The sequence below is a fragment of the Punica granatum genome, chromosome 3 (genome assembly GCF_007655135.1).
Source record: "Punica granatum isolate Tunisia-2019 chromosome 3, ASM765513v2, whole genome shotgun sequence".
NCBI lineage: Eukaryota > Viridiplantae > Streptophyta > Magnoliopsida > Myrtales > Lythraceae > Punica > Punica granatum.
Genome location: NC_045129.1, coordinates 8,645,898 through 8,716,509, shown reverse-complemented (window position 1 = coordinate 8,716,509; position 70,612 = coordinate 8,645,898). Strand labels below are relative to the sequence as shown.

The following is a 70,612-nucleotide window of genomic DNA, read 5'->3' as shown; positions in this document are numbered from 1 at the left end:
CCTAGGGGAGGAAGAGGGCCACATGGGGCCCTTTGTTTCTAGTCTGTTTTCTGATGCATTTTGGATATGGACACTATTATTAAATCTCTCCTAGTACAAGTGGGGAGCTCAATACATTGTCTTTCCTATGATAGAATTGTCCATTCTACAAGTGCTTTCTGCGATCCTCCCTTCGATGATAACCAACATCGGACATGGCCGTTAATGGTCCATTTAACTCTTGATTTACTCTTTAGAAAGCAAACACATCCACTTCCCTACAGCTATGGAAACTATCCAAGAGATCTCTCTTTGTATTCTGCAATTGGGTCGTACTTCTGGGCTCAGTTCACATCAAGTACGTACAATGACTATCTGACCGATTAAATTTTTCATTGGCCTTTTGATTGCGCAATTTGAACGATTACTTCTTTCATGATCTTTTCCGTCTTGTAGAGGAATGAACTGGTTTTCCTGGATGCCTGCATTTGCTCGATCCCTTAAAATGCCTCAGGGAGATATAGTTATTACTATATATATTTCCTCCCCTATATATTGGAAAACATTATGATCGGCGCCAAGGAAATGATAAGTGTGACATTTTCAGATGATTATAAAAATAAAAAATTGAAGAAAAGGATCATTCAGTGATCGAGATGTTTTGAGGGCATTAGGCCAAGTCCACTATGTATCTGCCTTATATATTAGTCATGATGGCCATACGTTATACACGTGATACATTTTGCTCTTTTTTTAAAAATTTTATTATATATCATATGCTTCAATTGTTATAACTCTTAATTTACAATAAATAAAAGTAGAAAAAAAAATCTTACTCACTTTCGTCGTTGTAAAGCAGATAAATAACACCAAACATTTTCTTTCAATTGCCTCCACGAGAGCATCATTTCATTACTATAAACTAAATTTTTTGTTCGTAGGATTAAGGAGGGGCGAGTGGGATGGTATTCCCACCCTCAGACCCGACCACCCTCCACCCCCACCCCTCCACCCCTCTCTCTCTCTCTCTCTTTTTTCTTTTTTTTTTTTAAATAATTCAGCATTTTTTTAATCAAATTTAAGCCTATAAATATTTTTATCAGTATACCCGCTTGATATTCGAAAATCCACTATGCCATATCAGTTTAGGCTTGAGCGAGGTCGTCCACCCAGTAAGGGATTGACCTCTCCCAATTGTAATTTCTTTTCGATAATAAAACCTGCCCCACTTTATGAAAAAAATCAACATTTTTAAATTTTATTACATTTATGTTTATAAATATTTTTTTCCCTGTGCACATTTGATATAGGAAGTCCACTAGGTACAATCCATCTAAACTCGAGCGAGGTCGTTCACCCACTAAAGGATAAACCTCTCCTCATCATAAATTCTTTCAGATAGCAAGACTTGCGCTTGTGGCATTGCCTAGGATAATAAGCATCGACTCACCTAAATTTTTCAACATTTTGAGATTTTTTTTAAATTTAGGTATATAACTATCTTTTTCCGTGTACATATTCGAAAGTCCACTACATCCGATTAATCTAGACTCGAGTGAGGTCGTTGAGCCACTAAGGGATAAACTTATTCCAATAGTAAATTCTTTCCAATCAAAAGACTTCACATGAAGCCATACTAAGGATAATAAGGGTCAACTCACCTAAAAACAGTTCACGTTTAATCCGTATCAAGTTGTTAGCGATTTAAGTAGCCTCTTTTTATTTGTGGTTTTTTCTGTGTGTATCTTCTTTTTTTTTTTCAGAATATAAATGGTGGACAGCAGTGATGACAAAATTGTCGCACTATGCTATGCAATGTTTGGACTCTCATGTTCAACCGTGAACATATCAGATAAACTGAACAACCAGCGCAAGCACTGGCTCTGTCAGCGTAGTATCACCGGGGGCAACATTGGTTTTTTTTTTTTGTGTGTTTATCAATTGATTTTTGGAAGTATACTAGATCTAGTTAATCTAGGTTCAAGCGAGATTGACCCATTTTCCAACCATGAAATTTATGATTTTTAGATATACATAATATTGTCATTAATTTGAGTTATATGCTACATTAGTCTTTACACAAACTATTATGGTAAGTCAAAAGTTTGATGAGATTCATGAGAATTTTTTTCCAACCCATTGCGCGGGTAGCATACCCTAGTTATCTATGTATTCCCTAACCTAGAGATCTTTCACTTTTCAGCTATATCATACATTTCTTTCACGGGACAAATTACAGCAATCAAAATCAGACTATTTAGATCTCTGTACTATCCCCCCAAGACACTGTTTCAGCCAATAAACAGGAAGAAGCATGTAAACTCAGAAACACGAATTACACGCTCTAACGGTGTCATGACTTTACACAAATCAACCTAAACCCCAACAAGGTGCAAGCTTTTATACTTCATCAGCTCACAGAGCAGGTCACGCTTCATAATTCAAGTGAGTAAAACACAATAAAAAAAACAGATACCTGAAATTCCTAACTAGACACAAAACCAACACTCTCCATCAATTTCCGGCTGCTGGCCCGAGGAAGGTCTTGAGCGCAGCCTCGTCCCAACCTTTGAGACCTTGAAGGAGACGCCCATATCGGTCCCAGAGAAGATCTCAGGGGTTTACGGGATCTCGTCGTGATTAGGCAATTGAGCGAGGGAGGAGGACTGAGAAGGAAATTAACCAAAAGAAATACAGAAACTGGGGGGGAAGATGTCATGACCACGAACTGACAAAATTAACCACGATTTGACCCCCGCACTTATTCCTGTTTTCACTTTTGCCTCCCAAGTTCTAGTTGTTACAAGAACAGTACTTTGACAAGAACGTGCCTACAGTATAGTCTTCGCATTTGGACAGCATAAAAGACTACAGCTTTGCCCACCGATCCATGACCTAGCTAGTTCAATTGAATCAATCAAAAACTCCTTCGATAATCTTAGGATGTTATAGTATGGCATTATCAATAATATTTCATTTGATTTTACCAATTGCTCGACCACTTTATAACTGTGGCCACACCTTTATTTTCTATTATGTCAAGTAATCTCCTTAGTTAGACTCAGATAAACTCTTCTCTTACTTTTTCTCATTCATCTCCGTATCCTCGTTTCCCTCTCCCCCATTTCTATGATGGGGGTTTGTCATAATGTGATCAGTACAATGGATGCGGGCATGCCCTTTGTGGCCATGGCCAAACGACTTCGAGCTAAGCATGGTCGATGACACCCTCCACCTTCTCTCTCTGACGGGAGTTGGCCCTAATGTGGTGGTCAGTGAGAAGCACCAAGAAATGCTTAAATTTACCTTTTAATAGAGGTAACTAGTCAGCGATGTAACGACTAGCATAAACATTTTGCATAATATGGAGAACTCAAATATAACGTAACAGCTTAAAAAGAAAAAGGACTTGAAATGAAAAGCACCTCAAGGAAAGGACCCCCCTTTTTTATTTTATTTTATTCTGGTTCGGTTAAGGCAAAGGACCTTATTTTAAAATGAAGAATACTTATTATGCCAAGTAGACGAGGCCATGGGCTTTTCTGGCAGGAAATTGAAGCCCGCCAAACGAGTATTCGAAGGTCCTAAGAAAGTAAACCTGAGGATTTGGATTTGTCCCAATTTACTGGAAGTGACAATGAAGCTGCTTACCCAAAAGCTATAAATTAATGGTAGTGATTCGAATCCATGATAACTCGATTAAAACCTGAGGCGAAACCGAAGCTTGATGATGGAGCCCATGTAACTCAACCTCGGAAAAATCCTTGTGCATCTAACAGTGGGGGTTGGATGACCGATATATGAAAATGGGTGGACATATCTTCTTCGATTTAGTGAAAGGATAGTATATCGTCACATTGATACAACATTGGCTTTGAGTTTTTGTGAGTTATAGTATATGAAGTGGGTCATTGGTCGAGCCTTTATGAATTGAACGGACTGTCCTGGTGACTGAAGGAATATATATTAATTGCCAAAGAAGCAATGCTTTTTTGTACTGGAATAAATGTGTGGACGGATTGAACTTTGGAGAAGCACTTCCAGCATCTAAGCATCACTTGGATCCCAAGTTCCACATTTCCAATTTTAATGCTTCCTTTCGTTATTGAATTAAGGTATAGATCCTTTCCCATGGATATTTTTATTATTAATTTTATTATATTCCTCCCCGTGGATCATGTTTCCATGTCATTTCATTTTCTTGGGATTTCTTCTCCTTTTTTTCCCCCCCTTTTCAATCGTTTGATCCACTTGATTCCTTATCGACTACGTAGCGAATGTGTGATCCTGGATAATCACTTACTGACTAATTTAAAAGCCTAATAATTAAGATCATAAAAGAGAAGAACCGCACTACGTGTTATTTAGCTGTTAGAGATGACCTAGAAACGCCAGGACTCAGATGCGAGACACTCCTGAACGATTTTGAACGGATAAAAGCAGGGAAATGCAATTCCTATTAAATTTCCATTGGGCTTATACGGGCTCGGGTCCATATCCACTTAAAAGCCCAAATCCTCGGTCCATTCCTGATATCGAGAATAAGCATTTTTCCAACGTATGGATAGAGCTCCCGGCTTCGTAACTTAACGCATGGTTTACCGAACAGAATGGATTCCTAGTGGCATGTCTCACTCATTCTCATCCTTCTTCCCTACTATGCTCCTTTGTCTTTTATAAAAGCACTGACAGCAAGCGAGTTCATTCCAACCTAACGGCAACCAGAAGGGTTATTCCAGACGACCACCAGAGAGATAGAGATAGATAGCTTAAGCGTTAGCCATTCTTTTGCGGCATCGCCAAAAGGTAAGTCTCTTCTTATCATTGCTGCAAATCACATATTATGCCTATTTCTTTGTTTTCCAAGTGGATCGAGCTCCCCTCCTTTTCCGAGGTGAAGTATTAAGAAGGAGAAGGATGAACCTTTTGGCTAGTTAGTTACTGAATCTGCTAACAGAAGGGACCTTTCTAATTAGTTTATACAGCGTATTCATGAACCAATGAGTAGCATAGTTCTTAGTAGTTCTCTGCATGAAATTAACTTCCTAGTATGACCTTGTAAACTTTATAATCAATCTTTAAACTTAGATACACTAAAGTCACAATTTCTTGAATTCATGACCTAGGATGTTCCATTTTGATTGATTATCTTTTGTAGTTCTTCTCAATCGAATCTCCTAATCCCAATGCTTTAACAACTTCCATATAATGTCAAACGGTGATCTATTGGAAATCTGGCTAGAAATGGCCTAACTTCAACGAACCCTCTTTCTAGTTTAAGCCCTTACTAGATGAAGTTTGTTATCACTTTAGGCCAGTGATGGAGCTGTTTACACCGGAGATGAGGAATTGGTGGAAAGACTGGGAGCTACGGTTCGTCGTGCTCTTCAGCGCATTCCTACAAGTAATGCTTGTCACCCTAGCCCGGCAAAGGAAGTCATTAGGTCACTGGTTTCTCAGAGTGGTAGTCTGGGCCACATACTTAACCGCCGACTGGGCCCCGGTTCTTGCCCTCGGCATTCTCTCAAACTGCCTAGCGGACATCAAGGAGAAGGCGGGGAACATCAGCCCAGATGTCCAGCTCACCGCCTTCTGGGCCCCGTTCCTCCTACTCCACCTGGGTGGAATCGATACGATCACTGCCTATTCTTTGGAAGACAACGAGCTTTGGCTCCGACACTTTGCAACGCTGGTTGTGAAGACTGGGCTGACGTGCTACATCTACTTCCTAGCCTTGACAGGCTCCCCTCTCGCAGTCCTGGCTGCAATCATGATAGCAGTTGGGTTCACTAATTACGTGGAGCGGACCCTCTCCCTATACTTAGCAAGCAAGAATCGACTACGAGACTCCATGCTCCCTCCCTTAGAATCGGTTCACATAAACCCCAGGATAGAGGAGAAATACTTAGAATCGGGCCCCATGAACCCCAGGATAACGGAGGAATACGGGATGAAGAAAGATGAGGGGTACCATGTGACGGTTGATCAGGTTGTCGAGATTGCCGGGCCGCAAGATCTCTTTGTCAAGAGAGATCCAGAGAGCCTGCCATTCCTAGCATACGGCTTGTTCCAGGTTTCAAGCTCCTCTTTGTCGATTTACCCCTGAACCCAGGAGATCTGGGCAAATCCAAATTTTTGTTGAAGGAAATGAACTCTAAGGATGCTTTCGAGCTCGTCGCCATTGAGCTCAGTTTCATGTATGGTCTACTTTTCACAAAGGAGAAACTTCTCTACAACACTTGGGGCATTGCTCGTCGAGTTGTTACTCTATCTTTGACCTGTGCTGTACTTGTCTTCTTCTCCTTGGCGGAATGGAAGAAGTACATGAGAGTCGACATCTGCATAACTTTCTCACTTCTTGGAGTGGCTATTCTGATAGAGATTTTCATGACCTTGTTAATGATTTCCTCAGATCATACAACTACTTGGTTGCTTAAGAACCAAAATAGTTGTAGAGGTCGGGTTATTCGTTACCTTCGCTTTCCGCAGTGTACACAACGCAGGTGGTCGGGAAAAGTGGGACAGTTTAGCCTTGTGGAGTTCTCTCTCAGGAGAAAATCATGGTTACGTGTCATTAAGGCCGAGAAGGTTGGAGAGATGGTGGAGAAGCATTTCCGCATAAACTATAAGAACTTCGGGAATAACATGAAAGAATGGATTTGCACCTATCTCAAGAATAAAATAAGCGGTCAAAATTTTAGTGCAGCGCCAACGCCATTCGACGTAGGCATGATCCTTAAAAAAAAGGGCCGATCTGACATGGTGTGGACTACAGGCAACGGGTTTGACCGGACCATCCTCATCTGGCACATTGCAACTGAGGTCTGCTACTTCCATGACCGAGCTGAAATGGCCAATCATGGGGGCGATCGGGCGACCAACTACAAGACGAGCAAGATGGTCTCTAGGTACTTGCTTTATCTCTTTGTCATGTACCCTTCCATGTTGCCAACTGGGATAGGCTTGCACCCTTCCATGTTGCCAACTGGGATAGCCTTGCTCCGATATGCCAATACCTCACTTGAGGCCGAGCACTACTTCTAGGAGCAAAGGTTGAAAATGGGACAGAAGGGTTCAAATTGGGCTCATCACATTGCCAATCTGTCAAAAATGAAGTGGAGGAGCAGGGTCCAGAAGTGCATTGTCTGCAGGGGGTCACATAAATCCCGAACATCAAAGGATGTTTGCCAGGCTGCTCACTTGTTGCTGGGAGTGAAGACCACAACTCCGCTGGAAGGGAAGACCACAACCCCGCAAGATGGGAATAGCAATTCAGTGTTGTTTGATGCCTGTCTCCTCGCGTCGGAGTCGAACAAATTGGAGACGACCGCAAGGTGGGAATTGATTAACAAGGTTTGGGCAGAGGCACTTTTGTATGCAGCCTACAGCTGCGAAGGCTATGAACACTCTAAGAGGCTGAGCGAAGGAGGGGAGCTTTTGAGCCATGTCTGGCTTCTCCTGGCACATTTCGGCATTTCCAAGCTGGTCAATACCTCCGAACGCCATGTTACTGTCAAGCTCCTCACGAAATAAGAAAAGCCTCCCAACTAATCCACAACCAAACTTGGATATGGCGATTTCATTCCAATCCATCTCTTCATATTATTCCCCCATAGCAATAATACACATGTTTGTACTTTCAAGTTATACAATATGATACAATCATATATTATCAGAAGAAATATATAATTACATATTAATATGTAATGCAATTATATATTTAATTATTAATGTTTATTTGATTAGATTGTTAATTTCTTATCTTGAAAATATTTTGTTTTATATATAATAAAATCTTCTAAAAAAAGTTTCATATATGTTATTATGTGGATATATATCCTATAAAAAATATTTATTCATTTTTAAAAATTACATAACTAACAATGCCTTATTAGAAAATTTAAAAAAATTCTGTTTAATTCAGATTTTTATCATAATTATCTTTTAAAAAATTATTAAAAAATCATTTTTAATAAACTTATGGTAAAAATTAAAAACCTTGGAAGGGTGAAAAAAATTCATTCATGTAACCCAGAGATTCCAAGACCTTTTGGCCCGGCACACCTTGTATCCGTTTTATTAAATCTCTCTCTATATATATACACACACACATATTTGACCTATATATGAGCTGCTTGCAAGTCATTTTACCTCTATCCTTAGCTCTATCTAAACTATTATATCAAGAAAATAGTTATACAAGAACAGTACTTTGACAAGAACGCGCCTACAATCAAGCTTTAAACTTGGATTCAATAAAGTCACAATGAATTCAAGAAAGTTGCATAGTTCTTTGCAGTTTTCTGCATTTAATTAACTTCCCGGTATGATCTTGTAAACTTTATAATCAAGCTTTAAACTTGGATTCACTAAAGTCACAATTTCTTGAATTCATGACCTAAGATGTTTGGTCTTGATTGATTATTTTTTGTAGTTCTTCTCAATCGAATCTCCTAATCCCAATGCTTTAACAACTTCCATATAATGTCAACCGGTGATCTGTTGGAAATCTGGCTAGAAATGGCCAAACTTCCATGAAGCCTCTTTTTAGTTTAAGCCCTTACTAGATAAAGTTTGTTATCACTTTAGGTCAGTGATGGAGCTGTTTACACCGGAGATGAGGAATTGGTGGAAAGACTGGGGGCTATGGTTCGTCGTACTCTTTAGCGCATTCCTACAAGTATTGCTAGTCACCCAAGCCTGGTGAAGGAAATCCGTAGGTCACTGGTTTCTCAAAGCGGTGGTCTGGGCCACATACTTAACCGCCAACTGGGCCCCGGTTCTTTCCCTCGGCATTCTCTCGAACTGCCTAGCGGACATCAAAGAGAAGACGGGGAACATCAGCCCAGATGTCCAGCTCACCGCCTTCTGGGCCCCGTTCCTCCTACTCCACCTGGGTGGAATCGATATGATCACTGCCTATTCTTTGGAAGACAACGAGCTTTGGCTCCGAAACTTTGCAACCCTGGTTGTGAAGACTGGGCTGACTACCTACATCTACTTCTTAGCCTTGACAGGCTCCCCTCCCGCAGTCCTTGCTGCAATCTTGATGGCGGTTGGGTTCACTAATTACGGGGAGCGGGCCCTGTCCCTGTACATAGCAAGCAAGAATCGACTATGAGACTCCATGCTCTCTCCCTGAGAATCGGGTCCCATATACCCCAGGATAGTGGAGAAATACAGCCGGAAGAAAGATGAGGGGTACCACTTGACGGTTGATCGGGTTGTCAAGATTGCTACGCAGGAAGATCTCTTTGTCAAGAGAGATCCAGAGAGCCTGCCACTCCTAGCATACAGCTTGTTCCAGATTTTCAAGCTCCTCTTTGTCGATTTAATCCTGAACATAGAAGATCTTGATCTTGGCAACTGCAATTCCTTGTTCATGGAAATGAACTGTGAGCATGCTTTCGAGCTTGTCGCCATTGAGCTCAGTTTCATGTATGATCGACTTTACACAAAGGCGAAACTTATTGATGCGGTAGAAGAAGTGGCAAACCAGTACCTCGAGAAAAATAGGTTCTGACGGGTCTGTCTAAAGGGAACGGCCTCCGGAGTACAACTCACCACCTTTGGCTGTGAAAAGACGAGATTTAGGCCGAATTTCATCTCTTAGGATCTCAAATAGGCAATTTTATGTTATTTGGGCGTTTTTGTATTTTTTAGGAATAGTTTATTTTAGAGAATATTTTATTTCTTTCGTTATAATTTCGTTTTTCTATTTAAGCGATGTAAGCCCTAGGGCTAAATACAGTTTTTTTGGATTATCAATAAAGTTTTGGAGCTACCATACTCTTTCACCCACTCTCGGATTCGATTCGAGTTTGATGCCAATTTCCTAGGAATTCGAAGAATCAAGAGGAGATTGAAGGTCGTAGTTCCGATATTCTGCTGAATCAACGGATCTGTGACAGTTGCTTGCATATATGCTGCATCACTTCTCTACCACACTAGGGGCATTGCTCGTCGAGTTGTTACTCTATCTTTGACCTGTGCTGTACATGTCTTCTCCTCCGTGGCGGAGTGTTAGAACTACATGAGAGTCGACATCTGCATAACTTTCTCACTTCTTGGAGTGGCTATTTTGATAGAGATTTTCACTACCTTGTTAATGATTTCATCAGATCATACAACTGCTTGGTTGCTTAAGAACCAAAATAGTTGTAAAGGTCGGGTTATTCATTTCCTTTACTTTCTGCTGTGTAGACAATGCTGGTCCGAAAAAGCGGCCCAGTTTAGCCTTCTAGACTTCTCTCTGAGGAGAAAATCGTGGTTACATGTCATTAAGCTCAAGAAGGTTGGAGAGACGGTGGAGAAGCATTTCTGCATAAACTATAAGAACTTCGGGAATAACATGAAATAACTGATTTGCATCTATCTCAAGAAAAAAATAAAAGGCGATCAAAATTTTATTGCAACGTCAATGCAATTTGATGTAGGTATGATCCTCCAAAGGAACAACCGATCTGACATGATGTCTACAGGCAGTGGGTTCGACCAGACCATCCTCATCTGGCACAGTGCAACCGAGGTCTGGTACTTCTCTGATCGAACTGAAATGGACAAGCATCAGGGTGACCTGCTGACAAAATACAAGATCAGCAAGATGGTCTCTAGGTACTTGCTTTATCTCCTCGTCATGTTCCCTTCCATGTTGCCAACTGGGTAGGCTTGCTCCGATATGCTGATACCTCACTTGAGGCCAAGCAGTACTTTGAGGAGCAAAGGTCAAAAATGAGACAGAAGGGTTCAAATTGGGCTCATCAGATTGCCAAGTTAGAAATGAAGTGGAGGAGCAGGGTCCTGAAGTGGGTCTACAAGGGGTCACATAAATCCCCAACATCAAAGGATGTCTGCCAGGCTAGTAACTGGTTGCTGGGAGTGAAGACCACAATCCTGCCGAGCAAGATCAAAGGTGGGAAGAGCAAGTCAACGTTGTTTGATGCTTGTCTCCTCGTGTCGGAGTTGAAAGGATTGGAGAAGACAGCAAGGTGGACTTTGAGTGACAAGGTTTGGGCAGAGGCACTTCTGTATGCAGCCTACAGCTGCGAAGGCTATGAACACTCAAAGAGGCTGAGCGAAGGAGGAGAGCTTTTGAGCCATGTCTGGCTTCTCCTGGCACATTTCAGCATTTCCAAGCTGGTCAATACCTCCGAAGGCCAGCTCCTCAAAAAATAAGAAAAGCCTCGCAACTAATCCACAGCCCAGCTTGCACATGACGATTTCAGTCTAATCCATCTCTTCATATTCTTCCCCTATAGCAATAATACAAATGTCTGTACTTTCAAGTTATACAATACGATACAACCATATATTATCAGAAGAAATATATAATTATATAAGGCGTAATGTAATTATATATTTAATTATTAATATTTATGTGATTAGATAGTTAATTTCTTATCTTAAAATAATATCTTTTTTTATATATAATAAAATCTTCTAAAAAAAGTTTCATATATGTTATGTTATGTGGATGTATATGTAAAACCCGAAATTTTTTATACGATAAAATTCAATAATTACACATGAATTTCCTTACATATAAAGGATAATAAAAAAAAATTACAAATTCATCAGACGAGTAAAAATCCCGATAAAATGCTACGATCCACCGTCATTTTTTACCTGTAAAACAACTGAGAATATATTTTGGGGGTGAGCTTGACGCCTAGTGAATAACCACAACCTAAACTAGCTGAATCATAGTACGGGTTTAATAACATCATAAAAATATCGTCGAGACTTCCAGAACTCAGATCATCCATGTGCCCCTTTCTAGCTCCTGACCATAGTAGCAGCTCCTGACCGTAGTAGCGGCTCCATACTAGTAGCCTCTCTGCTCCAGGTAACCCTTTCCAACTGCTCGGCTTACGACTGTCTTAGGGCGTCACAGGACTTACCGACTTCCATTAATCTCATTTACACAACTCAATATTTCACTTCTCATTTCCAAACATCATAATCGATTATATAAAAATACATGCATGATCCGTGATACTAACATGGCCATGACAATGCAGTTCAAAAAATATCGACATAACGATAATAAAAGTACTAGTTTAAGAATAGGTTACACACCTTGACAAGTCCCCCAAACCTTAAACATCGAAAACCAAATGTTTTCTATTTTCTAGAATTTTCCTCATATTTTTCCCTCAATATTCTCCTAAGTCGCTCACCTCTCTATAATGTGTTGGTTTGGCCGTGAAAATTTTAAATGGCAAAGAAGAGTACACGAGACCATTTAAAGGGGAGAGTAAGGCGGTGGGAGGGATGAAATGATTTGGCCGGGTGGAAAGGAAGGGTGAAGGGAAACTAACACATGAAGGGCGGTGGTGGCCCCAATCCTGGCCACCACTGCCCTCCTCTCTTATCTGGCACCCTTCCTTCCGCGCTCTCTCTCTCTCTCTCTCTCTCTCTCTCTAACATTGTAACAGAAAATCGAGAAATGGACCAGATTGCAAATAAAAAAAGTTCAGGGGCACCGCAGAAAATAAGCCAAAAGTAGCCCCTGCTGAGTTAATAAGTAAATATAGAGATGAATGATTAAGTAGGTTTTGGATTACTTAATGAATCAATACTTTTTTGAGTGAATCATTTAACTTAAGTCAAATTTTATATTATGTTATCAAACAAGGTGAATTCCATTAAGTGCTGAAAAATTAATTTCAACACTTAATTGAAGTTATCAAACACAACAGTACTGTGCGCAAAATGCGAGGAGGCAAAGATGATGTGGGGAGATCAATAAATACAGCAACTAATAAGGAAAATGACCAACGAACAACTTTTAGATCAAAGGAAGCGCTTGACGGAGGATCAACCATCGAGAGAGCAAAAGGAGAATGGCAGGGAGTTTTACCTTAGAATTCATCCAATAATAGGAGCCAAAATACAAGAAGCATTCGGCCGAGCGACTGTAATTGGGAGAGCCGAGCATGAGACGGTCCGTGCAATGAGAGAGAGATTCTGGAAGGAATCTTTTTAAGTACATGTTTGGAATTAAAAAAACTGGCAGGAGGCACTATTGGAGCCCCTACGTGCAAAATTCATTTTCTATTTTTTTTTTATATTTACATAGAGACTTCCAAAATCAACTGTAATTTGTTAAAATTATCTTGTTTAAACGTAGATAAATCTTAATTATTTGATGAAGTTACAATTAGAAGTACGTGGAATCTGAACAAAATTTGAACGAAAAGGCGAATTGTATCCGGGCATATTACGGCGGTGAAAAAGCACATAGAAAATACCAATAGTCACAAGTATGAAGGGGAAAAAAGTAAAATAAGAATTAATTATAGGGGCATTTTAGGAACAAAAATTGGAGAAACACCATTCGTACTTTTATATAAAGTATGGATATATGAATGCTCCGATCAGGCCGAGCGAGGCTGTATTATAATAGGTATATAAGGAGCCGCCAAAGCTCTCTATATAATTTGTATATTTGCTACGCCCAATTGGAAGAAAGACACTAAGCTGCCTTAGGTATTCGTGGCCATGACAAGCTAACATTGAAGTAGGAGTTAGTTTTAACTAACAAAGTGTCATGGGAAATAATTCCTAAAAGCGGACTAATTAAGCTTAGAGTAGAAGATGGTGCGCCAATAATGAGCCCTTGCCCAATAAGTATTGTTCGGATTGGACCTGATCTGCATGATTTTGCGCCTTGTAAGGCATTTCTTGAGGTCTCTTTTACTCTTATAAAAAGAGCAAGACTCTTGTCTCTCTAATGTTGTATTAGGTACCTACAAATCCTAATTGTTCAAATACCTCAACCGAATGGCCTGTGGGAAGGGAAGATTGATCCGTTTCTTGGAATATTATTTCTTCTGCAATAGATCGAAAAGATTTCCGGACTCAATTGGGACAATGAATACTCAGTTTTGAGTCGAATTGATTTGATGGGACAATAAATACGCTGCCAAGTCGATTTTCCAGCCGAAAAGAAGGAAAAAAGAGGAAGAAAAAGAAGATTCTCCCAGCGATGAGCATTTGATCAAGAAAAGCGAAAGCACCTCTACCGAGTTGAGTGACAAAGTGATCAACACAAGTCGGTGGAATTTATAATTCTGATCCCTCAAGGTATATCGGCATACACATTAATTTACATATACAAAAATTGTGCAATATGAATACGAGATGGTTGATGTTTTGCTTCTTCTTGGTGGGAACATATTCTTTTCTGTTTCTTATTCTCTTTGTTTGCACAAGGTCCTGTCATAAGTCCACAAAGGATTTTGCACGTACGAGCTTTGGTTTTGTCCCGAATTTGTCAATAATATATTCTCGCATGTTTGATTTGCCAACATATATTCGTATTATTCCGTGTACGTACGATATGTGTTTTTTTTTTCTCTCTAGTAAAGTTTTACTTATATTGATTCCCAAAAGGTCGCATTGTTCTTCTTCTCAGCGAACTTTTATCTGTATCAATTCATCACAGCAATAAAAGAAATAGAAATGTTCGGCTTTTTTTTAAAACATAAGCCAATATCGTGCTGATGAGAAAATGTTCGAGAATTGCAGCAACATAGAAATGTGAACATGACGACTTAATTTTGAGATTTTGTTTTTTGGTGATCCCACAAGTCACGTAATATAAAGAAATATCAGCTATATATTACAGCAAATGGATAAATGTGTATTAATCATCAAAATGATACGTCATAATTTTTGGTAATTGTAGTAATTTTTATTGGCTTCTCCAGCTCACTACATCAATATTGCTTGTTTATCAAAAAATTTTCAGGCACTTTGCTAATATCAACAAAGCGTTTGGTAACGAACTTAAGTTTGTTTTAATTTGATTTATTTTGATTTGAGAAGATGAAGACAAAAGTAGCTGGAAAAAATATATGAGAGAATTCGAAAAAAATAAAAAAGTAATAATTGTTGAATTGAGGAAAAAATATTGAAATTGAGAAAAAAAAATATTGAATAGTTGAGAGAATTTAATATTAAAAAATTAATTATAATAATATATAAGAAAAGTATGTGAGATAATTTAAAGAAAAAGATAAACAAAAGTAATGGTTGTGTTATTGAATTGATGAAAAAATTAAGTTAAGTTAGGTTAAGTTTAGTTTGTTTTTATAAACAAATAAACTAGAAAATTTCGAGACCTTTTTTTTTGGTCTTTCCAGTAAGGAATCTGACTTTTCTATTCGGGAAATATGAAAAGATGGGCTAATTGCGTAAAAAGGCATGATCTTTATTCAAATTCCCAACTCTAGCATGACATTTTGAAAATAGTACAGAAATGCACAATCTTTCATTTTAGTCTCAAATCTAGCATGTCGTTAAATATTTCATCAATTCTAACGGTATTGATTGATTAGGCATTAACAGTGTCACGTATCGCCATATTATTCAATGAGTGGACATCACATTTTTTTATTTAATAAAAATAATTCTGAAAATTTTAAAAAACGGAAGGGTTGGGCTGAAAATAAGTAAAGGGAGGAAAGGGTTGACGGTGGTGGCCTCGATTGCAATCACTACCTCTAATCGAGGTCGGCAGCCATCACAGAGGTCACTGCCGACCCCGATTTTTGGGTTGGGGGGAGGGGGGGTGTGGTGGCCGCAATAGAGTCCACCACCGCCAGAATCGAAGGAGCCCTAGTCGGCAGCGACCTCTGCCATGGCCGCTACCCCGATTAGGGGGGGTGGTGGCCGCAATCACCACCGTCGGAATCAAAAGAGCCTTGAAATTGGGGCTTCTTCGATTTCGACAATGGTGGCCCTAATTGCGGTCACCACCCTCCAACCGGGATCAGTTGCAACCTATGTGGTGGCTGCCGATTCTGATTGGGGAGTGGGGGCCACAATCGAGGCCGCCACCCCCGCCGCCCTTTGCTTATTTTCAGCCGACCCTTCTTTTTCTTTTTAATTTTCAAAATTATTTTTATTCAATAAAAAATATGGGATCCATTTATCGAATAATATGGCGACATGTGGCACTGTTAATGCCTAGTCAACTAATACCATTAGAATTGATGGAATATTTAACAGCGTGCTAGATTTAATACTAAAACGAACGCTCGTGCCTTTCTCTGCTATTTTCAAAAGGTCGTGCTATAATTTAAAATTTGAGCAAATGTCGTATTTTTTTTACGTAATTAGTCGAAAGAACATTTATACATGTAACCAAAGTAGAGATCAACATGGAATTAATAAGGAGTTCCTTGACTAAAGGGTTATAGTGCGGTGACATATATTCTCGTCTGGTAAAGAAGAGGTTTCAAGTTCAATACTTGGTGGAATTATCCGTACGTACCTTTTATTAGATATTAAAATTTTTATTTCATTGTATTATACTCACATCTCTCTTATAACTTAAAAAATAAAAATTCGGTATAACAGAAACAATGAATAAGCAGTCAAAGTGTATACATGGAAACATATCATTCCCCTACCATTTTTGCCACCTAAAATCTCATGTGCACATCTGACTGGGCTTTATTACTTTTTACGATGTGCATCACTTGATATTTAAAAGTCTAACAATAAGCCCGAATTAATCCTCATATGAGCTCAATTGGTTCATTAAAGAATAAAACTTTTACAATTATAAATTTTCTTCGTTTGTAAGATTCGAATTCGACATAATTTTATTAAAATTACTGTTGGGAATTGATGTATGCCCTAGAGGCAATCTATAATCAGTTTTGTAATATGATATTTATTTCATTATAAAACGAGGCATTTCTGTTATTGTGTAGATTGCGCTAAATATGATTTTACACAATAATGTCCTTGGAATAGTAGGTTCAATAGGCATCAAGTGTGACTTGATTGTGAGATCCTATAATTACTGAACATTATTCTTAAATGTCCCTAGTCAAAGTATTATCGTTAATTAGGACAACGATAATACGGTTAGACTAGTGTGGGTGTTGATTGATGACTAAATCTCATAGGTCATGGATATGGAGATATCAAATCACACCACATGTATACATTAAGAGTAATGTATATTGGACTGACCCGCCATGAGATTGCTACATGGGTTGTTACGTGACTGTCATTAGCGTATCTCAAAGTGACTATAGTGTAATGATCATTTGACTTGAGGTCACCATGAATTCCTACATGTAATGTCATATACTTTGATACTGTCAAACGCTACCGTAATAGGATGGTTATAAAGACAGTTATTGGGTATACCACAGAGCATGGAGAGGAATGTGAGTGATCAAGATAGAATTTGTCCCTCCTACATAATGGGAGTGATATCTCACGGCCACTTGGTGGTTAAGTCTAAAAGTGTATGCATACCCAAATGAGTCGATATAGCGATATCGAATTCATTTGTTCTGATAGACTTACCCGGTAAACCAAGAAAGAGAGATATTGAGCCATACAAGGATGTCATCGACCATGCCTTGGGCTCAATAGAGATATAGAGGACAAATGGATTATATTACACGGTAATATAGGTCACAAGGTTCGTTGAGAAATTAACTTTCCGATTACTTGAGTAATAGTGATGCATTGCTAGATGCCGCTCGCTGTTTGTAATATTAAAAATAGAGATTTCGATATTACTATCAACGTAATTGGGAACCTACAGGGTCACACACTACGACTAAATTGACGAGATATTTTGAAACAAATAAAATCGTCTAATAGAGATTAGATGATTTAGGTGCGACCAATTAATCGGATATTTAATGAGATTAAATTTACCGATTAATTAGACCCGATTTATTTGATTTAATGGTGTGCTAAGTGGCTATTTTTTATTGAACCACTTGGAGTCTATTATATGGTAACACATGGGCCAATTGTATAATGACACTTAGCCATGCACTTGGCTCTTGAAATTCTTAATTTCTCTTATCCCACATCGGTGGGACAAGCAAATTGCCCCATTCTCAAGCCTATATATATGTGTATATATATGGCAGTAAGTATGGGTAACAGGGGTATGCATATATATGTGATATATATGTATGCATAAGTATATATATAGATATATATAAAACGCACTCATATAAGTGCTCAGATATATATAGTGCGTGCATATGTGTATGTATATAATAATTTGGGTTGAATTGTTCAATCCAAATTAGGTCCATTAGTCTGAAAAATTTCGGGTGTCGCATTAGTGTTTTCTTTCGAGTGTTGGTCGCTAGCACCGCCGATCTCGAAGACTCGTCGACAAAGTCGGTGTGGATTCCAGTAGAGGCGTCACGCGTGGGACGCTCGGTCGACAACTTTAAATATTCCAGGTACGTTTTTATTTACTCTTATTCTTCTAGTAGGTCTTGGAATTAGTTTCACGGGTAGGAAATTTTGAATTTCTGTTCCTTTTTCGCTTCCGCTGCACCCCGTGGAACTAGCAATTGGTATCAGAGCCTAGCTAGTTAGAATCTGAGTAGATAATAGCATAAAATATGATTTTATGCTTGGTACTGGTATGATTATGTTTGATATTTGCGGTGCATGACTGTTAGACATGGACTATGTCCTAGTTGTGTTAGTATAATAGTTATACGTGTGGACTATTATGTAATAGTTACATAATAGTGTATAGTGAGATCGATTAAATGTTAATCAAATCCCTCAAAATATTAAGTCCATATCCTTCCACCGTGTAACGCTCGTCAAGACCAAGATTGATGAGTGTGTAGACCTTGCCTTCGCAGGATGCCCTTATCTATCCTAGTAAGACGTTGTGTTTACCAGTGGGTCGGACTTAACTGAGCAAGCCTAATAGGATTAGGAGTTCAGAGGCATGTAGTTGGACAACGATCTATAAGATAGATTTGAATAAGGAGTTATTCACTCAACTAATCAAGAGTTGCATGTGATGCAATTGGGAAAGTGAGTTCCCTACCTAAATAGCCAGTTCTGGGTGAATCAGCCCTCGCTGACTCAGAGCTTGGTGAGATATGGATCTTGAGCTACTATGAGAATGATATTCTCTGAATCAATGTTGAGGGTCATTGATTTGATATAAATAGTGGGAGCAATATTTATAAAGTCCTCATTAAATATTGTTGTGTCATAATACTTATTTTGTATATTTCTATGGTAGTTACCATGGCAGGGAGCACTTCTAGTACTTTCTGTTTGCGATCCGTCCTTGATAAGGACAAACTGTCAGGGAATAATTTCCTTGGTTGGTATCGAAACTTGAGAATTGTTCTCACCCAAGAAAAGAAGCTATATGTCTTAGAGCAACCTCTTCTTGCGCCACCGCCTGACGATGCCCCCAAGCTGAGAAAGATGCTTATAGTAAGCATCATGATGATGCCGTAAACGTCGGATGTCTCATGTTAGTCACCATGGACTCGGAGCTTCAGAAGCAACACGAGAACATGAAGGTGTACGATATGATCGTGCATCTCAGGCAGCTCTATCAAGAGCAGGCCCGACATGAGAGATTCGAGATCTCTAAAGCACTTTTTCAAGCAAGGTTGACTGAGGGTAGCCCGGTAGGTCCTCATGTACTCAAGATGATTGGGTACGTCGAGACTCTGGGAAGACTGGGATTTCCTCTTGGTCAAGAGTTGGCCACAGATTTAGTCCTACAGTCGCTGCCCAGCAGTTATAGTCAGTTCATTATGAGCTATAATATGAATGACTACAATAAACCATTGCCTGAACTGCTTAGCATGTTGAGAACAGCTGAGCATGATATCAGCAAGGGGACATCCGTTCTAATGGTCCAAGGGACCAAAAGAAAGGGCAAGAGCAAGAGTAAAAGTAAGAAGGCTAAAGGTGCATCCAATTTTGACTTGGGTGCGTTGAAGCCTAAAGCCAAAGTGGCGAAGAATGATTACTGCTTCCATTGTGGAAACACTGGACATTGGAAGCGGAATTGTAAGATATACCTGGAAGAGTTGAAGAAGAAGAAGGGAAGTGAGACTTCCACTTCAGGTATCCATGTTATAGAGATTAATGTATCTACTACTTCTACATCTTGGGTATTAGATACCGGATGTGGTGCTCATATTTGTGGAAATATGCAGGACCTAAAGGACAGTAGATCGTTGACAAAGGGCGAGGTGGACCTACGAGTTGGAAATGGAGCAAGAGTTGCTACATTAACTGTAGGGACTTATCACCTAGTTTTACCTACTGGGCTTGTATTAGATCTTAACGATTGTTATTATGTACCTGCTATTAGTAGAAACATAATATCTGTTTCTTGTTTGGACAAGAAGGGATTTTGTTTCACTATAAAGAACAAGTGTTGTTCTATGTACATGAATGATGTATATTATGGCAGTGCACATTTAAGTAATGGTCTGTATGTTCTTGATCTAGATACGCCTATTTATAATGTGGAAACCAAACGGCTCAAATCTAATGATTCGAACCCGACTTACCTCTGGCATTGTCGTTTAGGCCATATTAGCGAGAATCGCATCTCTAGACTCCATAAAGATGGATTACTGGACTCGTTTGATTTAGAATCGATCGAGACATGCGAACCTTGCTTAATGGGGAAAATGACTAAGGCCCCTTTTACTGGAAAAGGTGAGCGAGCTAGTGATCATCTGGCTCTCATACATACTGATGTATGTGGACCAGTGAACAAGCTTGCTAGAGGTGGGTATCTCTACTTCATTACATTTACTGATGATTTCAGTAGATTTGGATATGTGTATTTGATGAAACACAAATCTGAATCCTTTGAAAAGTTCAAAGATTTTAAGAATGAAGTGGAGAATCAGTTGGGTAAGAGCATTAAAGTTCTTCGATCAGATCGAGGAGGTGAATATTTGAGCTATGAGTTCGCTGACTATCTTAAACAGTGTGGGATTTTATCTCAACTGACTCCACCTGGAACACCACAATGGAATGGTGTAGCTGAGAGGAGGAATCGAACTTTATTAGATATGGTTCGATCTTTGATGAGTCATGCAAACTTATCTGACTCCTTCTGGGGATATGCTCTACAGACAGCTGCTCTCATATTAAACAATGCTCCGTCGAAATCAGTTGAAAGGACACCATATGAGATGTGGTATGGGAAACGTCCCAAGATATCTTTTCTAAAGATATGGGGTTGCGAAGCTTATGTAAAGAGATTGTCTTCGGATAAGCTTGGCCCTAAATCGGACAAATGTTACTTCGTGGGGTATCCTAAGGAAACTCGAGGATACTATTTCTATAATCCTATCTAGGGCAAAGTGTTTGTCGCTCGAACTGCGGTATTCCTTGAGAAAGAGTTTCTCTCCAAAGGAACTAGTGGGAGGAAATTAGAACTTGGGGAAGTTCTACCACAAAATGACATTGACCAATCGACGGGCGATGTTTCAGAACAAGTACCACAAGTTGTTGTGGCACAATCTTCTACACAGGTGACACAGGAGCCTCGTAGGTCTAGTAGGATACGTCATGAGCCCGAGAGATATGGATTTCTCGTGACTCAAGACAATGACGTATTGCTCATAGATAATGATGAGTCTACAACCTATGCGGAAGCCGTAATAGGCCCTGACTCTGAGAAATGGCTGGAGGCCATGAGATCTGAGATGGAGTCCATGTACACTAACCAAGTATGGACTTTGGTTGATCCACCTGAATGGGCAAAACCCATTGGGTGTAAGTGGGTCTTCAAGAAGAAGACTGATATGGACGGTAATGTGATTACCTTTAAGGGCCGACTTGTGGCAAAAGGTTTCAAACAAGTTCATGGTGTTGACTATGACGAAACTTTTTCCCCGGTGGCTATGCTTAAATCCATAAGGATCTTGCTTGCAATTGCAGCTTATTATGATTATGAGATCTGGCAAATGGATGTCAAAACTGCTTTCCTGAACGGGAAGCTCCTCGAGGATGTGTATATGACACAACCTGAGGGTTTTGTCGATCCACATAGTGCCGGAAAGGTTTGTAAGCTACAACGGTCTATTTATGGGCTGAAGCAAGCTTCTAGGAGCTGGAATCTTCGTTTTGATGATGCAATCAAAGAGTTTGGTTTCATTAAGAATGAAGATGAACCCTGTGTTTACAAGAAGGTTAGTGGGAGCGTAGTGATCTTCCTGGTGTTGTATGTAGACGACATACTTCTGATCGGAAATGACATTCCTTCCTTACAGTCTGTGAAGACTTGGTTGGGAAGGTGTTTCTCTATGAAGGACTTAGGCGAAGCTACCTATGTGCTAGGTATCAAGATCTATAGAGATAGATTCAGGAGACTGCTTGGCCTAAGTCAGAGTGCATACATAGATAAAGTGCTTCGGCGTTTTAGCATGCATGATTCTAAGAAAGGGTCGCTGCCTATGTTACATGGCATAAGCCTTTCGAAGGCTCAGAGTCCTTCTACTCGAGAGGAGAGGGACCGCATGAATAGGATTCCATATGCGTCAGCTATTGGATCCATCATGTATGCCATGTTATGCACTCGATCCGATGTCTCGTATGCTTTGAGTATGACGAGTCGATACCAATCAGATCCAGGTGAAAGACACTGGATTGCAGTAAAGAACATCCTTAAGTACTTACGAAGGACTAAGGAGATGTTTTTGGTATATGGAGGCGAAGAAGAGCTCGTTGTAAGAGGTTACACCGATGCTAGCTTCCAGACCGATAAGGACGACAGTAGATCGCAGTCAGGGTATGTGTTCTGCCTGAATGGAGGTGCTGTGAGTTGGAAGAGTTCCAAACAGGAGACAGTAGCCGATTCTACCACAGAGGCCGAGTATATTGCTGCCTCTAACGCTGCAAAAGAGGCCGTTTGGATCAAGAAGTTCGTGACAGAACTTGTTGTGGTTCCTAGCATCGCAGACCCAGTGGATCTCTATTGTGACAACAATGGAGCCATTGCGCAAGCTAAGGAACCCAGGTCTCACCAGCGATCCAAACATATACTCAGGCGCTTCCATCTCATTCGCGAGATCATCGACAGAGGAGATGTGAAGATATGCAGAATACCAACAGATGAGAATCTCGCAGATCCACTTACGAAGCCTCTTGTGCAGCGCAAGCACGAGGCTCACACTAGATCTATTGGCATTAGACAGATTTCAGATTGGCTCTAGTGCAAGTGGGAGATTGTTGGGAATTGATGTATGCCCTAGAGGCAATCTATAATCAGTTTTGTAATATGATATTTATTTCATTATAAAACGAGGCATTTCTGTTATTGTGTAGATTGCGCTAAATATGATTTTACACAATAATGTCCTTGGAATAGTAGGTTCAATAGGCATCAAGTGTGACTTGATTGTGAGATCCTATAATTACTGAACATTATTCTTAAATGTCTCTAGTCAAAGTATTATCGTTAATTAGGACAACGATAATACGGTTAGACTAGTGTGGGTGTTGATTGATGACTAAATCTCATAGGTCATGGATATGGAGATATCAAATCACACCACATGTATACATTAAGAGTAATGTATATTGGACTGACCCGCCATGAGATTGCTACATGGGTTGTTATGTGACTGTCATTAGCGTATCTCAAAGTGACTATAGTGTAATGATCCTTTGACTTGAGGTCACCATGAATTCCTACATGTAATGTCATATACTTTGATACTGTCAAACGCTACCGTAACAGGATGGTTATAAAGACAGTTATTGGGTATACCACAGAGCATGGAGAGGAATGTGAGTGATCAAGATAGAATTTGTCCCTCCTACATAATGGGAGTGATATCTCACGGCCACTTGGTGGTTAAGTCTAAAAGTGTATGCATACCCAAATGAGTCGATATAGCGATATCGAATTCATTTGTTCTGATAGACTTACCCGGTAAACCAAGAAAGAGAGATATTGAGCCATACAAGGATGTCATCGACCATGCCTTGGGCTCAATAGAGATATAGAGGACAAATGGATTATATTACACGGTAATATAGGTCACAAGGTTCGTTGAGAAATTAACTTTCCGATTACTTGAGTAATAGTGATGCATTGCTAGATGCCGCTCGCTGTTTGTAATATTAAAAATAGAGATTTCGATATTACTATCAACGTAATTGGGAACCTACAGGGTCACACACTACGACTAAATTGACGAGATATTTTGAAACAAATAAAATCGTCTAATAGAGATTAGATGATTTAGGTGCGACCAATTAATCGGATATTTAATGAGATTAAATTTACCGATTAATTAGACCCGATTTATTTGATTTAATGGTGTGCTAAGTGGCTATTTTTTATTGAACCACTTGGAGTCTATTATATGGTAACACATGGGCCAATTGTATAATGACACTTAGCCATGCACTTGGCTCTTGAAATTCTTAATTTCTCTTATCCCACATCGGTGGGACAAGCAAATTGCCCCATTCTCAAGCCTATATATATGTGTATATATATGGCAGTAAGTATGGGTAACAGGGGTATGCATATATATGTGATATATATGTATGCATAAGTATATATATAGATATATATAAAACGCACTCATATAAGTGCTCAGATATATATAGTGCGTGCATATGTGTATGTATATAATAATTTGGGTTGAATTGTTCAATCCAAATTAGGTCCATTAGTCCGAAAAATTTCGGGTGTCGCATTAGTGTTTTCTTTCGAGTGTTGGTCGCTAGCACCGCCGATCTCGAAGACTCGTCGACAAAGTCGGTGTGGATTCCAGTAGAGGCGTCACGCGTGGGACGCTTGGTCGACAACTTTAAATATTCCAGGTACGTTTTTATTTACTCTTATTTTTCTAGTAGGTCTTGGAATTAGTTCACGGGTAGGAAATTTTGAATTTCTGTTCCTTTTTCGCTTCCGCTGCACCCCGTGGAACTAGCAATTACATGTATTTTTTTATGGAACATGTACATGTATTCCTTCATCACTTTCTTGGGAGAACAAGAATATTTCCTAAGGTAGGTCTATCCCCATGTTTGTTTACTTTGCCCATTTTATATGCACCAATCTCCTCTTAAGGCCGAAAAAGAAAAAAAAAAAAACTTTATCACACATATAATACCACACATACCTTTTTCCGCACCTTCTTTTCTGCTTGGGAGAAGAAGCTATAAATACAAATATATTAAAGCAATGTCTCGTAATCAACTGGTTAGTTCAAGCAATTCGCTCTTATTTTCCTTAAATAAGATCTCAGGTTCGAGTGTTATAAATGAAAAAAATTCTTAATTGGGAGAATTTTACCCCTTAGTAAGCCAATCTAACTCGAATTGGATTAGTCAGGACTTGTTTGAATTTTGGATACTAGGATATAAAAAAAAAAAAAGCAACGTTTAGTAGCCTGAATAAAGAGCTTTTTTGAAATCTTAAGCTTATGTTTGGTGATTATTGGATAGAAATTAAGATACGAATTCGCCAGGATATAGATATTAAGCCATTAATACCAGTTAGAGATGAGTTTAAGAAGAACCGGGATAATATTATAGCCAGAAAGATAGAATTACCCCTACTACTCTTTTGAATATACTAATATTGCCACATAAAGGAAGTGAAAGGAGAGGTGCTAAGGTGGTCGTGTCGGGCCACCACCGCCCTGCAGTATCCGTCTCTCTCTTCACTCAACAAGAGAGAGCGACAAGAAGAAGATTGGGGCTATGGTGGCTCAACTCCGGCCAACACAGCCCTAATCGAGGTTGCTAGTGAACCTCAACTAATTTCCTAATGTTTGGTGCTAGCAATTAACCTCGTGTTGCTATAGAAATTGGGCGAAAAAGACATAGACAGAGCCCTCTACAATCTCTTCTCAGTTCAACCCTGTCCCGGCTTGTTTGACGGGGATCCAAGGAAAGGGAAGTTTGGGAAACTGGGGCACAAAATTTTTGCACTGAAGAACACAGGGCCCTCGCACTTGAAGCTGCGAAGCAGGGAATTGTACTTCTCAAGAACAAGGATAAATTCCTGCCTTTAAATAAGAATAATGTCAAGTCGTTAGCTGTTATTGGCCCGATGGCAGATGACATAGACCACATTGGAGGTGATTACGCATGTAAGCTTCCCAAAAAATTTTCTTTCGCTTGATATGATGCATTAATGGCATATAGCTTCTGTAAGGAAGATTTTCGAGTTTTGCGTTTCATTTTATAGTTAGACAGAAAGCAGAAGCAAGATTCAGTTGGAAGGCATTCCTCATAACCTTTTTTTTTTTCCCCCTGAAAAGAAATGTATCAGAACTTGTAATGGATGGGTTTTGTAGTGGGGAAAAAGAAAAAACTGATACTATCGATGACCAAGCAGGTTTCCCTTTCAATAGTCTTCGCTGTGTAGGACCTTTTCTTACTGTTTTGTACTTTCTCATGCACTTTCTGTCACGATCCAAAATTTCTGACCCGAAATTTTAATACCTCCCCTAAATTTCCTCGATTTCAATTACTACATAAACTAGTCTTATAAAAACACGTTTTTCATAAACTCTCGATTATATATAACCAATCCAACAAGCTCTAATATCTATATACATTTCAAGAGAGTACTTTTTTCTTACTCGCATCAGTAAACTAACTAAATAAAAGTTTTAAAATATATTTATAACACTCTATATGAACTTACTACTTATACTACGAGTGGGGCTAGCAGCAAAAATCCTTCACGTTGATCCCCAATGTCCTAAAAGATTTTTCCCTTACTGCTAGTCTAGCTCCTAGTTCATCTGAAAAACATATGCAGGGAATGAGTTGCATCTCAATTAATATTAAATTCCATAATAAAATGAAGTATCAAACTTGTTTATGCATTCACATCAACAATTATGGTCATATCACTTACTTTAAAATTACTAATGATATATATATACCTACTTTCTGCCTTTAAACCTTTCTCTTATCAATCAATTCAATATTACATAACTTAAGCAATCATTCTTAAGCAACAAATAATAGACATAGGGTCGCAATCCTCGCGATATATTTTCGACGGTACCGTGATATCCACAAATTCCAAAGTGGGGGCTGCCCGTTATCCTCCGACAGTAGGAGTCTAGGCGTCCATTTTATATCCCACTGAATCAGCGGTTTAGGGATCCATTTTATATATCGCTGGATCAGCGGTCTAGACAACCTATTTATATACTGCCAGAGCAGTGGTCCCATGCTATAAACAATAATATCACCACATCACAATTAACCGAATTCATTTAAAATAAATCCTCATACTATCTTCATTCAATTGATTTCATTCAAACAAAGCATTGATATAATTAATTTAAGATTTACTTTCATTCTATAGTGAAATAAAAATACTCACAAATACCCTCAAAATGGTAACTCAACGAATCCAGCCTTATGGACGTATAGTCTTAGTCTCCTTGGCCCCTATTAAGTTGAACCATAAATGTTAGATAATATACCGAATAAGAGCATAAATATACATCAGTTCAACTGTCTTGTTCCTATTAATTACAAGCACCTACATAAGAATAAGATAATATTACTTCCATACATTGGTTCATCCCAATCTCTACTCCTTGTTATCAACGAATCAGTATTCAATTCTCCTTACTCGTCAATTCATCATTAAAACATGTTATTATCTCATATTCACTTTGAATCAGTAAGTGCAAAGAGGTTCGACATTCAATTGCCAATAGCAGCTAAGCAGCAACCCAATAAAGTTAGCCTCCATACCCAATTGACCATCAAGCAAAAACATCTAATTCTTCAATTTGTTGCCTTAGTGAACTCATACAAACCAACTCTAGAGAAGAAATGACATACAAGTATATATAACAAAAGTCAAAGAACAGGAGATATACATGTATTTAGAGGTGTATATATACACGGCTAAAGATTCCCAAATCTCCATAAAGTAACAACTGTCGAAACAAATGTAAGCTTAACAAATATGTCCATCCTATTTCCTGCTCCAATTTAAAAGAGCCCACTACCCATTTCTATTAAATTCACGACATGAAAATGCAATCAACAAAAAAAAAAAAAGCACATGCAAGGCCAGCTATATACTAAGCATGCCTGCCCTTCTGTTCTCATGCATATCACCTTTCCTTGCTCTGCTCCACTCCACGTTACTACAAAATTTCAAGGGAAAGAACAGAAAGGAAGAAAATCGAACAACGTCAGCTCAAACAATACATACCTAACACGCCCATTAATTAACCAATTGTAATCTAAACTCTACCCTTGGAATGACTGCGAATTTCCCAGCGACTATACTCTCGGCATAGCCTATCATCCCTTCGGTTCTTTGTTGCTATCACCCCGAAACTCTCGCTCCCCGATCGTCCTCTCGATTTCGTTCCTTCCTCCTCTACTGTAATCCTGCCCAAACTCTCGATCGAGCTCTCACTTCTTCCCTTCTACTATGTTTCCTCTCTCTCTCTCTCTCTCTCTCTAGTGCTCTGTTTCTTCTCTGTCTTCCCCCAGTCAAAACAGAGCAAAGAAAGAAAATAAGGAAATAATACGTGGAGCCCCTGCTATGCTCCCGCACATAAAAGTATATTGTATATAATATATATAAATATAAATATATATATATATATATATATGCGTATAAGCATATTTAAGTATATGTGTATATATGGATGTTTGAAAAAAAAATGTCGGATCTCACACTTTCACTCTACTTAATTTTGTTTAGTTCATCCAAATTATCTTCGTAATTGGTCTTAAAGCATTGTAGTAGAGATTTACGTCAAAGTTTCCTTGTTTTCACAGGAATTCCCTGCAATCCAAGAAGCCTTTTTGAGGAACTGAGAGAGTGCATACAGAACACGGCTTTCTTTGCAGGTTGCAGCGACGTGCCCTGTGATTCCAAAGATAGGTTCAGGGAAGAGGTTCTTCCTGCAAAAGAAGCCGAGACCGTCATTGTAGTGGCAGTCCTAGATATGACCCAAGAAAAGGAAGATCATGATCGGGTCAGTCTCCTCTTACCAGGGAAACAGATGGATCTTGCATCTTCGGTCGCTTCTGTAAGCAAAAATCCAATCATCCTTGTTCTTACTGGCGGTGGACCCCTCGATGTTACATTTGCGGAGAGCAACCCATGGATCTCAAGCATTTTGTGGATTGGATATCCCGGGGAAGCTGGTGGGAAAGCCCCTGCAGAAGTTGTGTTTGGTGATTTTAATCCAGGTTAGTTCCGCCGAAGGATCTGAATTATCTCATTTCTCTGCCTTGCCATGAATCTCCTAGGACGAATCAAAAGAAGGTTATTACTTGTATATAGGCCTACACATTTCTTTCAGAATGGGAGCGAAACTTGAGGAATCTGTTGTCCTTCCAGGTGGAAGACTTCCCATGACTTGGTATCCCGAGTCATTCACCCGTGCGCCGATGAGCGACATGAACATGCGGGCTGATCCCTCTCGAGGCTATCCTGGAAGAACGTATAGGTTCTACAATAGGGACCGGATCTACGGGTTTGAGCATTCTACACGAGCTTCACTTACAAGTTCCTCTCTGCCCCCAAGAAGCTGCGCTTACTACGGTCCTTCAGAAAACTGTCCAACTGGAACCGGGTCCTTGAGGAGACTCAAGGCTTTAACTATGTATAGACAGATGAGGTCGAATACTGCGAGTCACTGAGATTCCTGGTGCAGATGTCCGTGATGAACGCTGGTGATGAGGGTGGTGCCCACGTTGTGATGCTGTTCTCCCGGGCACCGAGATCGACCGGCGGTTTCCCCAAGAAGCAGTTGATCGGGTTTGACCGTGTGCATACTGTTCCATTCCAGCATTTTCAGACGAGCATAATAGTAGATCCTTGTAATCATCTCTGTGTCGCAGACGAGAGCGGGAAGAAAGTTTTGCTGATCGGTGAAAACGTTCTGATTTTGGGAGACTTGGAACATTCGGTTTCAATCGAAACCTAATAAGCTAACCGGGAATTAGACTGATCAATGCATGCATACACTGTACATCGATTGTTTCTCCTTCTATATTCCCATAACATGAAGTTGCATATAGAAGGAACCATTCAACTTTGTGAAGCGTGTGTGAGAATATTGTGCTGCTGCAGGTTTCTTGGAATGTGGAGTCTTCGATGAAAATCTTCTTTCCTTGTTTTGGCTTTTTATTTTTTTTAAACTAGGCAAAAATTTCAATTTTCTTGTCTTACTTCTTTAATTTTTTTTTGGTTATATTTGTCTTAGGCTATGCTTTTTATACACGTGACCTGCCAATCAAATTATACTGAAGAAGAACGACAGAAAGCAATACGCTAAAGAGAAATACTGAGATTGATGATCAATCTCAGCTGCATAGTGCAAACCTCACTATCCCATTTTCAAATATCGTGATCGATCGTATAAAAATACATGCATGATCCATGACACTGATATGACCATGACGATATAGTTCCAAAAATACTAACAGAACGATAATAAAAATACTAGTTTAATAATACGTTACTCACTTGGCAAGCCCTGATACCCCGAAGTATCGAAGAATGAACGTTTTCTATTTTTCTAAAATTGTTCTTTATTTTCCCTCATATTTCGTCTCCGAAGTCCCTCTGCTTCTCTCGACCTCTATCTGGTTAAATGAAAAGAAAATCGAAGGAGGCAGAATATAGACAAAGTTGAGGCGGTAGAAGTGGATCAAGACGGATAAGTGGGATAAGTGGCACTTTAAAATTGGATGAGCTAATAACAATAAAATGGATGATGAAACATGGAAAGTTAAAAAGAAACTTATCTTATAAATTATAAACTGATTATACATTCATAATCTTTTAAAAGGTCAACGTGCAAATGTTTTAAGAATACATTCAAAATATATTAAGCTACTAAAATTTTCGGAATGTTACAATGATATATGGCTACCTCATCATCCTCAAAAAATATAATTGAAAGGAATCGTATACATAGCTATATCTTCACTCGAAACCAAGAAGTTGTCAGGTTATTCGCATGGATGGGACTTACATGTGCCTCTTTTATTTTCTATTTTCTACTAGGCTCATGGCCTTCCATATATCTTGAAAAAATTGTCAAAAAGTTCGTATAATCAGAGTTCTCCAAAGCAGCATCCGTCGTTTGAAATCATCGGGGAGGGCCTTCGAAGCGAATGTAGTCGTACATCAACCCCGTGAAAGCACCCCAGGCCCGGGGCTGAGTGAGAGAGAGGGTGTTGGTTCCCGGGCGGAGATAATACCATGGAACGTCGAAGCTGTACAAGCGGTACAGCCCGTGGATCCCGTGTCTCGCTATGGCATCATCCCATCCTGCTGTCCTTGTCGAAAACTGGGGCCTCCTTCTCCGGGGGTCATTGAACCGCACCTGACATCGATAAACATTCATGTTCATGAGCTCAAGTCTACAGCTTATATATATATATATATATATTGCATATGAATGATTATCCGGCGAATGGATGTTACATGCATGACTGCAGGTGTCATGATAGCCGAAAGAAATCTGATAAGCCTATCTACTTCCGGGCAAAAGATCGAGTGAAGTAATTAGAACTATGCAACTTTAGTGAACTATCAGATCGGTTATTAACTATACGAGCTGATGTTATTAGTTTGTACAGATTAACAATGTCAATCTATGGAAATGTGAATTATGAGTATACCTGTATCTGAGCTGCCTGGGATGCAGCCACCGCAATCTGTAGTCTATAGCTTGCCCATGGATATACTCGTGGAAGCTCAAAATTTATAGTCCTTGTAGTCGGCACGAACGTGGAGTTTCCAGTATCTCTGCATACGTAGAAGAATCAAAATAGTACTTTAGAACCATGAACTAATAATCAAAATTAGGTTCACTTTGCGAGTTTCTGAGTAAAATTGATCGAGTTAGCCGTCGTATACCTCGTGACGTGAGCAAAGTACCAGTCCTTAGTGTAGTCACTGGCTCCTATGGTATAAACTGGATCACCATCTGGATAGATCTCCGAATACCTTGACCACAGACCGTACTGCCTGAACCTGAAGCCATGAAATAAGGGAAGATCGAGTTAGGAAACCAATTCTTTATCAGATTGTGCCAGAGAAGTGCTGGATCATGTTAAGTAAACGGAACCTGTCAGGCTTCGAATTGATGAATAGCTTGTTCACCAGCGTCGGGGATGGATCTGGCACGTAAAATTCGCCAGCCTTGCGGTCAGGGATGCCCATTTCCCAAATTGTGGGTCCGTATCTCGGAGGCTCATAGACAATCCCGTCCAATCTTATTTCGGATCCTATTGAAAAAACATGATAAGGACAGATCTCAATCGCTATTTATTCGAAAACATGATCAGTCAAAAGTCAAGAGGCTTTTTATATTGGCGTACCTTCTGTAACGATGATGTTGTCTTCGTATTTGTAGTCTCCGATAAATCCCGGCACCCAAGCGTACAAGTTAAAAGTGCCGACTCGGATGTTTTTAATCACGAAGTGACCATCTTCATTGGCCCTAGTCCAGAACTGATAGCCCTGAACATTTGAGGGGGGAACGATGTTGCAATCAGAATCAATTACGCGTGAAAATGAACGAAAATAAAAAGAAAAGATTAAGTACTCACTTTGCCTTCCTGTTGCCATGATCCGACCTCTCCGGGAGCCGCCAGTCCAACATATGCAGAGGCTCCCGGCATATCATTCTCGTTCACGTATCTGAACGACAACAATCAGAAAGTATTAATCAGTTTGAACACAGCTTTATATGTCTTTGCACATGCACTGCACATCAATGAACGTAATTCACTAAATATCGAAGTTAATTTGGAGAAGTGATCACGAACCTGTCATGGACAAAGAGTTGACCCGAAACAGTGCCCCGTTCACTGGAATGAGGGTAATCTTTCGATTGAGTAAAGTCATATGGCCAACTCTCGGTCTCGATTTTCATCTGAATGGCAAAAAGGTAAAGAAGTTAGAATCAATATGATCAGCAAAATTTTGAGATCATTATATGGACATTCATGCACAGCATCAATACACGTATATGTATATATTACCTGATGCTTTGCATCTTCCCAGAGCGATCTGGAAGAGGGATGCTCAGAAGTGGCTGAGTTGAGATAGACCATATAAGGTCCAAACACCTTCTTCCACTCTTCCCCTTCCCCGAATGCTGCATTTATGTCTCTTCCGGCGTAGTGCCTGCTCACGAACATCTATACACACACACACACAACTAGTAAAAGGAGTTATTTGCCGATTTATACTTGCATCCACAACAAATGTGCAAATTCGAATTCAAAAGGTCATTTGTCCGCAGGTGAAGAACTTACATTGAGAAGGATGGGGCCGACGTGGTTGGTGAGCTCTTGCTTCAGCGGGCCAGCTGCATGGAACTCATCGCTTGGTGTGATCATCCAAAAGCCAATCTTTGGGTCATCGCTTATCCACCCGCGCACCTTAGTCTCATCAGTCTCCCCAGAGTACTGGTACTTGTCATCCACCTGAACAAATGATCGGAAATAATATTAATAGAATGCGTGAAACTCAATTGTCAAATCGATTGGGCGTTGATGATCGATAAATCTTATCAATTACTACAAAGGATATTATAGATGATTCTTATGCAAAGCTCTTGAGCTCTTATTCGATACCTCTCCTCGAAGCTCCGGATTCGATGGATCGGTAATCAGAACGGCTTCTTTATAAGCAAGGGTCTTGCCCCGGCTCCTGTCTTGTTCCGTTGGCATAATTCTCTGCATGTCATCGGACATAGCCATGAAGTGAAACCTGTACGGAGTACACAAAAATTAAAGAATAACAAATGATTAGTATACGATCAAATTTAAAAAATAAGCCCAAAATTAATGATTTTGAATTCACAAAGAAATTAAGATTAAATCTCATACTTTTGTCCATTGAGTTTGTAGACAACCCTAGCCTGGCCCATCTCAAAAGCAGGCCAACCTTCCGGATGGTCGAGTATGGCATACGCATAGAATCCGGAAACGTTCCGGCGCATTATGTATCTGCATGGAACGTCAAAGTTAGAGTCGAGTTAATGACAGTACGTTATGCAGAACAATTCGAAAACCAAAATGTGTAACTTATGAGGCGTAGCGTCAAAACTCATTAACATTTTTTTTTTCACTTGAATGACGTGTTTTCCATATTTGAACCGGTAAATCACACCTCTTGTCAATGATAAGCGGTGACACATAAGGATAGGTGGAGTTCTCCCATGTTCGGACGAACGATATCTCCACATTGTCTTCCGTTTGGGTTATGATCTCAAATTTCGTTCCGTCGACCCTGCATATTGATATAATCATTGAAGCTAATCTTAGTATGCGTGATAGTAAAGGAAGAAAAAATTGTGTTAATGAATGAGAGTAATTAGGATTTTAGCAGGGAAAATTAGATATTTCAATTATTTTGGATAAAAGAAAAATTACCGGTCATATCTGTCTTTTTCTCCCGGCCTATTCCACACCAGATCCAAGTACCTGAGACCATGCATGGATTTTAGTATGTACGTTGAATATATTATCTAGTGTAATCATTAGTGAATACAAAAAAACTATTTTATTAATCATTATTATTATTAATACCGCAAAAATAGATTATTATTAAAAGCAAAATTATGCTTTAAAAAAAAAAGGAAAATTTTATGGAGACACAAACCCTCGTTTGCTCTCTTTGTGATGGAATTCGAGTAAATTGTCGATTCCGCCGTGTCTGATGCCAATGACATGCCCCTGGGGATTGTTGAGTATCACCTCCACATTCCCATTTTCCATCACCACCTGCCAATAGTGTACGTACACCCCCAATAGTTAATTACTTGCCGTTAATTTCAATTTTTAGCCTTTTTCTCCTACTAATATTTTTGGATATTCATATTTATAACCTTTTATAATATATGTTATTATAAATGGATGTATCTTGTGTGTGGATCATCACACAAGAAATTTATTTAAAGTGTAGGTTTTTTTTTGGACCAAATTTAAGGTGTAAACTGATATTACCTTATGGTCAGACACATGTAGCTGGATTGGAGAATTAAGTGATCGCATTGGCATCAGTGGCATGTGCCAGTGCCCATGCTCATGCCCGTACCCATGTTCACGACCGTGCCCGGCTCTGGATTTCCTGCACACAATTGCATATGGAGGGCCTGTGAATAAGGGGCCGGCCATGGGAAAAAAAAAAGGTATAATATATAGCACCATGAATAAGGCGGGTTTTTGAAAAGAACTTGTAGATTATTGCACTTCCAAAATAAGTCTCGTATATATATTCAACTCAACGGTTTGCCTCTAGAAAAATGATGAGTCCGTGAAGAGATATGAGAAAAATGAATAGAGAAATCCCTATATTGGTCGATTTATTGTATATATATATACCTATCGGGACTTGATTCACCGTTAACAGGAAGCACGAGAAACAAGAGGAGAGTTGCAGCCACCAGCCACCACGAACCATCGCACGAAGAGCTTCTCTTGCTCGCCATTCTTTCTTTCTTTCTCCAAGAACTCAAAAAAACTGTAGAGGTAGATAATGTTGTTGAATGGGGAGGATCAGGACTGATATGTACGTGTATATATAGTGTTCATGGAGGCGGTTGTCCTATCAATCGATAGATATAATCTCTCACTTTTTTCTTGGTGGATCTATGTGTAATCTATCAGTCAGTTTTAGGATCTATGTTTAGACGCTGGATACTCGCTCATTATAAGATATAGAGATTATACGGGTAGGCAACGATTTATTCCAAGAAATTGCCAATTGTTCAAGAGTACTATAAATTGTGCCAACACCTTGTATATATATATATATATATATATATGTATGTATGTATGTATATTTTATATATAGCAATGATTTTGATATATGTGCTAGGCATTATTCCGAGGATCGGTTGCAAAAAGACAGTAATCGACTCTTCCATCTCTCAATGAAATCATGTGGATATACCACAAATTAAGAGTGCATTTCTCAATCGAATCATGTGATATCGATTAATTAAGTCCAAATATAAGTTATATAACTATGGTGATCCCGACATCTTTGCCTACGCAAAATCTACAGTATGTGTATTAGTTTCAATTCAAACTAGATGAATACCTACGCGCGGGGAATGTTTAAAAATTTTGATTAATACACAATATATATTAATTAAATAAAATTATACTATCCAATTTTATTGACAGTAGTAGTATTATGTTAACATTATTTAATTTATATTATGGCACTTTAGTGATTTCAATTCTACTATACCATTTCTTGTTTGATCAATTCTAAGATGTTGCAAAAGAAGTAGTATTATTGAATAATACACAATATATATTAATTAAATAAAATTATACTATCCAATTTTATTGACAGGAGTAGTATTATGTTAACATAATTTAGTTTATATTATGGCACTTTAGTGATTTCAATTCTACTATACCATTTCTTGTATGATCAATTCTAAGATGTTGCAAAAGAAGCAGCCGATTCGACAACCTTTCTGTTAACTTTACCACCATACTGAGAAAACACCGCCAAGGACATTACCATTTCCTTTACTTTACGCATAAGGGTGAGACATCAACTTCTCTTGCAACCACAACTATGTTTTTCCCTCTATAAAAGAAAAATATATATTAAAAAGATGACCACTCAGCATTCAAAGGGATTTATTTAAGTGAGATAGGTGAAAGAACAACGGCAAAACAATGTTTATAAGGGCAAAAGGTAGGCATTCTGAGCCATTAGCTAACTTTAAATCAAACCCAGAACCTGTAAAATAAATTGGGCCGGCATGAAAAAAAGCTTATTAAATCAACCAATTTATGAGGAGAAGATGAGGGGAGAAAAGTGAGAAAATTTTATGAACTTAAACATCATATGATCCAAGAAAGAGTACCTATAAAAAAGTGGAAAGAGCACATAAATTAGTTGAAAGAAAAGTGAAAGGACAAATAATGGACTGATGGAAAAAGAGCATATCAATACTTGCTTTGCCACCCCATCTTTTCTTCTGTGAATTTTTGGAAAAATTTCCTGGGTAGAACGACATGCAAGAAGCAGTAATGGCAGAAACTAATGTCTGATTCCAAAGATTATATGTAAAGAAGTCTAGAATGAAAATTAGGACTATAAATAAAGACCATAAGAATTAAAGAAATAGATACTAATCGGCACCAATCCTTTAGGCAAATGTCCAGGGGTTCAACACATCCGAATAAATTTATCAATGAGTTAGGTGCTTAGAGAGAGCCCTTTGTACTTAATTCCATGATATTTAATCACATGCACCATTATAACCATCTCATTAGAGAACTAATCAAATTGCGATTGATAACACAGAAGAGCATCACAAAAAATGCAACATATGTTGTCCCTCCAATGAATATGTATAACGCTCACAAACAAATTAGGAAATGCTAATCAATTTCCAATGAAGGTTAGAGAAGTGCTTCACTAATAATGCATGATCTGGCATGCTTCTGCATACTTAAATATATTGAACAAAATTTTCTTTATTTTTCTTTATCGAGAAAAGAGAAAATGAACAAAATTTCATCGAACGCTTAGGTTATATTTGTTTGGACTTAAAATTAAACACTCAAAATTAAGTGCTGAAAACTCAATCATTTCAGAGAATAAATACTTAATTGGTTAATTCAAAATTATTTGATAAAGTTAAGTATTGAAAATTTGTAGTTTTCTTTTTGCCAAATATTTACTTTTTTTACAGTTTGGCCCCATATTTTTTAATGCAATTACTGAATATATATATATATATATATAAATAAAGAGAAGACAGTAAGATCAGAGAGGGAAGGGGGAGGTGATGGCCCAGATTCTGGTCGCCGGCAACCTCACCTGGGCGGTGGTGACTAGGATCGGGACCACCACCGCCCCCAATTGTCCCTCTCTCTCTTCGAAATCTTCGAAGAAAAAGAGGGAGATTTGGGACGACCTCGCTTGGACGGTGGTGGCCGGAATTGGGGCCACCACCGCCCTCCTTTCTCATTCATCCCTTATAAGCGGACTAATTAAACTTAGAGCAGAAGATGGCGCGCCAATAATGAGGTGTGAGTCCACGATTCGCCATATAAAAGAGCCCTGGCCCAATAAGTATTGTTCGGTTTGGACCTTGATCTGCATGATTTTGCGCCTTAAAAAGCATTTCTTGAGAGAAAAAGAGTCTCTCTTACTCTTACAAAAAGAGCAAGACTCTTGTCTCTCTAATGTTGTATTGGGTACGTACCAATCCTCATTGTACAAATACCTCAACCGTATGCCCTGTGGGAAGGGGAGATTGACCCGTTTCTTGGAATATTATTGCTTCCGCAATAGATCGAAAAGCTTTCTGGACTCAATTGGGACAATGAATACTCAGTTTTGAGTCGAATTGGATTCGACGGGACAAAAAATACGCTGCCAAGTCAATTTTCCAGCTGAAAAGAAGGAAAAAAGAGGAAGAAAAAGAAGATTCTCCCAGCGATGAGAATTTGATTAAGAAAAGCGAAAGCACCTCTACCAAGTTGATTAGCAAAGTGATCAACACAAGTCGGGGGAATTTATAATTCTGATCCCTCAAGGTATATCGGCATACACATTAATTTACATATACAAAAGTTGTGCAATATGAATACGAGATGGTTGATGTTTTGCTTCTTCATGGTGGGAACATATTCTTTTCTGTTTCTAATTCCCTTTGTTTGCACAAGGTCCTGTCATAAGCCCACAAAGGATTTTGCTCGTACGAGCTTTGGTTATGTCCCGAATTTATCAATAATATATTCTTGCATGTTTGATTTGCCAACATATGTTCGTATTATTCCGTGTACGTACAATATCTGTTTTTTTTTCTCTCTAGTAAAGTTTTATTTATATCGATTTCTAAAAAGTCGCATTGTTCTTCTTCTCAGCTAACTTTTATCTGTATCAATTCGTCACAGCAATAAACGAAATAAAAATGTTCGGCTTTTTTTAAAACATAAGCCAGCATAGAAACGTGAACATAACGACTAAATTTTGAGATTTTTTTTTTGGTGATCCCACAAGTCACGTAGTATAAAGAAATATCAACTATATGTTACAGTAAATGGATAAATGTGTATTAATCATCAGAATGATATGTCATAATTTTCGGTAATTATAGTAATTTTTATCGGCTTCTCTAGCTCGCTACATCAATATTGCTTGTTTATCAAAATTTTCTCAGGAACTTTGCAAATATAACCATAGCGTTTGGTAACGAAATTAAATTTGATTTGAGAAGATGAAAAAAAAATAATTGGAAAAATTATGTTAGAGAATTTGAAAAAGAAAATAAAAAAGTAATGATTATGTTATTGAATTGAAGAAAAAATGTTGAAATTAAGAAAAAAAATATTAAATAATTAAGAGAATTTAGTATTAAAAAATTAATTGTAATAATGGATAAGAAAAGTATGAGAGATAATTTAAAGAAAAAATAAAAAGAATAATGATTGTATTATTGAATTGAAAAAAAAGTAAAGTAAAGTAAAGTTTAGTTAAATTGAGTTAAGTAAAGATTATTTTTATAAACAAATAAATTAGAAAACTCCGAGACCTTTTTTTTCGGTAAGGAATATTCGAGTCTTTTATATTCAAGAAATATGAAATGAACATGGCTAATTACGTAAAAAGGCACGACCTTTGTTCAAATTTTCAATTCTAGCACGACATTTTGAAAGTAGTACAGAGAGGCACGACCTTTCATTTTAGTCTCAAACCTAACACACCGTTAAATATTCCATCAATTCTAATGGTATTGGCTGATTAGGCATTAACAGTGTCACGTGTCGCCATATTATTCAATGAGTGGACCCCACATTTTTTATTTAATAAAAATAATTCTAATTTTTTTTCTAAAAAAGGAAAAGTCAGGCTGAAAATAAGCAAAAGGAGGAGGGGGTCGGTGGTAGTGGCCTCAATTGCAGCCACTACACCTAATCGGGATCAGCGGCCATCACAAATGGTCGCTGTTGACCTTGATTTTGTGGGGGTGGGGGGTGGCCACAATAGAGGCCACCACCGCCGAAATTGAAGGAGCTCAATCGACGGCGACCTCTGTCATGGCTACCAACCCCAATTAGGGGGGATGGTGGTTGTAATCGAGGTTACACCGTCGAAATCGAAGGAGCCTCGAAATCGGAGCTCCTTCGATTTCGGCGACTGTGGCCCTAATTGCGGCCACCACCCACCAATTGGGGTCGACGGTGACCTCTGTGGTGGCCGCTGACCCCGATTGGGGGTGGTTGCCGCAATCGAGACCGCCACCACCGCCTGCCTCGCCGGCCCCCTTCTCCCTTTGCTTATTTATAGCCTAACCCTTCCTTTTTAAAAAAAAATTTCGAATTATTTTTATTAAATAAAAAATATGGGTCCACTCAAATAATATGGCGATATATGGCACTGTTAATAACTAGTTAGCCAATACCATTAAAATTGACGGAATATTTAACAGAGTGCTAAATTTGAGATTACACTGAAATGTCTTATTTTTCTATACTATTTCTGAAAGATCGTGCTAGAATTGAGAACTTGAGCAAAGGTCATGTCTTTTTACGTAATTAGCCTAAAAATGCCTCCCTTCGTTTACTTGCCTCCTTCCAGCTCAGAATGCCTAATACCTATTATCTAGTGCTAGAAGCTAATCGCCAGAAGCTCACCCTTCGGGTGTCGCTTCCAGCGCAAAAGGCCAAGCATTCTGCCGGATGTCCTGGCCTGGGCGGGTTTGACCATAAATGCTATGCTTACACACAGATGCATTTCTGGTACTGGTAGTACTGGACAAGCTCTCAGGGAATAATCTCTTTCTTATTTCTTTCTGCCTTTCTTTCCCATTAGGGGGGACGATCTGCCGAATTCACATCAAAAATCGGGCTTACGTAGCCCCCATCCCCATTGTCAAGTGATGGAAGATCAAACTAGAGATCTTGTTATTTGAATTTCTTGCCTATTTTTTTGCTTGAGGAACATTTACACGAACCAAAGTAGAGATCAACATGGAATTGATAAGGAGTTTTTTTAACTAAAAAGGGTGTAGTGAGGTGGCGTATGACCTTACCTAATAATCAAAAGGTTCCAAGTTTGATACTTGGTGGGATTGCCTATACTTACCTTTTATTAGATATTAGAATTTTTATTTAATTATATTAGACTCATAAATTTCTTTTGTAACTTTAAAAAAAAATTCCTATAACAGAAAGAATGAATTCGCGTGACTAAGGCAAAGTGTATACAAGGAAACATATCATTCCCCCACCATTTTTGCCACCTACAATCTCATGTGCACATCTGACGGAGCTTTCTTACTTTTCATGATGTGCATAAGTTGATATTTAAAAGTCTAATAATAAGTCCGAATTAATCTACGCACGAGCTCGATTGATTCATTAAGAAATAAAACCTTTTCAATTATAAATTTTCTTCATTTATAAGATTTAAACTTGACGTAATTTTATTGCACGTACATGTATGTATTTATTTATGGATGAAACATGTACATGTATTTCTTCATCACTTTCTTGGGAGAATAAGAATATTTCCTAAGGTAGGTCTATCCCCATGTTTGTTTACTTTGCCTTTTTTATATGCACCAATCTCCTCTTGGTGCCGAAAAAGAAAAAACTTTATCACACATATAATACCACGCGTACCTTTTTCCCCTCCTTCTTTTTGCTGGGGAGAAGGAGAAGAAGCTATAATATACATTGAAGCAACGTCTGGTGACCAATCATGGTTGGTTGAAGCGGTTCACTTTTATTTCCCTTAAATAAAATTTCAATTTTGAGTATTGTAAATAAAAAAAATTCTTAATTGGGAGAATCATATCCCTTAGCGGACCAATCCAACTCGAATAGAATTAGACCCGTTAGAATTTTGCATACTAAGATACAGACAGAAAAAATAAACGGTTAGTAGCCCGATAAAGAGCTTTTTTGAAATCTTAAGCTTATGTTTGGTGATTATTGGATAGAAATTAAGTAGGAATTCGCCAGGATATAGATATTAAGCAATTAATCCCAGTTAGAGATGAGTTTAAGAAGAATCGGGATAATATTATAGCCAGAAAGATAGAATTACCCCGACTACTCTTTTGAATATACTAAAATTGCCACATAAAGGAATTGAAAGGAGAGGCATGAAGGTGGTTGTGTCGGGTCACCACCGTTTTGCAGTATTCCGTCTCTCTCTTCGCTCAACAAGAGAGAGCGACAAGAAGAAGATAGCGGCTACGGTGGCTTAACTCCGGCCACCACAGCCCTAATCAAGGTTGTTAGTGAACCTCAACCAATTTCCTATATGTTTGGTGCTAGCAATTAACCTCGTGTTACTATAGAAATTGGGCGATTGTATATAGCTGTCGAAAAATTAATATCATTATACCTTTGGGACCATTAGATCTGTTGTGATTACGTTATTTGTGGCCCTTAATTAATTTTAGTACTAAAAGATATTGACTCTTCCCAACCCCAAAATGGTGGCAAATCATGCCGTGCACTGTGCTACCCGGCCGGGCCAAGCACCGTGTAGGAAACTGTAAACATTGACATCTCAACTGCTATGGGTATGGAGAGTCCTGTGCTCCCTATAACCCATATAACTTTCTCTGGCGGACTCCACCCATCACCTCTTGGAGTTGGATTGGATCATCAATGTACGTCGTTACTTTACTCCATCGGAAACAAGTTGTTGATTGGCTGCATGAAATTCGGAGAGTTTATCATCGACTGCACTCTAGTCGGCACCATCGGTAGAAGTTATGCCGCCTTTTGAAGATATTGTTGGAGCTAGGTTAGCTAACCTTCGTATTTCCTAATTTTTGTTATTCTATGGTGTTTTGGTCAGTTTATGCATGACATTTATTTTTTTATATTCAGGTATTCATAAGTCTGATGGGTTTGAATTAATTCAGTTCAAACTGATTGGCTCACTAAGAAAATAAAATTCTTCTAATCATGAATTATTCCTATTAGCAATACTCCAAATCTTAATTTAGGAGATTAGGCATTCAACCTTTTTAACTAATACATGTGGGTGAAATTTGCCTTTTAATTATACCCACGTCGGGAAAAGAAAGAAAGAGAAAAATGTTAGGGATAATAATATAATAAATATGGAGCTATAAATGGAAACCGTTTCTGGGGAAGTTGAAAATGAAGGAAACAGAAACTTATCCTTAGGAAACAAGTAAATACGCAATGATACGGAGTTCAGGGTAAGAGCGTAAACGACATTCGTGAATGGTTCGGGCTCGAATCGATGAAAATTCAAATTCGGCTCGCTCTTATAAAACTCGAGCTTGTCTGAGCTTGAGCTCGTCTATTAAACGAGCCTAACCGAACTCGATTATATTCGACTAATGAAACTCACGAGCCTATATGAGCTTTTTATTTATACATATATATTCTTATAAGTTATATATATATATTATGAGTTATTACGGTAATCCAATTCAAATCCATGTGAATTCAAGCTCCTGAGTTTATACGAGCTTGAGCTCACGAGCCTTATACGAGTCGAGCTTTGCTGGCATGGCAAGGTTATACGAGCCTAGACTAAGCTCGAAGAGTTAGGCTCGCACGAGCTCCAGCTCGGGCCTGAGCTCGCTAACTAATAAACGAGCCGAGTTAGAGTCTAGTATATTCGGAGTTCGGCTCATTTACACCCTTAGTTCAGGACAATGACGCATATTCGTCGCTAGTCCATCTTAGATTTTCATCAATAAAATTATTTATACTCTTTTCTTTGAAATTTTTATTTCCTTATATTAATATACCATAAATTTCTTTTGTAATGGGAAAAAATATATACATTGCCGCGGGAATTGGGATTTGCTTAATAAGATGCCAAGGTTGAAGTGGAAAGCGTATATTGATGATGCGACACTGACGTGTAGAAGCTGCTAGAAAACGCGGACCGGCACCTTTCCTTGTCGCGCTCTCTCTCTCTCTCTCTCTCTCTCTCTCTGTGGGAGGGACTGATCTATAAAAACAGAACAGAACGGAAAGGAACAGCCCCACGTCGAGAAGAACCCATAAAACTGTTTCTTCCTCAATCACTGTCCTCTTTACCAAATATCAGCCATTCTCTCCTTGCCTGCTCATCCTCGTCCTCATCCTCGAGATAATGAGCGACCCCAAGTACGGTTACCCTTACCCTGCTCAAGGTCACTCTCTCTCTCTCTCTCTCTCTCGCTTTATGTGCGTGTGTGAGCTGAATGTGGGTCGCCAAGGAGTGTTCCTAATCATCCATATGCTAAAATGCATTCATTGGGTAGACTGCTTAAGGAATTCAATGTGCCCATGAAGTTTTGTCTGTCGGGGTTCATCATGTTCTTTCCACTCCTTAACCCGTAGGTCACACCGACACAATTCAAGCCTCCTGAGCTTCTTTCTATTAGCATTTTTTGGACAATTTGTTAGATCATTAGTTGAATGTGCAGGAAAATTTTGCCTCGCTTACTTTGGATTGTTCTGTATCCTTTTTTTTCCCCCTCCTTTTGGATCTCTGTAATTTTGTTATTGTATACTGTGGTCTGCTAGTGAAATACTTCCTCATTTTGTTCTGGATTTTGTGTTAAACTGTTGCTGGTGTTTATAGGTTATTATCAAGGCCCACCGGTGCAGGCTCCGCCTCAATACTATGCCCCTCCGCCACCGCCACGCAGGGAACCTGGTTTTCTTGAAGGATGGTATGTCCCCATTCTCCTAAAAAAAAGAAAAATCTGTTCTTTCTTTTATCTCTTGTGTGGGTGATCCCTTGCTTTTAGTTGGCCAAATTATGATGAAACTTTCTTCTGCCTCCCTCTTCTGTGATGGCAAAGGTATGTGTGAATTATAACACCAGCCAGTTTGGATAGTCGGAATAGGCATACTGTGCTACTGTGTCTTGAGGGGGATAATGCAGTGAAAGCGTCATTACTTCTTTGGCCGTTTAAGCTTTTCCGGAGATTCGTTTAACTGAAGCAAAGTAATGAACTTTTATTGTCAGATTGTTTATCTGCATTGTGAGCCAGACAAGACTTCCGTGATAGCATTCGTTCCGAACAAAGAACATCCTGGTTTTCTTTAGTGCCTGCTTCACTAAATGAAGGGTTTAGTCTGTGATCACGTTATTTCGTTTGGGATTTAGTTTATGAATTATGTGCGACAAATAGAATAATTCCTTCAGCTGATGTCTCTAGCTAATTGTTTTGTGTGTTACTATATGCTTTTCCGAGTCTGCAACATTTGTGATGCAAGTCTTCTGATACTTGGGACTGATCTTTTTTCTTTGCAGTCTTGCCGCTTTGTGTTGCTGCTGCCTTATCGACGAATGCTGCTGTGACCCGTCCATCATCTTCGTTAGCTGATCTATGATTCCATATATTCCTGAACAGCTTATCTTGTCACTCTTAAATAATTAAAAGAAGATCAATTGTTGATTAGTGTGGGAGCTTCATAGCTTGATCATTTGTCATATGCGCTCGTGGCTTGGTTTCTCTCCTATTCACTCTGTTGTGGAAACTCCTCGTGACTTTGGATCATAGTGTAATTTACATGGTACTAAGATTTAGTTCATGATTAACAGATGAATTGCAGCTTCTTGAGTAAGTTTCTGCTTGATCAAGCCACCACGTTGTTCTTGAAAATTTAGGCTACTCTATCTCCACTAGCTTTTGATTTTAGCTATATGCTTAGCATTGTGAGTTTGCCAAGGTAACCATAGGCTAGATTTCCCTTGATTGAATAAGCTATATGATTGATCTGATCTAAAGAATGCCTCGTTCATCTGTATCGAAAATTTTCCCTTCGTGCTGGTTTTTGTAGAAGATTAACCACCTTTCTTGGTAGGAAGGGAGTGTCTTCTAGGAAAGTCGATGTCATTGGCTTCAAACTTTGCCTTCCTTTGTAGGAAGGACTCTCTCCAAGGAAAGTCGATATCGTCAGTTTCCGACTTTCCTTGAACACATTCTCAATAGTTGTGGTTTAAGTAAAGCTAGGCTGGATCTTTACTGAGACCAAGCTGCATGACTATGAGGCTGACGGCAAATGTGAGATATGTACAAAATAATATCAAACATTCGATGGCTACCTGCCCTGATGCCCGGTGACATCATACATATATATATATATATATGACCTATACGTGGTGTCTTTGAATATAGAAATAAAAGCTCACGTCTCAAGGCAGAACGAAGTTCGTTGCCTCCGGAGCATGCTTTTGGTACAACATTAATTTATTTCGAATTATGTAATGAGACATTATATATATATATATATATGTATATATAGTCCCTTCATTAGTGGGACGGAAGAATGAACAATAGAATAAGCTGAACTTAGAATATCTGCTTTTAAGAATCTGAGAGCCTGATCTTGAAGATGAAACAAACCAACCGATGTCCAATTGTCATGGCCCATGGGGGATCATGTTATTTGCAATAATTTTGCATTACTTTGAGAACGGTTCAGAATATGTATCGAGCGCTTGGTCATGTTCGTCTCGGGTATTGTCCAAGTTCATCTTCGTCGCAGGCATCATGTTTGGCACTTAATGCTGGTATGATATGCAAGTAGACCCTTAACATACTCTTTCAGATGAGCAGAAAACTTCAGGGAGTTGGGTAATTGTTTCCTAATGCAGTCTGCATAACGCCAGTAAACTCAAATACTAGAAGATCGGCTACGGGATGAATTTTTCCTCTACAGCGGAAGATGTCAGCACATGTGCATACCCAAAAGTATTAACTTCATCGGCTGCCGCAACCTCATGCAAGAAATAAACTCCAAGATTTCGAATATTGAAGAAACAAAGAGAACCGCTCAAAATTTAAACATGAAACCACAAAAATTATAAAAACTGTTATTCTGTCCCCACAGGGCCTCATCAACATAACTGGTTGAATCCCCGTTCCCAGGAAGCACATTGACCGCGGCTCGCTTAACCAGCAAAAAATTGATCAACAAAAGTGCAGAAATGAAAAGTTTACTTCTTTACTTCCGGTGCCTGATCAACACCCAGACGTCCCTGCAGAGCCCTTAGAAATGTGCTCCCTGATCTTTGAGACGGGCCTTATTTGCGGCATCCATCTTGGCCTTGATCTCCTCGATGTTCTTGCCCGCTACTACGTTCCCGAGATCTGCCACTGCAGATTCCGTCTCCGATGCGACCTCAGAAGGGATCTTCTCACGGTACTCACCCAAGCTCTTCTCAATTGCTGCAGATTGTCGTGTCAGCACTGTTCTTGATGTCAATCAGAGCCTTTCTCTCTTGGTCTTTCTGGGAATGCAATTCTGCCTCCTCCACCATTTTCTTGATCTCATCATCCGACAGTCCACCAGGGGATCGGATTGTGATAAGTTGCTCCTTACCTGGGGCCTTGTCCTTTGCTGAAACAGTCACGATTCCATTGGCATCAATGTCAAAAGCCACTTCTATTTGCTCCCCCAATAGCTTGTTGTCTGCTGCCATTTCACGCACTACTTGAAGGACTTTGATGCCTACCTGGGTTTGGTCATTAGCTGCTGTCGAGAATACCTGAAAACATGAAATGGAACAGTAACTACTGCACAGCAGATATCATGAGTACGAGACCCGTAATGAAGGTTTTCAATGAATCAAATTTCACTATTTAGAGGATGTGAATATATTGACAAAATAGCCTCTGTTGAAGTCTATGCATCAGGCCATTCCAAATGTACTGAAGGGAACTTCCATAAATAGAGGAGAAGGGCCTACATGTGACTTCTTTGTGGGAATGGTGGTGTTCCTGCCAATCAATCTCATGAAGATGCCTCCAAGAGTTTCGATATCTAGAGAAAATGGAGTGACATCCAATAGAAGTAGCTCCTACGCATCACCCCAGAGGATGCCTCCTTGAATAGCAGCTCCCATTGCGACAACCTTATCAGGGTTGACCCCTTTACTTGGGCTTTCCCAAAGATCTCCAGCCTATCTCTTGTACCGTAGGCACTCGAGTCATTCCTCCAGCAAGCAAGACTTCAGTTACGTCCTTGGTTGAAATACCAAAATCTTTCAGGCAGTTCTTGCTAGGGTTCTGGCCCTTTTGATCAAGTGGTCAACTATAGTCTCAAACTTCGACCTAGTGAATGTTATGTTCAAATATTTTGCACCAGAAGCATCAGCATTTATGAATGGAAGATTAATATCGATCCGGGACGTAGAGGAAAGTTCTATTTTTGCCTTTTCAGCTGCTTCTCGAAGCCTCTGCAGTGCAAGCCTATGCTTTTGACATATCAATCCCTTCAGTTCTCTTGAATTCACTCACTAGAAATTCTAGCAGTGCATTGTCGAAGTCTTCGCCTCCCAAGAATGGGTCTCCATTGGTTGCTTTAACCTGTCACAAAACCAATTTTAATAAACCTACCCTCCTAGAGGAATAGTAGAAAGGCAAAAAAAACCGATCTTACCGCAAAGACGCCATTTGATATTTCCAAAATTGACACATCAAAGGTTCCACCACCAAGATCAAATACTCCAATAAGCCCTTCCTTGTTGTTCATCCCATATAAGAGGGCAGCAGCAGTGGGCTCATTGATGATTCTTTGAACATCCTGACCGGCAATTCTTCCAGCTTCCTTTGTTGCCTGTCTCTATGCATCATTAAAACAAGCTGAAACGGTGACTACAGCTTTGGACACAGTTTTCCAGAGATATGATTCTCCAGTTTCTTTCATTTTGGTAAGAACAAAAGCCCCAATTGGCTAGGAGAGTATTGCTGCCCATTGGCTTCGACCCAAGCATCACCATTCGGAGCCCCGACAATCTTATATGGAACCATTTTCATTTCCTTTTGTGTCTGGGGATCATTGAAGCGCCTTCCTATGAGATGTTCAGTGGCAAAGAAAGTGTTTGTAGGGCTGGTTACAGCTTGTCATTTGGCTGGGGTTCCCACCATCAGCTCCCCCTTCTGGGTAAGCAACAACCGATGGAGTTGTACGTGCACCCACTGTTCTCAATCACTTTAGGATCTGAAAAGGGGAGAAAATTTTAGACAACTTAAGAATATGTAATGATATGCGTCAATCGAACTGATGAGAAGTTAAAGTCATTCTACCTTTCCCTCCATAAAAGCCACAGAGGAATTGGTGGTTCCCAAATCAATACCAATGACACCGTTGTCTGCCAGTTTCGAACTGTATGCAGGGTAAACAACAGTCAGATACAGCAGCTAGAACCGTTAAGGGACAAATTATACAGAAATGAAATCTACCAAAAAGGTCTTATTGAGCTCGCCCATCTACTAACGGTAGGAGAAGCATAAGATGAATTCAAATTGGCAGACACCTACATGAAATTTTTGAAGGTAAGTGATATACTTCATTGTATCAGCACTGAATGAGGAGAACAATAATGTAAAATCTTCCAGAAGCATGAATGCATAAAATCAATGGCAGTGTTGTTCCATAACCTGCAGACTATATCGGGTCACACTCTCCCTTTCTATCAAAATCAGCAATGACATAAAGTTGAACTAACATAAAAGCAAGTGAATTTCACCGGAAGAAATATAACTTATTCAGAATATGATGCTACATTAGCACTTCGAGCTCGTAATTTTGAGGTCAAACTAATCGCAAGCAGCTTTTATCAGGGCAAACGCATATATTTGAGCAAAATCAACAATTCCAGTATAAGAGGAGCAATCCTCAATCGAATCGAAAATGAGCCAGATCCTTCGGAAAGGGCCAAATTTGTCTTGAAATAAGAGCTTCCCATGAATTTTCTCTTGGTGAAATGAATGTAGTTGCTCTTAGCAGCACAAGAACCACAAAAATGGAACAAAAAGAGAGCTAACAGAAAGGGAGAGAGAGAGAGAGAGGGAGAGAGAGCAGGGAGCATACGAATCAGTGAGCGGCCAAGGGAGAGCTGAGAAGCTCCCGGCGGCGGAGGGAGAGGAGGAGAACGGAGGTCGCCATCGCCGGGAATGGATCCGAGTGAGTGCAGGGTTTAAGGACTCTGGTCGGTAGGGTTTAAGAGGGTTAGCTTAGCTCAGCTCGGCTCAGTGCCACGAGGCACGAAGGGGGCAGACGGCATGTTGAAGAGTTTTCAGAAGCTTCTGGAAATGCAGAAGCAGCGGTAAGGCGTTGGCTTAATTGCAGAAATACCCTTATAACTATGAAAAGTTTCTCAATTGGTCCTCAAACTACAACCTTACTTACACCTTGGATACCAAAGTTTTCCAGAAGCCGCGTTTGATTGCATGCAACGGGAATTCGATTACGCATGTAATTCCCGTTATGCTATTTGTTTACATCCATAATCGTAATAGCAATCACCAATGGGGCTTTTGATATGTAATGGAGGTTGAATAACCACGTCCCACTGTCCTACTTATTGACGTATAATTGAAATTACTCATGCATAGTAAAAACAAAAATAATCAAAATACCATCAACTATTAGTCGAATCTTCAAAACACGTCACCTTTCCACCAATTCCTTCACCATTGCCATCGCCGCCCACCATTGGCAGCGAAACAATGGGACTCTCTTGACTATTTTTGAGCAGTTGAGACCAAATCTAGCCTCGGTGAAGACAAATCGGACCTCACCAAGCTAGATCTGACTTGGGCGCTCATGTAGGGTTCGAACCCTCATTTGAGAATGAGCCTCGAGCCACACCAGGGCTCCCAAGCCCATGGATGGGTTCGCAGTGCTATTACCAACCCAGCCTCAAGGCTCGCAAGTCCCATGACTGGGTTCATTTCCATCTTCTTCTTTTTATTTCTAATTTTTTTTAAATTTTTTTGTTAGATGGGAGTGTTTGGTCTTCTATCTTTTCATTTTATGTATTATTTGTTTATTCCAACCGACCAAACACAAAATTCTTATTCCCAATTTTTCTTTTCCCTTATCAAACAAACAAAATTTTATTAATATTGCAATTCGATTACCTGCCTATTATATCACAATGAACTAACATGGCATTACATATTATATATATATATATATATATATTATAATTTAGTTATATTTTGTTATGGTAGCATCAAGTGATAGCTCACACGCTGCGTCATCAACTAATTAATTGGGACGACAAGGGCGTTGGTGAAAAACTGTAACAGCTGATAACAACATTATTTTCTGCACTACATAACTATACCAAATGGTTATGGTGCATATATGATTTTTAATTTCAAGAGCTGCTACGGTGTGGTACGAATATGGTTGAAAACAATTGTGAACAAAAATCGCACCACAACCTTTATGTTTTTATACATATATAGATTATGCTAACATTCCAAGTTTTGTCCAAGCCCAATCCCAATATTTCTTAATGTATTTAATAAAAACCTAATAAAATTATAGAGATAGAATACTAATTCATGGATAATTCTCATTTATAGGTTTTGATTTAATTTATATCTTTAATTGTTATGTTTTTATTTAATTTAATTTCTTAGTGCACGGATAATCGCGAATTTTTGTTGTTACCGATACGGGGTGTAGTTTTAGAATGTGGTACAGTTGTGCTTCTCTTGGTATGCACACCACTGTCATCCCTACCTATTCACCAATCAAATTGTGGTGTTTGCGGGAATAAAAATTCCAATTCCGAATTCAAATTATAAGTATATTGGTGGCTACTACCAAATGTCATATGCTACTTTTACGTGATTATTCTCCTTAAAAACTTGAATAAAAATGGAGATATGACGTTGCATTATTTTAGGTCCCGTTTTATTTGGAGTATAAATCTTCATTTTCCTTACTCTCTCTAATTTTTTAGAGCAACTCCAAATCAACATAATTCATTCGATCAACCACAAAAAATAATATAATCTTTAGAAAAATAATTTACAAGTTAAAATTTTCATATTTCTTTTAGGTTAGTGTCCATTTCGACCGTGCACGCAATTAAAAATGTTAGAATAATGAGGAGCTATGTTGCCATTATCGTGGGTCGCCGTCACTGGCACTGACAAAACTTCTTGTTTGAATTTCATTCGAAGCTGAACGTTGATTTTCATCAAAATATCCCAAACACTAGAAAATAGAAAATGGTTGTTGTAAGGTGGAATTGTTAATATTGGCAAAGAAGATGGGGCTTAGTGAGAAACAAAAGAACTTCAAGGCCTCAAAGGAAAACATAGAAACTTTTATTAAAGAAATGGCCAATCGGGTTCCCTCTTTAAGGTAGACAATGGTGATGACAATATTGTTGTTCCCACTACGCAATGTTCAGGCTCTCGTATTCAATTGCGAACATATCAAACGAACTTTTATTAAAGCACTGATCTCGTTAGCGTAACACTACCGATGGCTTAGTATAATTCACAAAAATAAAAAATAACTCCAAACCCAAGCCAAAAAATCCACCCTAACTTATGATTCCGGAATTCGAACTTGAGACCTGAGAGTCTCCAAATTACGTGAGAATTAACTTAGAATCATTGGGTGTGTTTGTTTTCCCAACAATGTTCAACTCAACTCAACTTAACTCCACTTATCTTCAATTTAACATCACAATTATTACTTTTTTTATTTTTAATTTTTTTTAACCATTCAATTTAATTTTTAATATTAAATTCTCTCAACTATTTATTACTTTTTCACAATTCAACAACACAATCATTACTTAATCATTATTTTCTCTCAATTATTTATTACTTTTACACACTTTTTCTCATAATTCAACAATACAATCATTACAAACCAATTAAAACCAAAATTCAACTCAACTCAACTCTCAATCCAAACACACTCTAGGTCATCGCCTGTAATTGGATTTTACCTTTAAACAAAGGAAATGGTGATTGGCTGAGAAGCGAGGCCTAACATAAAACGGCGTGGTCAAATCAAATCCTCTTCCTCCTTAGCTTCTTTCCCAAGAATAGCCCCCGCTGATTTCCCCATTTTAGCCTCCTTTCCCAGGTCTTATTACGGCCATTCACTGCACATAGCCGTCAGACACCCAGGGGTACTTTGGTCGGTCTACCTGATATATATAAACCACAGACAGTGCATGCCGCCCTCCGTCTTGTTCAGTCGGTCCGCCTGCTAAAACCCTAACCTTAAACCCATCGCCCCATCGCCCCCTGAGCTTCCATCCGCTGAGGAATGGCGACTTCGCTGCTTCTCCGATCTCTGAGGCGAAGAGAGCTTCATGGCTCCTCTTTTTCTGCTTACAAATCCGTATGCTCCCTCTCTCTTTCTCTAAATGTACTCTTTTTTTTTTTGTGTCGTTGAGATGTTGCCTATGAGTATTAGGCTATGAGAAGGCTGAAATTGGACAGGGAAATGAACCTTTGGCTTTGAAGCTAATGAAAGTCTGTTGATTAGTCGAGTTCGATCGGAATGGCAATTGATCCAGGCCAAGAGAAATAAGCTCAATGATTCTGCTTTATTTAATTGGAATGTTGAATCCGGGGCGATAATGATGTCTTGTGTTTCGTGTAGCATGGATCAAATTTCAATATGGTTCTCAAGCTTTTCTAATGGCCCTTGAGTTTTAGCTCGGTAGCAGTCAGCTTTCTGCTCCAATCCTGTTATTTTCTTCAGCTTTGTGTTGGAAAGCACGATATGCTTCCATCTGTGTGGTTCTAATCGCTTGATTCTTAAAAGCTTCTGTTTTTTTCCCCCCTTTTGGACCGATAATTGTAAAAACCTTAAAATCCTTAGACGTTATGTATAAAATCTTTTGTCTCTCCTCATCTTGCCTTATAGCTTGTTGATTTTAGAAAAATGAGTTAGATCTTGTTTCGACTTTATTGAAGATGTGCCCCTAACCTCAATTTCCTTAAGAAGTTAACTTATCCTGTCCTGCAGTTAACTGGCAATGCCAATCCATTAGCTTCACCCCTTGTCAACAAATGGGCTAGCTTGGCAAGACCATTCAGGTACTTAATAAACTTCTTGCTGACTGTAACTATTCAACATCACTATACTGTTTTCTGATTTCGTGTTCGTTACAGCTCAAAACCAGCTGGAAATGAAGTTATTGGCATTGATTTGGGAACCACTAACTCCTGTGTCGCTGTTATGGAGGGAAAGGTATGATAGATGGCTTTAAGTTTTGAACTTTTTGCCCTTCAGTTGGCCAATTATGTTTAACTTGATCTTGGATGAGACTTTTGACCTGCTGTTATTTGATTTACTTCAGAATCCTAAAGTGATTGAGAACAGTGAGGGGGCTCGTACGACTCCGTCAGTGGTTGCTTTTAACCAAAAGGGGGAACTAATGGTGGGAACCCCGGCAAAGCGTCAGGCCGTGACCAACCCGACAAATACATTTTTTGCCACCAAACGTCTTATAGGGAGACGTTTTGATGATCCTCAAACGCAGAAGGAAATGAAAATGGTTCCATATAAAATTGTTAGAGCGCCAAATGGTGATGCTTGGGTTGAGGCCAATGGGCAGCAGTACTCCGCCAGCCAAATTGGAGCATTTGTTCTCACTAAAATGAAGGAAACTGCAGAATCATATCTTGGGAAAACAATATCTAAAGCTGTTATCACTGTTCCAGCTTATTTCAACGATGCACAGAGGCAAGCAACAAAAGATGCTGGACGAATTGCTGGTCTAGATGTCCAGAGAATCATCAATGAGCCCACTGCTGCTGCCCTCTCATATGGGATGAACAATAAAGAAGGGCTTATTGCAGTATTTGATCTTGGAGGTGGAACGTTTGACGTTTCCATTTTGGAGATATCAAATGGAGTTTTCGAGGTAAGCATAATTTTTAGTCTATGTAACACTTGGTCTTGATCAATTGGCAGGTTTACTTAGTTCTCTCTCTGTACAGGTCAAAGCAACAAATGGAGACACATTTCTAGGAGGAGAGGACTTTGATAATGCACTGCTAGAGTTTCTGGTGAGTGAGTTCAAGAGGATCGAAGGAATTGATTTATCAAAGGATAAGCTTGCGCTGCAGAGGCTTCGTGAAGCAGCAGAGAAGGCGAAGATAGAGCTCTCATCTACTTCTCAGACTGACATCAATCTTCCTTTCATAACTGCCGATGCTTCTGGTGCAAAACACTTGAACATCACTCTTACTAGATCTAAGTTTGAAACTCTAGTGGACCATTTGATTGAGAGGACCAAAAACCCCTGCAAGAACTGTCTCAAGGATGCTGGAATTTCAATTAAGGATGTTACTGAAGTTCTGCTGGTTGGAGGGATGACACGTGTTCCCAAGGTGCAGGAAATAGTAGCAGATATCTTTGGGAAGAGCCCGAGCAAAGGTGTTAATCCTGACGAGGCTGTTGCAATGGGAGCTGCTATTCAGGGAGGCATCCTTCGAGGAGATGTCAAGGAGTTGCTTCTCTTGGATGTGACTCCTTTGTCTCTCGGTATTGAAACTCTTGGAGGAATCTTCACCAGACTGATTAGTAGAAACACCACGATCCCAACAAAGAAGTCGCAGGTTTGCTCTTCCTCTCCCAAATTTCTTTGAACTGTCAGAAGAAAACTGATTTATAGCAAGTCTTCAGCACCTGGGCTTTTTTGACTATCCTGGAGTGTGGGTTGACCAAGTTTTTCTTTGTTGTTCTGTGTCTCAGGCGTTCTCCACTGCAGCTGATAATCAAACTCAGGTGGGCATCAAGGTTCTTCAAGGAGAACGTGAAATGGCAGCAGACAACAAGCTTTTAGGTGAATTTGAGCTCATGGGTATTCCCCCAGCTCCGAGAGGGATGCCACAGATCGAAGTTACATTCGACATCGATGCTAATGGTATCGTGACTGTGTCTGCGAAGGATAAGGCCACTAATAAGGAGCAGCAGATCACAATCCGATCCTCTGGAGGATTATCGGATGATGAGATTGACAAGATGGTGAAGGAGGCTGAACTGCACGCCCAGAAAGATCAAGAGAGGAAGACTTTGATCGATATCAAGAACAACGCGGACACTACTATCTATAGCATTGAGAAGAGCTTGGGTGAGTACAGAGAGAAGATCCCATCAGAGGTTGCCTCGGAGATTGAATCTGCCGTGGCAGATCTCAGGAATGCAATGGCGGGCGAGAACATCGACGATATCAAGGCCAAGATCGACGCTGCAAATAAGGCCGTTTCAAAGATTGGAGAGCACATGTCAAAGGGTTCTGGTGGGTCCTCAGGAGGGTCCCAGTCGGGCGGCGAACAAGCTCCAGAAGCAGAATACGAGGAAGCAAAGAAGTGAAAAGTTGACAGTTAAAAAGAGGTTCACATTAGTTTATCAATTCATTTTATCGGAGTACATTGTCTTTAAGAGGGGCTTCTCTTTATTGTCTATCTAGTTTAGGGCTCGAAGACGTTTAGGGCTCGAAGACTGTTGAAGCAGTCGGGAATCAGGATTGGTTATGAGATTTACTGGACACAGTTCTTTTGTCTGTACTTTTTGTTGCCCGGTAAGCTCGGGTTCGAATCTTCTTTACGACAAGGTTTTTGAGGTGATAAAAGTCATTTAACATCCGACAGTTCTCAATCTCTTTATGTTAACTAAATTGAATCATGACTCGAAGCTTCACTGGTTTGCGATTTCAACTGCCGGCCAATTACTCCGAGATTTAGAAATTTCTCTCGGTTATCAGAAGAGTTTTTGTATGTGCAATACGTATGTTCTGAGGTCTACGGACAAATGAAATCTTTGGGATCAATATGAGGACTGAGCTCTGCTATTTGCGTGTGCTGGTGATGAATCGTAACTAACCTGGCACAGTACACTAGTGCTACTTGTTCCATTTGGTCACAGAAAAACCAAAAGAGACCATTTCTATCATCAAATTTGGTAGTCGTATACATGTCATAGGGTATTGTTATTTCCGCCGGACGTGAATATATTGAAGGAGAAGTGTAGAGAAAGGGAATGTTTTTTAGTTGCTCGCTATCACATGAAAGCTATATCGAGTTCGATATCTTGTCCTATCAGCATCACAAATGCGAGGAACTTGGCGACTGGGTGTCCCGCGCATATTCTAGGACCCATTAACATACAAGAAATATGCATGTATGTCCTCGAAGGATAGATATTGACTTGCACACCTCTTTGGAGCTTATGCCAAGGAAACTGCATGATAACTAGATCATCCTCATCGATTACTTAAGTTTGATGGAGATTTATCAAAAGATAGGCCATTAACTTTAATTAATTACCCAAGAAGAGCTAAGTAAAACAAATCAAAAAAATAGGAGGCAATTCCAGTGCCAGCACGCACACACGACCAAACGATGAAGAAAACAAGAAAATGCAAATCCTTCCTTTTCGAACATTCCCAAACCCAAAACGGATCCTTCAATGAAGACATCCTCAATTCCCACATAGAATTTATCTCCAAAATCCCAATTCAAGGGGGAAAAAAATCATGAATTATGTTACAGTTGGCAAACTTCATGTTAGTAAATAGATTTTGTTTACGGTGCAAGATTTACAACGCACTATAAAGCACTTTATGGTCAAGACAAGCTTATATCTAAGTGAGAACAAATTTCAACCAATAGACTGAGAATACCTTGGAATCTTAATTAAAGAAATAAAACTATTCAGAAAAAGATTACCATCTCCTCCAGCTGTGGGATATAACTATCATTCCCTTTTCTTGTCTTATTCTTCGACGTCCCTTTTAATTCCCTCGACTCCCACAAAGTTTCGGAAAGAAAAAGGAAGGGCGATAACATCCTAGGAGTGTACTTCTTTTCCCCCATGGCCCGACAAGGAAACGGACATCGCCCGGACGCGGTGATCGACATCTCGAGGTCGCCGCTGCCCACGGCTGTGAACTTCACCGGCGGGCTGGAGTTCACAGGCCTGACCTACACGGTGGTCAAGAAGCAGAAGATTGATGGGAGCTGGGTCAAGAGGGATGTGGACCTGCTCCACCACATCACGGGCTATGCACCAAAGGGCTGCATCACGGCTGTAATGGGCCCCAGTGGAGCTGGGAAGTCCACGTTCCTTGATGGGCTCGCGGGGCAGATCACGAGCGGGAGCCTCAAGGGTAGGGTCTCCCTGGATGGTTTGGAGGTTAGTCCGAGCCTCATCAAGAGGACCTCGGCCTATATAATGCAGGATGACCGGCTTTTCCCGATGCTCACAGTGTATGAGACGCTCATGTTTGCAGCAGATTTTCGACTGGGCCAGATCCCGACGGCCGATAAGAGGCAGCGCGTGGAGCAGTTGATTGAGCAGCTTGGGTTATCAGTAAGTTGTGCTCTCTAATGCCTCTTTTTAACTTGTGAAAATGGTTAACTGAAAGATATGAGGCTGCTCGGAATCTAAGTTTGTTTACTTTATTCTATTTTTGTCCTCGTAACCGAACTTCGGTCTAAGAGATATCAACGACTGTAATTGACTTGGTCGGAAAAATATCCATTAAGTCAGTCTATACAATATACCAGGGCATCGTCTAATGATTGTTTGCATTGCTACTAATTGTAGTCGACCCGAAACACCTACATAGGAGACGAGGGCACACGAGGTGTGTCAGGAGGGGAGCGAAGGAGGGTCTCGATTGGGGTTGACATCATTCACGGTCCATCCCTGCTATTCCTCGACGAGCCAACCTCAGGGTTGGACTCCACGAGCGCCTACAGTGTGATCGAGAAGGTTCAGGACATCGCCCGCTCGGGCAGCACCGTGATCCTCACTATCCACCAGCCTTCAGCAAGAATCCAGCTCCTGCTGGACCACCTCATCATCCTGGCCAGGGGCCAGCTCATGTTCCAGGGATCCCCGAAGGACGTGACGCTCCACTTGCGACGTATGGGCCGCAAGGTTCCGAAGGGAGAGAACTCGATTGAGTACCTCATAGATCTGATCCAAGAATACGATCAATCAGAGTACGGGGTCGAGGTTGTGGCAGATTTTGCCCGCACTGGAATGAAGCCCCCAGCACTGTCCGATGAGCAGAAATCCCTCTCAACAGTTGCACCAACCATAACTCCAAAACCTGAGGGCAGAAACCACCGGCAAGTCCCCAGTCATGTAGGTCACCAGGGGAGACGGCTCCCCCTAGAAACAAGCGTGCAGTACTCGGTCAATGATTTTGACCGCAGTGTGAGGAGTTCGTACAACAACACGCCGAGGTCTTGGACTCCGAGCCACAGTGGAATCATGCAAGCCCTGAGGCTCACCCCGACTAGGCAGAAGAATGATGGAAAAATGCAACAAGCAATGAGGTAAAGAATCTCCTAACTGTCGAACACTCCTAATTTCTGATTAACATGGACTTTGGAACTAATATTCAGGCATGACATCATTGTGTGAATCTATATATGCAGTTCATCCCCGAGTAATTACTATGTGCGCTCGAGCGAGATCTTACAGGGGACGCCAACACCCCACAGTAGTGACTACACAGTGAACGAGAACGATTACCTGACCCCTGGGGCAGGCGCCCAGAACAGGGATGGGCCCAACAACTACCAGCATCAGCTGGGCCCCAAGTTTGCCAACTCCTTCTTCCCGGAGACCTGGATGCTGATGCGCCGGAACTTCAAGAACATCCAGCGGACCCCTGAGCTCTTCCTTTCAAGGCTTGTGGTCCTCACTGTCATGGGCGTCATGATGGCCACGATGTTCACCCATCCGAAGGAGACCACCCAGGGCATCACTAACCGTTTAAGTTTTTTCATCTTCACTGTCTGCCTGTTCTTCTTCTCCTCCAATGATGCAGTCCCCGCCTTCATTCAGGAGCGCTTCATCTTTATCCGAGAAACCTCACATAATGCTTATAGGGCCTCCTCCTACACCATTGCTGGTCTGATCACTTACCTACCCTTCCTTGCTCTCCAGGCTGCAGTCTATGCCGGGATTGTCTGGAAGGCCCTGGACCTGCAGGGGCCTTTCCTCTACTTCCTCCTCGTCCTCTACATCTCCCTTCTCTCCACCAATTCCTTTGTAGTTTTTGTGAGCGCTGTGGTACCAAACTACATTCTGGGTTATGCAGCAGTTATTGCCTTCACTGCTCTCTTCTTCCTCTTCTGCGGGTACTTCCTGAATAGCCACGATATTCCACAGTACTGGAAGTGGATGAACAAGATATCCACCATGACATACCCTTATGAGGCGCTACTGATGAACCAATATCAAACTAGCGATCGATTCGGGAGCAACCAAGCTGGAGGCAATATTACGGGGAATGATATCTTAAAGGGGCTCCATATATCAACACGAGGATCCGACAAGTGGAAGAATGTGTATATAATGTTGGGTTGGGCAGTCCTATACCGCATCCTTTTCTACATAATTCTTCGTTTTGCTTCAAAGAACAAGAGGACATGAAGGAAGATCATCAAGGGAAAGGGGGTGGGTTCACGAGCTTCTGGAATTATATATATTTTTTGTTTACTACTATGTTAAATGTCTCTAGTAGTTTTCCAATACCAAATAGGGTTAATATGAAACTAGCAGATGGATGTAGAACTTATTTTAAGATACGTGATGACAATGACTTAACAGCAGCAAGCCCATTGATAAGGAATATGTACAAGCAAAATGTGTGGTAATTGGAAAAAAGGCATGAAGACAATGGAAGAAAGCCCGTTCTTTTTTGCATTACTCTATCCATGAACAAGCTATTGTCCGAAGAAACACCGAGAAACAAAATGCTTTCACATACACTGGAAACTATATAAGTAGAGACCACCCTATCATACTAATTTCAGATCGTGATGCTCTTTAATATGACTGTGGAACCTTCAGATGGTAGGCACTTACAGATATACAGCACTCTTCCAAATTGTTCCGGGAACCTCATGTGTTGAAAAGAGAAGGGTTTGCGGATGCAGTGCCCACCTGGACTTCGAGCAGCTCAAGCCTGCGCTCTAGCGTATCGAGCTTTTCGTTTAGTGCTGCCAATTTACTCTTTGTCGTGGCCTCTGAACAAATAATAAGTTTCCCAGGGTTAATACATAGCAAATTGTCGATGATGGGAAACACGAACAAACCAGTCGAGCAGAAGCACAACAGCAAACAAACAGGAAGAGGACCATAAAAAATCATCTAAGTATCTAAATTTTAAACTAGCTTTGAAGATTTGCAAACGAATACTGCTTCTACAAAAGGTGAAACATTCGGGTTGAATTATGAGAAAATCCCCGCATATTGTTAAAAAACATCAACCCATCATCATTCATGTGAATTGACTGAGCGGTTCCATAAGTTACAGTGGCGGCAATTTCCGAGAACGAAGATCCCATCACCTGCCTCGATTTTTAATTCAGAATTCCAAATTTTGAGCTGAATATGCACCAAATGCCAAATAAATACACATTATATGAAGCCGATTTAGAACATGAATGAGGGGTTGGATCGATATACTGATAAGGCCCTGACGGAGACTTCATCGATAAGCACGACTTTTTTTTTTTTTTTGATAGGTGTCGAGAAGCACAACTAGATCCATCAATTCAATCGCGTTAAGTGCCTAATTACAAAGAACACATGGGGGAAGGTTAAGCTAAGGAGAGATTTCAACAACCAAGGAGCCTCAGCAATTGAGGAATTGATCTTAAATCAGGAGTCCGACGCATTTTCACAGCTCGGTGAACGACTTCTCGGGCAAGATGAACAGAAGAGATCCGACCGCGGGGAGGATCAGGGGAAGTGAAGAAGCTCACCGAACTGAACGAGGAAATCGAAGAGGCGGCGAACGTTGAGGGAGATGTGGGAGATGAACTCGCGATTCTCCCAGTCTGCTTGCACCGCTATCCCCACGTTCACCGCGTTCGTTATCCCTCCCGCCCTCGCCATTGCTTCTGCTCCGATCGAACACACGCAGAGAGAGAGAGAGAGAGAGAGAGAGAGAGTTGCTTATCCGCGGGGGGAGAGGAGAAAGAGAAGAGAGCTGGATGGACTGCTGCAGATCAAGCCGAAGAGAGGAGCCGAGCGAGTCACGGGAACCTCCGACTCAAATCCTCCGACAATCTCCGAAACATTCCCCGCGTGGCATTTTTGTGATAATCTCCAGAAATCGAGTCCAAAACTGAGAACTGGACTCAGGAACGAGCCCAGTCGAAATGACCTACAAGAGGATGCGTTTGGCTGTTGGATTCCTCGACCCACCGAAATGAAAAGAACTCTTATTATTAATCACTGACCCATCTTTGCCACTTCCATAACCACCGGTGGGTGCATCTGCTGACCGCTGGTTCAACCACCACCAGTTGGTTCCTCCAACCGGGAAATCCTCGAACTAATGCATTTCGAACAATGCATACGGATTGTATGTTATATAAAATGCCCATATTATATTTCGACAGAATTGAGTGGGGTAAAGAAATTTTTTAAAAAAAAAATTGGTATCGACACTAAGTTTATAACTTCTTTAGTTAAATCATCTCTAATTTTTATTCCTCCCAAACGTTGCCTTGCCTCCTTCATTTTCTTGGTACGGTCTTATGTAAAGCTTTAATTCCAATATTTACCTCTCTAGTTTGAAGATGATCTGAACTCGAAATGCACCTTTACAGTTACAGTCGAAATATATGAACTTCCCCTGAAACTTGGGAATATGTCTCGATTCACTCCAAAACACAAAGTTGTGGACAGTTCCACCCCAATTTCAGGGTGCCAATTTTTATCAATAAATAAAATGTGGGGTGCATTATGAAACATGTTGAGAGTTAAGAATGAGTTAAGTTCCACATCGAAAATATAAGAGGAATTTCACAAGTTTATAAGAGTTTGGGTATTACAACCTATCAGCTCAAACTTTTGGATTGGAGATGAGCTCAATCACTTACAGGTCCAGTGAAATTTTACGTTGTATCAAATAAGACTATGCTTTCATGCACATGTGAGTGGACTCACACCACGCTAGGTTTAAGGTGTATTTGTGAGGGTAATCGAAAATGCGCTTGTATTGGTCCAAGTGTGGCTAGGTCCAGTTTCGAGGCAGCCAAGAATGCGTCTCATTTTAAGTCAGGCTCGAATGCGAAACTCGTGGTTAGTTTGGTTTGTCTCCCCTCGTCCGAGTACAGAAGAGGATGATCGGGACGTGACACATGATGGGGAATTCCATAAGTTTGTAAGAGATAGAGTATCGCAACCTATCAATTTGTGATTTTGGGTTCATGTTAAGTCAAGCTCGAGTGTGGAACTCATGGTTATTTTGGTTTGTCTCCCCTCACTCGAGTACAGAAGAGGATGATGGGGACGTGGCACATGATGGAGAATTTCACAAGTTTATAAGAGATTGAGTACTATAACTTATCAACTTGCTTATAGGTTCAGTGAAATTTTACATAGTATCATACGAGTAAGATTTGTATTCCATGTGAATCAGATCGTTAAAGGATGTACTTCAGTCCTTTTTACGGTTCATAGTGTGTCAGCGAATTACATACATTTTATATACCAGCAGGCTCAGGGGCTTAGGTCTTATATATTCTCATTCAACAATAAGTTCACTTTCATATGAAGGCATGTCAAAGTTGCCAAATGTTATTTTATTTCCAAATTGTTTACAGATGACAGAACTTTTACAGTCGGTCGTCTTGCTCCAAAACTTTGAGATCATTTATGTTTCTTGACATCATCATTTTTCGGTTCTTGATTGATGCTTTATCCTATATCTTAAGATGTTACCTTCAATAATCACTGAGCTTGCGTTTCTTCTCCGCATTCTGTTAGGTGTCTGTTGCAACTTCCCGACGCAGACCAAGAGAAGCAGAAGAACATAGTCATAGTTGTCTTCATTATTCCACAAGCCGGCAAAGAGAAGCACTTCTCGGCTCTCTCAGTATTCTAATCTTGATGTTCTGGCTGGCTTAGCTGCAAATGTATGGGGATATGCGGTTCTTCTCTAGCATTTAAACCGTATGGAACAAAGGTACTTCCATTGGCCGAGCTATTGTCCATTGTGCTACAGAGCTGTTTCATCAAGTTGATCCTTAGGCTTGCCATATACCCATGCTCATACATATCAGCCTTAAGAAATTGTGTGCTACACAAAAGTACCTTTCTGTACAGTTCGATGTTCTCCTGACGGATGAGGTTCACCTTCTTGTACAGTTCCACATTTTCCTGATGAATAATTGTTCCCTGCAATAAACCGGTTAGACAATTTATGTATGTATGAGCAACAGAAGGTGTAGCGAGACATGATGCCGTCGGGACATACCTTCCTGTTGAGCTCTTGAATTTCATTCGTTAAAATTTGTTCCTGGAAAATTCAGAGTAGAGTGAGTGATGCATCTGATTCTCATGAGTTCACGACTGATTTACTAGAACAATATCTAAATGACGTAGCTTTGTACCTTTTTCATTCGCACACCGCGCAGGCTCATTTCCAATTGGCTCTCTAAGTTCTGTAGGTCCTTCACTCCAAGACCGGTAATTTGCTGCCCCATCAACTGCCTGTCTCAGGAAAATGCCGTAAGTCCTATTGAAGGCTAAATCCCTTCATTGGTCAAGGAAAACGCTTCAAGACATATAGTTTCGGGTAAAGTTGCACTACATTTCAGGGGAGCAAATTGCTCGGTTACCATCTCTGTCAGTCGAGCATTTTGATATTATTAACTCTAGAGGAAACTTCGGGACAGTAGAAAGTTTACAAACTTCTGCTTAAAGAATTGGAAAATTACAAATCAATTTTGCTGTGAATCATACGCTATTTCGAGATGTCATATGCATCCAAGCAAGGTACCTTCTGTTACAGTAGTTCAGGTTATGTATACCCAGAGAGAAGGGCTATTACCGATGGTTTTCTCGCAAGATCTCTAGTTGTTCCCTTAAGATTGCTGCCTCTCGTTGCCAAAACTACAAGTAAAATGGGAAAAGGCGAATCAATGCAGGGCTAACATATAAACCTGATTCAATATTTGTATATGCCAGTAGTGACACAACATTTACAGTTCCTGATCTTAATGGAGCAAATGTAAGAGAGCACGTATGCCGAAACTCTTTTGGCCTTGCTACGCTGAGACATCGAATGGGAAAACTGAAAGGGTGAATATAAGTGATCGCTAACAACAAATTGATCTCTTTTATAATGCGAGATCCAAATGAAAGATCTAGGAGAGAGGCTAGCTAGTTGCTTTGGCACAAGTTATTGGAACATATTCGAGTGAAGATATGTCTCGACATGCCTCACAGAATACAGTTTTAACATGAAAAAGATTGGTATGTACATACCTTGGCCTCTGAAAGTGGATTTACGATCTGCTGATGCTCCTCTTTCGATGTGTTGTATCTTTGGATGATTGATTTCATGCTGATGTGATTGAGCAGCAGAACAGTTAGACCAGGAACAATCGAAGAGGATCAAAGAGTTTGAATGGAAAAGATTTCGGTAAAAGCTAGACACCAGTTAATGGTTAATTACGAAATCTGAATTAAGTCGTTAATGCTGATACTTGAAGAGGGGGTTCTGAGTCACGGTCGACTTCTTAATGCACATTATGCGTATCTCTTTTTTTCCAAGTACAAGCATGTTAGCACAGAATTGATACGATGCATTCTCGTCCTATCATTCCTAACTTCTCTGTTCACTGCAGGACTGGCTTCTCGAGACTTTTCACCACATCCAATACATTGACGCGAACAAGCCAACAGCAATAATAGCATGGCAAAAGATCTTACACAATCTGGTTCGGAGCCGCCACGGCTTTGTGGTTTCTTACAAAGCTACATGTGACCCCATGTTATTGAATTTGATGTCTATGAGCTTGCAAGTTTCTACATGCGACCCTTACATCTATGCCAAGTGAAAGTGAATCAGTGAAAACATGATGTAAAAATAGCCGGTTCAGTTCTCTATGCTAATTGTGGTCGACATCAACTATTTGTTTTCGGTTATATAGAAAACAAATGTAGAAGTCCCGCACAATTTGTGGCACTACACCAACCTCCCTTACCCTTTTCGAATAATATTGTCTAGAACAAGTTGTTGAGCAAAGACGGTGCTTCTCAAGGCAACTTTTGTTTCTCCATATGGAAACATCCCATGATCATTTGGGGTCATCTCTTTCCATTGTTGGAAAAAAGAAACCTTCAATTAGCTATTGTCACCTTTATAAGGCCAATTCAGTTTCACACATTCTCAGTGCATGCCCATGTTAATATGATTGACAAATTCTCTCTCTTCTATTCAAAAGTCTATACAATTTTCCAACAAAATAACTAGAAAATTGCTCGTCGTTTTAATATAACAAAGTGATCACGAGAAGTAGTCACCCAAAAATTAATCATGAGAAGTTTTCAACCTGTGCATTCCTGGCTATTTTACTATGTGAGCACTCTTGATAAATGATTAGTTTTTTTTTTCTTTTGGTTACAAGAGAAGTTACGAACCTAGTTCAAAATAGGTAAACGAAATAAAGGGGCACAAGACCTAGTACAATGAAAGAAAAACCCCAAATAATTAATAAATGGGCACGGGTAGTCTCACTAGGTATCGAATCTGCGACCTTCATATCAACATGCGAAGGCGTGCAATACTACGCTACACCCCTTTTGATTAGGTAAATCAAAATTCATTAAATTAGGCTCTACAAAATTTACTTATAAAAAAAATGTTCTACAAAATTTAATTGGTTCGAATTATATACAATAGTCCCCCCGCAACATTCGAGACACAATTAGAAGTCAATTCAATTGTATTAGAAAACTCACTTCTAGTATAATTACTAATCTCCCTCGGAATTATGATTTGATTCCAATTTCCAGTTTCTTCCTTCTCCATTCTTCCCAATTAATCACACAAATATATATACTCCCTCCCCTCTCTCTCTTTCTCTATAAATTTCATTTAAATACTTAAACAATAAATAGAAAAAAGAAAATAAATAAAAATAATACAAAGTGTAGGATATTTTTGGAAGTGATATCTGCCTTAGCCCTAACTATAACGGTCCAAAGCCAACGAAATTCATCGTCGGGTAAACTCCGACCCACTCAAAACCCAGTTACCATAGGAAATATATCATAAAGATCTCTTTCTCTTTTCTCTTTTTTCTTTTTCCCCTTCTCCATATCTTCTTCCTATAATTTCTTCTTCTTCTTCTTTTCTTTTATTTTCTTTTCTTTTACATCACGATATTATTTTTATCATAATTCTGGAAAAATCAATGACGGCAAAAATTTCATGTACTCAAGCTGTAAGCGTCCTTCCATTTTAATTCATGTTATAATTAGTTATACAATTAACAATCCGTCCCTAACTATAGCAGGAGCCATCATCTAGCTCTCTTATTAGCATTCAGTGGACGCAAGCAATTAGTTCCAACAAGCCAGTTGTAAGCTTATATATGTATGTATTGATACAGATTGAATGGATCATACAAAGTATTGGGATTACTCGAAATTTAAATTTATTCCACTGCCTTGGGAATGGTTCATATTTGAACAGACACGTTAAATTAGAAAAGTATATATTGGAAGGCCACGTAAACAAGATAATATTTCGAGTTTAGGTAACATGGAAGTTGTTCTTGTGACCACAGAGTCTATACGCATTTTTTTCTTTTTTATGAGTAGAGTCTATACGCGGTTAGAGTGCTTATGAAAAGTTATATTGGTACCAAGACAAAGCGCTTCCTCTTAATTCGTTGGTTAACTTTCATAATAAGACATTTCCCTTCTTCTTTTTTTGTCCTTCTCTTTTTAATAAATCATAAAATGAAATTAATAAAAAGAAACTCCATGTAAAAGGAAAACATACATATCTATCTAGTCTCATCAAAGGTAGAATATATATTATCATCAGAGGAGAAGTTATTTTTTGGTAGGAAAAAAAAAAAGAAATTACTTTTCTAGGTGAAGGGAAAAATTTGGTGAATTAGAAAAGGGAATTTTTTAACAACTTTATTTCATTAACAGCAAATAAGGAAAAATATTGGTGTCAATTATGATGTTAATATACCACAAATTTTTGTTATTAAATATTAAAGAAATATCAACATACTGATTATTTCTTACTGAGTTACTACAAAGTGAGATTTTGACACATAAAGTATGATTTAGTATTAAAAGAGGGTGTAGTATAGTGACTCATGCTCTCACTTAGTAAGTAAGAGGTTTCATATTCGATATTCAGTGGGATTACTTGTGTCCTTTTATTAGCTATTAAGATTTATATTTCATTGTACTATACCTACATACTTCCCTTCTAATCGAAAAAAATGTATGAGTCAGTTTTTGTTAACTATTCCAACTAGTAAAACCATCCTAATGCAGATCATCCTATCATTGTTCTACTGTTCTATATAAGATGGACTAGCTTTTCCACCGAAAAAAGTGGACTAGCTAGCTAGCTTGTCATGAGTACCATTATCCCAGTCCAATTTAGTCATTTACAACGTAAAAATTATAAGAAACGCGATTTGTGTGAATAATTAAATCAAGGCGAGAAGACCACAATCCAAACTTTATTAGTCACTTCGAGTAAATCGTCGTTCCTGTATATTGGTGGCTCTAATTACATATATAGTCCCCATCAGTTTATTTGTAGACGTTAAGTAGATAGAAAGTCTAATGGGCGAAGCTTTGTTAAAACTATTTGCAGTAAGGGCCCTAAGGGGTCATTTTGTATTCGATTTTATAACAGTCTTCTCCTGCTCCTGTTTTTGTTTTCATATGTCATTTATCGTTTTGTGAATCTTATGTGATCTTCTCCAATAAGATCATCTCTATTAATGAAATCTGAATGAATTATTAAAAAAAAAACCATTATGGTAAGGTTATCTTATAGATTAGTCGATTCAAATGATGGTTTTTGAAGAATAAAAATTAGGAACAATGTATTCAACCATGTATGCCCTTTGATCCTTCAAACAATGCATGTTTCGACATTTGAATGACTAATGAAACAAGTGAGTTGCTTTTGCAACTTGGCTCCAAAGTTGAATACAAAAATGCCAATTACATATTTAAAACTAGAGGATCAAAATAATTACCAAGACCGAATAAAACGAAAAAAAAAAAAGAAATTTATTATAACTAGTAATCTAAAGAAAACTAAGACCTGTTCTTGTTCATCTAGATTTTCAAGGGGAAAAAAGAAAGAGCGAAATCATTTACCTGGTGCTTGCAAACTCGTAGAGCTTCCCTGTGCTTGAGAAGATCACAAGCCCGACCTCCGCATCGCAAAGAATCGCCAACTCCTTTGCTTTCTTGAGTAACCCTTTCCTCCTCTTTGAGAAGGTCACTTGCCTGCTTGTTGAGTTATCGATCCTACGAATCGCGATCTTCCCCCTCCCCATGTGTGCCTTCTCTTTCTCTTTCTTTTAATCGCTCTCTCTGATGATCTATCTCTGAAAGGACGATCAAACGAAGCTCGATTCTCCAGAAGGGAAGATATGCTAGGGTTTCAGGCCGAAAAAGGATCACTTTCCCGGCATTTGCTTAAGAATGAAGAAGATGAGCAACTAAATTAAGAGGACTTTATTTAACACCGTTGCCTACCAAGAAATTATATGTGCTTATTAAATATTATTATTGTTCATGTATTTTAAAAAAAGTTTTCTTTTGCCCTTAACAAAAGATTTAAAAAAAGACTAGTGGGAACATTTTTTTAATGGAGTTTTTAATCCCACAGTCCATCTAATAGATCATTGACACGTGCAAAACTCGTGGAAATGATGTCATGAGTTTTTTTTTTAGTAAATAAGCAATTCCGTCCCCGAGTTTCGAGATTTACATCGATTTAGTCCATCACGTTTTGGTTACACCAATAATGTCCTCGAGTTTTGAACTGCTACATCAACTTAGTCTTCATTACATCAATTTAGTCCCTCATTGGTCGACCACAAGTCCTTGTATTTTTGTGTGACATCAAACTGATCCCCAGTGACATCAATCTGATTCCTCAAATAGCAGATGTGTCATGTGTGGCAAGGGGCAGACGACGTTAAAACCTCGTTAAGTTGATGAGGGATTGAACTGATGTAACGGCTGGGCAAATTGATATACCCCATTCGAGTCGTGTTTGAATTTTGAAATTGCAAGTTCAGTGAAACCTCTGCTGTTGTGGTTCGAGAAATTGAAATGGCAGACTTACCTGAAACCGAGAAATATCGAAACCCACTCCTCCAATGCTCTGCTTCTTCTTCTCTACTCCTCTACTGCTCTGCTCTGATTCGTGTCCGAAAGCTAAGATTTTGTCTTTCCTCTCCTATTTTTGCCTTCCGGTTCGAGGAAATGAATCTCTTCTCTATCACAGAAGCTAAGGCTCCACCTTCTCCTTCGCTTTAGCAGATTGAATGCATTTTCCTCCATGGAAGCTAGGATTCTGTGGCGGATTGAATTGGATTGAAAGCGATTTCTTCTCTCCGAGCTTCAGTAGATTAAAGGCAAGAAGAAGAAGAAGAGAAAGAAACTGAACGAGAGGTCTTGCAAGCCCTAATCTCATTAATAAAATAAAATATCACATTTATTAAATTTATGTAACAAAAAGAAACATGTACACTCTCTTGTAAACACTTGTCTATTTATTAATATAGTCATTTTGATAATTTCATTTTATTTTGACAAGTATTTTCATTCAGTTAATTTCATGCTTTAATCCATCTGCAACGGATTTGTCCTCTAGTAGCCCAAGATGGCTTTGTTCAATAGGGGGAAGAAGAAAGGAGGGCGAGAGTTCAATTTTTAAAGAATAGTGCAAGAACTAAATTGATGTAGTAAGAGGACTAAGTTGATGTAACAGTTTTCAACATTTAATACCGTCAACATTCATACTTAACGACAGGATGTCTAAGGACCTTATTGATGTGACAAGAGACCAAATTGACGGTTCATTGGGACTTGATCGATGCACCTATACCACATAACCACCTAATTGATGCAACCGTCGCACTACCTAATGTCCATGCATCAGTGATGTACTAAATTGATATAACGATAACCAAATTGATGTAGCGGTTCAAAACTCGAGGATATTATTGATGTAACTAAAAGGGGCTAAATTGAT

The 70,612-nt window shown here is 39.5% G+C and overlaps 7 protein-coding genes, 1 long non-coding RNA gene and 2 pseudogenes across 10 annotated transcripts; 6 read left to right on the top strand and 4 right to left on the bottom strand.

Moving 5' to 3' along the window:
- Positions 1-4,687: 4,687 nt before the first annotated feature.
- LOC116199587 lies at positions 4,688-7,039 on the top strand. Of its 2 annotated transcripts, none has more exons than XM_031530001.1 (2): positions 4,688-4,785; positions 5,293-7,039. In XM_031530001.1, the coding sequence occupies exon 2, from the start codon at positions 6,127-6,129 to the stop codon at positions 7,021-7,023; it is 897 nt and encodes a 298-aa protein (XP_031385861.1). In that variant the 5' UTR covers positions 4,688-4,785; positions 5,293-6,126; the 3' UTR covers positions 7,024-7,039. Both variants share the same exon structure in this region, with proteins under 2 accessions (XP_031385861.1, XP_031385862.1).
- On the top strand, positions 7,039-7,512 carry LOC116200347. The gene has a single exon (XM_031531202.1). It carries the CDS (start codon positions 7,039-7,041, stop codon positions 7,510-7,512), a length of 474 nt encoding a protein of 157 aa, XP_031387062.1.
- A 2,887-nt stretch (positions 7,513-10,399) lies between these two features.
- Positions 10,400-29,894, top strand: LOC116200346 (annotated as a pseudogene).
- A 697-nt stretch (positions 29,895-30,591) lies between these two features.
- LOC116201255 (rhamnogalacturonate lyase-like) lies at positions 30,592-35,291 on the bottom strand. The gene is made up of 16 exons (XM_031532410.1): positions 35,146-35,291; positions 34,768-34,891; positions 34,424-34,545; positions 34,195-34,245; positions 33,932-34,051; positions 33,649-33,768; positions 33,394-33,529; positions 33,073-33,243; positions 32,797-32,955; positions 32,581-32,687; positions 32,362-32,452; positions 32,131-32,272; positions 31,878-32,037; positions 31,667-31,783; positions 31,429-31,555; positions 30,592-31,130 (listed from the first exon to the last, which is right to left on the bottom strand). Exons 1-16 carry the CDS (start codon positions 35,250-35,252, stop codon positions 30,894-30,896), a joined length of 2,091 nt encoding a protein of 696 aa, XP_031388270.1. The 5' UTR covers positions 35,253-35,291; the 3' UTR covers positions 30,592-30,893.
- An 8,481-nt stretch (positions 35,292-43,772) lies between these two features.
- Positions 43,773-45,375, top strand: LOC116200683. The gene is made up of 3 exons (XR_004155719.1): positions 43,773-43,940; positions 44,375-44,465; positions 45,053-45,375. It is a non-coding gene; the product is annotated as an uncharacterized LOC116200683 (long non-coding RNA).
- A 1,151-nt stretch (positions 45,376-46,526) lies between these two features.
- Positions 46,527-49,833, bottom strand: LOC116200682 (annotated as a pseudogene).
- A 2,918-nt stretch (positions 49,834-52,751) lies between these two features.
- On the top strand, positions 52,752-56,174 carry LOC116200246 (heat shock 70 kDa protein, mitochondrial). Of its 2 annotated transcripts, none has more exons than XM_031531058.1 (6): positions 52,752-52,914; positions 53,548-53,618; positions 53,694-53,772; positions 53,882-54,448; positions 54,525-55,145; positions 55,282-56,174. In XM_031531058.1, exons 1-6 carry the CDS (start codon positions 52,840-52,842, stop codon positions 55,900-55,902), a joined length of 2,034 nt encoding a protein of 677 aa, XP_031386918.1. In that variant the 5' UTR covers positions 52,752-52,839; the 3' UTR covers positions 55,903-56,174. The 2 variants fall into 2 exon arrangements, with proteins under 2 accessions (XP_031386918.1, XP_031386917.1); XM_031531057.1 differs by having other exon boundaries at positions 53,527-53,618.
- A 1,183-nt stretch (positions 56,175-57,357) lies between these two features.
- Positions 57,358-60,201, top strand: LOC116201113 (ABC transporter G family member 17-like). Its single transcript, XM_031532222.1, has 3 exons — positions 57,358-57,900; positions 58,138-58,877; positions 58,980-60,201. The coding sequence occupies exons 1-3, from the start codon at positions 57,403-57,405 to the stop codon at positions 59,980-59,982; spliced, it is 2,241 nt and encodes a 746-aa protein (XP_031388082.1). The 5' UTR covers positions 57,358-57,402; the 3' UTR covers positions 59,983-60,201.
- Positions 60,202-60,220: 19 nt separating this feature from the next.
- LOC116201114 (protein BRICK 1) lies at positions 60,221-61,549 on the bottom strand. Its single transcript, XM_031532223.1, has 2 exons — positions 61,320-61,549; positions 60,221-60,578 (listed from the first exon to the last, which is right to left on the bottom strand). The coding sequence occupies exons 1-2, from the start codon at positions 61,450-61,452 to the stop codon at positions 60,454-60,456; spliced, it is 258 nt and encodes an 85-aa protein (XP_031388083.1). The 5' UTR covers positions 61,453-61,549; the 3' UTR covers positions 60,221-60,453.
- A 1,569-nt stretch (positions 61,550-63,118) lies between these two features.
- LOC116199110 (MADS-box transcription factor 23-like) lies at positions 63,119-69,081 on the bottom strand. The gene is made up of 7 exons (XM_031529402.1): positions 68,722-69,081; positions 64,837-64,915; positions 64,400-64,461; positions 63,960-64,059; positions 63,824-63,865; positions 63,661-63,744; positions 63,119-63,573 (listed from the first exon to the last, which is right to left on the bottom strand). The coding sequence occupies exons 1-7, from the start codon at positions 68,901-68,903 to the stop codon at positions 63,448-63,450; spliced, it is 675 nt and encodes a 224-aa protein (XP_031385262.1). The 5' UTR covers positions 68,904-69,081; the 3' UTR covers positions 63,119-63,447.
- Positions 69,082-70,612: the final 1,531 nt, after the last annotated feature.

Excerpts from the sequence above, each read along its gene's own strand:
- LOC116201113 (XM_031532222.1), top strand. The coding sequence starts at position 57,403 with ATGGCCCGACAAGGAAACGGACATCGCCCGGACGCGGTGATCGACATC. Across the intron at positions 57,901-58,137 it reads TTGAGCAGCTTGGGTTATCA|TCGACCCGAAACACCTACAT; the intron begins GTAAGTTGTGCT and ends TACTAATTGTAG. Across the intron at positions 58,878-58,979 it reads AAAATGCAACAAGCAATGAG|TTCATCCCCGAGTAATTACT; the intron begins GTAAAGAATCTC and ends CTATATATGCAG.
- LOC116200246 (XM_031531057.1), top strand. The coding sequence starts at position 52,840 with ATGGCGACTTCGCTGCTTCTCCGATCTCTGAGGCGAAGAGAGCTTCAT. Across the intron at positions 53,773-53,881 it reads TCGCTGTTATGGAGGGAAAG|AATCCTAAAGTGATTGAGAA; the intron begins GTATGATAGATG and ends GATTTACTTCAG. Across the intron at positions 54,449-54,524 it reads TATCAAATGGAGTTTTCGAG|GTCAAAGCAACAAATGGAGA; the intron begins GTAAGCATAATT and ends CTCTCTGTACAG.
- LOC116199110 (XM_031529402.1), bottom strand. The coding sequence starts at position 68,903 with ATGGGGAGGGGGAAGATCGCGATTCGTAGGATCGATAACTCAACAAGC. Across the intron at positions 64,916-68,721 it reads TACGAGTTTGCAAGCACCAG|CATGAAATCAATCATCCAAA; the intron begins GTAAATGATTTC and ends CAATCACATCAG. Across the intron at positions 64,462-64,836 it reads ATCCACTTTCAGAGGCCAAG|TTTTGGCAACGAGAGGCAGC; the intron begins GTATGTACATAC and ends TTTTACTTGTAG.
- LOC116201114 (XM_031532223.1), bottom strand. The coding sequence starts at position 61,452 with ATGGCGAGGGCGGGAGGGATAACGAACGCGGTGAACGTGGGGATAGCG. Across the intron at positions 60,579-61,319 it reads CGATTTCCTCGTTCAGTTCG|AGGCCACGACAAAGAGTAAA; the intron begins GTGAGCTTCTTC and ends TTATTTGTTCAG.
- LOC116200347 (XM_031531202.1), top strand. The coding sequence starts at position 7,039 with ATGGGACAGAAGGGTTCAAATTGGGCTCATCACATTGCCAATCTGTCA.
- LOC116201255 (XM_031532410.1), bottom strand. The coding sequence starts at position 35,252 with ATGGCGAGCAAGAGAAGCTCTTCGTGCGATGGTTCGTGGTGGCTGGTG. Across the intron at positions 32,956-33,072 it reads TCGGCCCCATCCTTCTCAAT|ATGTTCGTGAGCAGGCACTA; the intron begins GTAAGTTCTTCA and ends GTGTGTGTATAG. Across the intron at positions 31,556-31,666 it reads TACTTTGCTCACGTCACGAG|AGATACTGGAAACTCCACGT; the intron begins GTATACGACGGC and ends CTACGTATGCAG.
- LOC116199587 (XM_031530001.1), top strand. The coding sequence starts at position 6,127 with ATGAACTCTAAGGATGCTTTCGAGCTCGTCGCCATTGAGCTCAGTTTC.